This window comes from Henckelia pumila, chromosome 4 (assembly GCF_033568475.1).
Source record: "Henckelia pumila isolate YLH828 chromosome 4, ASM3356847v2, whole genome shotgun sequence".
Lineage (NCBI taxonomy): Eukaryota > Viridiplantae > Streptophyta > Magnoliopsida > Lamiales > Gesneriaceae > Henckelia > Henckelia pumila.
In genome coordinates this window covers 135,068,881-135,140,969 of record NC_133123.1, presented here as the reverse complement: position 1 = coordinate 135,140,969, position 72,089 = coordinate 135,068,881, and the positions used below count along the sequence as shown (strand labels likewise).

Genomic DNA, 72,089 nt, shown 5'->3' with positions numbered 1-72,089 from the left:
CTAATAAATAAATATGCGATTTTTTTTTTTTTTTTTATACTACTAAATAAAATGTGTACATATATGCCCATACATATATGCACAGAATAAAATATTTAAAATAAATACATGACTAAATAAATCAATAATTAAATACTTAAGAAAATTGCATTCTTTAAATTAAATAAATATCTGAGTCAACCCTATAATTAAAAAGATATTTCATAAATAAAATAAATAAAAAGTGTGCATGCACCTAAAATATTTAATAAAATATTCCAAAAACATCAACCCATGAAAATATTAAAATGTATCTAACATAACATATATGGTGACTCAGAGGCTGTCACGGTCACGGGGCTACTGCAGCACTGCTCATACGTCCTCACCACCGGTAGGAGTAACCTGCTCCTCTACGTACTCACCTGCACCATAACAGTGTAGTGAGCCTAGAGGCCCAACATGCATACTAACAAGGGTTTAAAAATAATTTAAATCAATTTAATACTAATACATACATATACATGAATGAGCATGCTTAAAAAATTACATAACATAACTTACATAAATAAACATACATAACATACATAATATCATACATACTAGAGTTGTTGAGCATTTATTTTCTTAACATCGAATGGTCCTATCCGTAAGTGTGACCCATACTTATAGTGCGACTGATCAGTCTAAGAAACCATCGTACGAGGCTGGTGGCGAACCACCCATACATAAATGGCAGAAACTGCCCATACATAAATGGCCACACTACTTCAATTTCCACCTAAAATATTTTATTTGCTCAACCATAGAACTTCAATCATAGCATAAAAATTGATTTCATGAATGCATGTACTTAAATAAATTGTGTGTCCTTCATATATATTTAATTTAATTTTCTTACTAACATATAAATATTAAAATAACTTAAATGCATAAAAATAATTAAATATATAATCAGGACACATGCAATTTTCTCATGCTTTGATACAGCTGCTGGCCCTAGACATGCAAGCCCATTAACTTAAGACTTGGCCCATAAATCAACCAAAGCCCAAAAATAAATAAAATAACCCAAAATAAATTAATGGAACCCAAATAAATTAAATGATACTAATTAAATTTTTGGGAATTTAATTAGTCCATTTAATTCCTAATTAACTTAAAGACTTAAAAATAAAAATACCCGAGCCCACTTAAAATAACCCGGACCCGGACCCAACTAACTTAATCCATATTATTTTAGACCCAACCCGGACCATTTGACCCGACCCGGATCCACCAACAAACCCTAGAACCCGAAACCCTACTTACCTTCTTCCCCTACGCCTCGGCCGCACGAGCAGCAGGCCTTCCCGGCCTGCTGTAGCCCAGCTCCGGCCACCGTGGCCGGAGCCCCGCCGGCAGGACCTCCCCAGGGTCCTGCCGGTTCGAACCATAACCAGCCCCCGACCCCATGCACCCTGACTAGCCCAAGCCGAACCCCTTCTCCCGTAACCCTAGTCTGCTCAGCCCCATAGCTCCTTTTCTGAAAAGCCGTTCGGCCGTGGTTTCTAGCCCCAACCCAACCATGGCCGACTCATCTAGACATCCTAGGGACCCCGTAGGACCTAGCCAGCAGCCCCCTTCAAGCCATGGATGACTAAAACGTGAGCATGAAACAAGACAAGTCAAAACCGAGAGCATTAATGAAGAAAATTCGAAAAGCTTGCTGTCAAATGATAAAATTCTGATGTTACACACCCACACGCATACATTCACTGATATAGATTTGAAAAGTGAAGAAAAACATGCCTTAATACCGATTTATAGAGTTAGAAACGTGTACGACGGGCTTCGGGACGACGGGACGACGACGGGATGCCTTGGCTTGCTTGGAACCTTCGAAATAATGGATATGGTGTTCTTGGAGGTTGGTTCAGTGAAGAAGACGATGGAGGTGACGGCTGATGCTAGGAGAGAAAGAGTGATCGGCTAAGGTAGGGTTTTTAGGTAGAATAGGTTTTATTTATTAGGTTAATTAGAATATAGGTTAAATAATTAAATATAAAAAGGTTTTAAATAATTAATATATAACTTAAACTCTTAATTAAACTTTAGAAATCTGATAACATAAAATAAATCTCGAAATATTAATTTAGGAGAATTTTAAAAATACTAAAAGTCAACATTTTGGCTAATTTTGGATAAAAATGACCCCTAAAATTAAATAAAATTAAATACTTAAAATTTTGAGATAATAAAACTCAAAATAATATTTTAAGGCTCCAAAAAAAGCTCATAAAATAATTTGGGTGGAAAGTTGTCGTCTCGTCCGTCCACGGTCCCGTCTACGTGATTAAATAATAAAAATACTAAAAATCATAAAAATCACTAATTATGGGTTAAATGCTTAAAAATAAATTAAATCATGCATAAATAATTCACATAATTATTTAACCCATAAATCATAAATTTAAATAATTAAATATCCTAATTATGCAGGCGGATTTATGTAATTAAAAATATCGGGTGTTACACTTTACGTGTATGCTTTTGTTTAATCAACAAAACGAAATCATGTCCATTAAATCATTAAGACTAATAGAAAAAGAGAAATAATAAAGCAAAATAATAAGTCATTCAAAGAAGAGTAGAATGCAGAATGCTTAATGGTTTTTTTTTATTATTATTATTATATGATATAATTTTAAAGCAAGCGTAAATAAAAAAAGCAAAAAATAAAGAGGCAAGTTTTTTTTTTTTTTTTTTTTTTTTGAGTTGGAGGAGATGATTTTTGTTATAATTGAATCTCGAACCAGAAACTTCGTCCCACACTTTGGATCTTGGTGCCAGATGAACTACACGATAACAACGAAAGTTTTAAATCTTATTATAAAAGAAAGATATCAGCATTCTTTGTTATATTTGAAATGAAATACTTTCTATAATATTTCGATACACTCGATCATTTGAGTTTAAAATTAAAATAAAAAATACAAGCCCACTAGATGATCAATGAAAAATATTGTATTAAACATAAATGGGTGTTTCGAGACTCAATTGAAATTTTATTTGGCCAAATTTAACATCAAAATAAGGTCAATATACATAAAAATACTTGACTGGTCAATTCATGGATGGTGATACCTAAACGAACTGGATATGGAATTGAAATTGAGACCTATCAAGTAACATCACTCTCACATTTTAAATTGGCTCAACAAATTCCAGAATGTATATTTTTTAAGAGATGATAGTCTAGCATGACCATTTGATGTCACGTCTTAATGGTATGATTAAATTAAAGATGGAAAAAATTAAACTCATTTGTGTAAGACTCATTTTGGGCAAAATAGTTGGATTATTAATTCAAAATTAATACGAAGTTTATAGTTGAGTAGTTAATGTATTATGCATTGTAATATTGATCAAAACTAAAAAAAATAAAAATAATTATACTGCACAATTTGCCTTTGAGATGACCTAATGATTTAGGGCTTGCAAAAGATTATGTTTTTACAGAAAAATTAAATTTATAAGTTGTGAAGTGAGAAATATTAAAGTGATAGTCTTTGAAAATAAAAGTAAAAAAATTAACTTTTTTTAAGAGAGTTTTTGGTAAATAAATAAATGCAAACGATAATTTTGGGTTAGATAAAATTAGGGATAAGATTGTGTAGAAAAATTTTCTGTTATAAATACTCTCTTGTAACAGATCTCTTGTAGAAGTTAAACTAAATTGAATGAAACAAAAATATATAATCAATTAATATTACATCATTCACACCAAACAATGGTTATCATTATTGGCTTGGCAAATCACTCTGGATTGGAAAAAATAATCTAAATGTCCCTTATAATCTTGGGAAGACATATTTAAAAGTTAATAGATAATCGACCAAATAGTTCGGAAATTATTATTTTAGTTTGACGTGTTTCTCAAATGAGAAATCATCGACCTTCTGAGAGTTTTTGTGAAATCAAAATAAATAAATTAAATGAGAGAGAGAGGAGACGAGCTCCCTTTGTCAAAAAACCGAGTTAGTCTCCCCTCTCTTTATTTCAATACTATTAGATTGCGTAAGACTCTTATATTTTTATAAAAATCGACTTATGTGTGTTGATTATCTAATGATTGTAATTTGACCATATCATAAGAAAAAAAGTACTCCAGATGTGCATAGAATAGTCCCGGAAAACCTAAGCGGTCAAGTATTGGCTCAAAAAACAGGAAACAGGAAATTGGGTCAATAGGCAGTAATATAGCAAAATACGGTATCCAGTCTGTTTTAACAATAAAAGCCCCAAAATTCCAAAATCCTTTTTTACAAGCATATCTCACGCCACAAGTAAAGCAGCAAATAAAACTTTCAGCTAACATAATATACTCAACAATATTAGGGGGAAGCGTAGAATTTGACGTGCTGGAGATGGGCTGAGCAACGCCAACCAGTAGCCATCGTTGAAAGGGATTCTAAGCCTTTGCAGTTTTGGACGATTCGAGGGGTTCCTGGAATGCAGGATTAATCGGAAACAACATACATTGTGCATGTTGCGCCATTAATTGATCAACAAGCACCAGTGCCACCATTGCTTCCACCATGGGAACAGCTACATAATGAAAGCATAGCAAAGAATTTATGAGAACCAAGAGAAATTTGGGATCAAATTGGGACAGAGACACCATGGTAAAAGAAGTATTTGAACAAAACGAAACGATTTAAAAACAAAAATTTGAAGAAAAGTTACTAACCTCGAGGAACAACACATGGATCATGGCGTCCTCGTGCTATAAGTTCCATCTCTTGCTTGTCCCTACTCACGGTATTCTGCCTCCTCTGCATACACGGAACACTACATATCAATCAAAATTAATCAAGTACATCATCAAGAGATCACGGCTTCCCAAAGAGCGTTGAAAAAGTGTCCATAAGCCCGCTTGACAAATTCCAGAACTTGTTGAGAGAAAAGCAAACAAAGGTTTGAATATAGAACATGATTCCAGACAAATAATGATATAGCTGAAGACATCATTTTTTTTCCTCTTCGACACAACAGGCAGTTTCATTTTCAAGTATCCGGTATTACATCGACAAGGCATATAACCTAACCAAAGTCGGACAATATTTCCTTATGTATTTTAGATGCAATTCACCAGGCTTACATTGTAATTGGTAACTGTTGTTGGCAGAGCAATTTATAAATTTGATATGATAATTCGAAAAAATAATGACTCGATGGCTTGACAGCACAGTCGTGCAAAGTAACATTTAGACTCGTGGGTTGCTAGCATGGCTCGCTTTGATCCAAAAAAATGCAGACCCAGCGCCAAGTGATAAACATTGTTCAAGAATTCTTAATTTTCAAAGAAAGGATGACAGAGACACACAAGCAGAAAAAGATATTAAGCAAAGGCACGTCCAATGGAATGGAGCCAAAGCAGGGAAACCACGAAGGCATGAAGAGAAAAAAGAGATAACATACAGAGATTGTGGCTGTTGGCTTGAAACCTATTCTCATGTTAATTATTTCTCCATTTGATATTCCGCCCTGTATTGAGGAATCATAAACAGTAAACTTAGAAAGATGACAGTTATAACCTGTACATTTAGTCCTTCAGGAAAAAAAAACACAATATACCTGTATCCCACCAGATCGGTTGGTTTTTGTCCTAATTCGACCAGATTCGTCCATGTAGAACTCATCATTATGCTCACTGCCAGTCATGAAAGTACCTGGTAGAGTTTCAACAAAAGATGATTAAACTTGGGACAAAAATGTCTCCACGCTATGTTAATTATTATACAACACACCTGCAAACTATCAGCCGGTCATCAAATAAAGGAAACTCAAGATCATAAACATAATGATTTTGTACCTGCGAATCCACTGCCATACTCAAAGGCCTTCGTTGCAGGTAGTGACAAAACAGCTTTCCCCAACTCTGCTTCAAGTTTGTCAAAGACCGGAGAACCAAGCCCCTAAAAATATGCAAATGGGTGCTCAGACACTTTTTTGAAGAATTTTTAAAATCGACGAATGACTAAAAGATGAGTATTGCAGTAAATTATAAAACACATTCCAATGTGTTGCTCGACAGGGGGTACCCGTGGAACATTCCGAGCAATGCACGTGACAACGCCTCCGATAGAATCACCTCTCACTCTAACAGCATCAATAGCAGCAATCATTTGCTCAGCATACTCCGGATTTGGGCACCTTACAATATTACTCTCTATCTGCAAAAATTTGAATGATAACAAACATTACAGCACCAAAATGGCCTAAAAGATGACCACATAAAATTAGAGGAATAAAAGTATGGACAAGATTTATAAACAAAACACACAGTTCTAGAGTTTCTCCACTATCATTTACAATATGTCGAGGAAAAGTAGGTAAATTCATATACCTGATCAAGTGTCAGGGTGTCATGATCAACCAAATCTTTAGGAAGTTCGACATTGTGCACTTGTGAAACGTAAGCAAAAATCTGAAAGAACATTATCAGAAAAAATTGGTGAAGGTAAACAAAAGAAAAATATAGTAGTTGCATAATCAACTAAACATGTGAACACAAGACTTACCTCAACTCCAGAATGTAGTTTTAAAATTTTCTTTGCAAAAGCTCCTGCGGCAACTCTTCCAATTGTTTCTCTGGCAGAAGATCTCCCACCACCCTGTATTCACGTTCACGTGAAGATTAACTTTTCAAGTAATCTTTAATAGGCTGCTAATGTTACCACTATTGCTCGATTGTAAGAGATGCTACCTGTACTGATCTCACACCATATTTGAAATCATAAGTTGCATCTGCGTGAGATGGTCTATAAGCTTGGGACATTTCACTGTAGTCCTGTAAAATGAAATCACAGAAATGAGACTAGCCTCATTAATATGCATGTATCAGTTGAAAAAATTCTTTGAAGCTTTTAGCAAACTACGAAAGTTAACCCATGAGGTGAAAATGTTTCCCAACCTATGGGTCTGCATACCAGTCTTTCCGAGAATCAATTCTAGGCAGATTTCAATATCTTCATGCGTACATTGATGAAATTGCACCATTAAGTTCTAAATTGGACAACAAACAAAGACCTGTTTATGTACTTACATGCCCTCTTTGATCAGTATTGGGCACTTCTATCTTGATTGGAGATCCAGTGGTTAACCCTGCAGTAAGTACATGATATGTTACTACATTTTCCAGAACAATACAAGCATTACATGCCTCAATAATAAGGGCACAGAAAGAAAACACATGAGTTCAAGATAGCCTAATGAAGAACGAACCATCAACAGTTCCTGAAGATATTTTGCATGTGTCAGTCTCCTTTCTAGGAGTAGTTATTCTGCTCTGACCAGGCCTCCTGAATACATTGTATCCATTAATAAAGATTAGCCCGATTGGATCTGAATATAACTCAGTGATTTCAAAAGAAACAAACCATGGCAAAAGAAAGTTGTATCTAGCATATCTTATCTCCAATTCTTTAATGATTTAAGAACTGTTATCTCTGTTTTTGTCATCTACCACACCCAGTTACATAGATTTTATGGCGGTGAGGCAAAAACTGTCTTGGTCACCAGTGGTTTCATGGTACTGGTAAAATCAAGACAAAGCTGAATAAACAGACAGGACCAGCAGAGCCAAAAAAATAGTTCCCTTTTGCGCTGTTTATAAAAAGTAGGTTGCACTCACACCAAAAAGTACAACAAAGAAGCTTAAAATGAACCTCCTATCCAGATCAACTTGCAAATCAGCTTCTGTGAGGGGAATTCTAGGAGGACATCCATCGATCACACACCCTACACCACCACCATGAGATTCTCCAAAGGTAGTAACACGGAAGTAAGTTCCGAATGTGCTACCGGAGGCCTGTATTTCTGTTGAAATTCAAAGCACATTGTAAGAAGTATCCAGATACAACATGATTGGACTGTGCCAATCATAAGAGGGTTGGAATCATTCAAAAAATTCAGTCTAACAAATTCTCGAAACAATCCATAAATGCGATCATAGACTATAATCTGTAACTTGATACATAATAAATTCACGACACCTGAAAAGGCACCTTCTAGACATTAATGTTTGTAATTTTATCTATCTTATTCTCTTCATGCAACAATTCGAAACAATAAGGTTTCCATGAGTAAATTATCAACTCAATGATTTATCTTCAACGTTCATTGATTTCCTGTAAAGTAATTCATGGACTCAAATTGAACTGATAAGTATCATCAATCAAAATGGACCAACAGGCAGTAATCCATCTCTTTTAAAACAAATCACCCGCCAATTTGACTGAAAGACCATACACATGGCCGGACCAAAGTTTGGACTTGGAACATTTAATGTTCTAAATTACCATCTTCTATGGGGAACGCAAATCATTCAACATCACGTATTTCACTTAGCCTCGAACTCATCTCAATTCACCTTATGATCTAGGATATTACACGTCAAGCTTAAGCATTTCCCGATCAAATAATCTAATGAAACCATCTAGAATCAAGCAGGTTAATTAGCCACAGCAGTCAGCACAAACAAGCAAGCAATCTCGTTCAAAATTCCCAACATAAGATAAAATAGGAAACTTTCAGCTGAATCACGAGCCCCAAGTAAATATTGATCGAGCTCATACGGTCATCAAAGTTGGATAAGAGAAGAAAAGAAGTGAAAGCATATATGAGTAATCAAGATACCGAGGCGTTTGGGCAGGGATCTGCGAGCTGGAAGCTGGAAGTTCTGAGACGGAAGAATGGACGACGAGTGGAGGGATCCGAGCCGGGCGGAGCCGTCGGAAGAAGATGGGGCTCCGAGGAAGGGCTTGGCAAGGGACGCCGCCATATCTCCGACGTCGTTTGAAGGGGGTTGGTGGTTTGCCGACGTTGAGGCTTCGTTGAATATATATATATATAGGGGGAAGCCTTTTGGTGGCTATGGGAGAAGGTGGTTGGTGTGCCGAATACTTTCAGGGCCAACTACTCCGACTTTCTGTATAGAAATGGAATTTTTCACCTATCATCTCATAAATTTTTTTGATAAATTAGACAATTGTTTGGATTAATAAGCTATTTAAAAAAACAAGCTATTTAATAAAAAATGTTTTTTTAAATTAGACAATTGTTTGGATTAATAAGCTATTTCATAAAAAAATTTTAAAAAAAAAGAAAAAAAAACTATTTTTGTTCCAAATGTGTTTGAGTAAATTCAATGATTTTAAAAGCACTTATTTAAACCAAAATAAGTATTTTTAAAAAACTCGTATTTATAATTTTTTTAATTTTGTTTATAACTCTACTAAAAAAATACTTTTTAAACCAAACGCTTCCTTAAAAACAAACTTTAAAAAATACAAAATGTTTATGTAATCAAACTTGCCCTAAATCCAATGAAAATTTTGAAATGATTTGAAGATAGGTGAAGAATTTTTTTTGATATGTTGAAGATATTATAAAGATATCGAGATATTATTTTTATTTGATATGATTTTGAAAATATTTATTTTCTGATGGAGCGACCAAAAATTATTTTTTAAAAAATTTCATAACGTATATATTTTTTTAAAATTTTATTAATCTTATGAGTCAATCTACGGTCATAGTACAATGTATTTTTTCCCCCTGATTTCAGTCCTTTTTTTTTTTAAAAGGCGTTTTTTGACCAAAATTGAAATTGCATAGCTGGTGCCTGGTCATGCTGAGTTGAAAAAATAAATTTGGGTATTACCATTTTTTTATTATCAGTACCATGAATATATCACATGTATGTATATATCCGTAAAAATATTTTGTCAACTGAATTGTGAAAACAAACCAAATGTAAACTCGATATTTCTAAAGTACGAGAATTTTACGAATATTCATCAAATCATCATAACTTAAGCCCAACAAGCCAAGCCCGTTATTATAGAAATTAATATAAAATTCATCATGACTCCGATTGATAAACTGATCTTACCAATGTGCACAGAAACCATTTCTGCACCTTTTAAAGTCAAGATAATTTTTTTGAATCCGAATTCAGTGATTTTCAAAAATGCTCATCCCTATGTCATTTTAGGAAATTTCACTCCTTTTAGTTAAGAAGTCCAACTTCTCTTTCATTAAATTTAACTCTTTTAATTTAACTATCTCAACGGGGTTTAGTAATCCATTACTTGTGTGACCCTCAATGGTTCAGGAATACAGCTAGCCGTGGGTTCATAACTCCTTGTGACTCGAAACAATGATTTCCGACTTACCCAACGAATCATGGTAAGAGCGTCTAGCAACATCGCCCCATGATTCCCTAGGTATCACTGATAGTGCCTGCAAGAACCAGTAAGTTTTGGTTAGCGTACAGTACAGTCCCTTCATCCATATATCCCGATCGAATCAACAACCATTGGTACATCGAGAGTCGTTCGAGATTCGATAACTATGCAACGTATCTTGAAGATCAAATAGTGACATCGCATGTGCTACTAGGAAACCAAGTAACCTAAATCACATCGAGTACTCTGGCCAGAGATTTGCCACACTAATATCTCCTCAGATCTCATAGGATATCCACACTCGCAAGCGTGTGGTGAATCCTTGACAACAAAGCATCGACTCCTATATGTGTCGTAACTGTACCCAATCCCGACACCTGATGACCCCATAGAGTTGGTAAACGAGTCAAAGTACAGTACTAGCATATAGTCTCAATGATGTTTCAAGTAGTAAGGACTAATGGTGTACAACCAAAACCGCGAACTTATCCACTCAAATAATAATAACCACTTGAAAAGTCCGAATAGGATAGTTCGATCATCTATCATATGAATATTCATTTGCATGCTTTGAATATCTCTATGTTTCATACCAATGAAACGTGGTACTCGACATCGCAAATGCTAGTCTCAATCTCGAGCGATCCTTATCCTTATTTGCGGACGGCTCAATTGACTAGGAACTGTTTAGAATATACAGCGACTATAAGATGTGTTTCATGATAGTGATCTTTCTTTATTCACTATCTCATCTTACTTACACTATAGTATATTCATGGTCTTTATCAAAACAACAAGAGTATATCACAATATAACTTTATGAAGAAAGATAAAGAAAATACCATTAATGAATGTAAATTATATTAAAAAAGATTGTTTACAATAAGAGACTCTCAAAGCCCTTAGCCACAACTTGGCTAGCGGGGCATCAACTCTTTCAACATAAGCATGCATTTAAATTGAATTATTGAGCCAGCTTGTGGTTCAATTATTTGTATTTTTATGTCTAAGATGCGTCATAAAGTTGTTCTTGTTAATTATTGCTTATGCTTTAATTAATGTGTTTTTATATGTCATTCATGTATCATGTCAGGTAAATTATATAAACACCGTTTTAGATACTACATTTTCAATTGTCATGGATAAAATTTATTTATTTATTTCCTATTCTATTTTTATTTTACTATAGAAAATAAATATTATTAATAATTGAGCTATTTTATGTGTTCAAATAGTTAAAATACTATTAATCGGATCAAAACCAAAATTTAGGGAGAGCATGCGAGTGTGTGCACAATCTTTTTTTTTTGTGACGTGAAAACCCGCAGCCGCTACCTTTCGGTGCGCTCTGAGTAAACCCCGAACTAACGCAATAGTCTGCAAATTACGCTAGTCAGGTAAACCACACTGGACACCTTTGACCAAGAGTTCACCTGCTCCACCAACTTGAACACCCCTTAGGGGCGAGTGTGTGCACAATCTTACCAAAATAAAGGGAGGTCGGCTTGCGAGTTTTACGAGCGATTAAAACTCTGTTTAAATCCAAATGTTGATTGACATATCGGGAGTTTGTGAACTGTTTGATTTGTACTAATAAAAGGGAAAAGATCTTCAAAATAAATGCAAATATTTCTGCAGTAAAAGTTACTGGATATATTATATCTATCATCATCATATTATAAAAGCAAAGATGGTGACCACATATTAGAAATATTTGGCCTTTGCTTTTTGTAATTAATACAGTGGTGAGGATGCATACTAGAAAAGAAAGCAAGAAAAAGATTGCATGCATTCAGTTGTAGCTAGCTTTAGCTAATAAAGTTGGTTCCTTCTGTCATCCAACCATCTCCACCTACAAAATACAACCACACATGTCACTTTAATTTACTCAAATTTGAATCGATGGGGATTTATTTAATTTGTTGAAAATTTCTGGAAAAAAAAGGTTTTTATAAAGAAAATATATAGCATGACTTACCAATGGAAATCCCATCTAGGTCGCACTTTGGACATGCGATTACGCCCATAAGGGTAGTCCGTCTCCGCCCTCTTCGCGTTCTGGAAGGCGCAACATCCGATGGAGTAGATCCCGATGAGGAAAACAAGCATCACGATGCTCAGCACCGCGAGTTTGTGCCAATCCCTACGCACGTTTTCTAGCACGCCGGCCTTGCACGAGTCACACTCGTAGCACAGCACGTTGGGTGCGTTGTTCCATCGGTAGCAGTCCGCGTCCTGCGCCGCCGTTGTTGTGGCTGTGTAGTCGCATGTTGTAGGTGGTTTGCAGCATCCAGACTGCATGCATCCATATTTGTATATATTCGTTGATATTTTTTTGGACTATATATTATTATTTGAGAAAATAAGTTTTTTGGTCCATTAACTTGTTCATGTTTTGGTTTTGCATTAACTTTTCTGATGTGGGTTTTGGTAAACTAACTTTGCATTTTTTGTGTTTTTTTGGTCCAACTGCATACGTGTGATCTTTTGATTAGTTCTAAATGTTGACGTGGACCAATCAGAAGCTGACACATATGCAGTTGAACCAAAAAACAAAAAAAATGCAAAGTTAGTGTACATATCAAAAAAAATTAATAAACCAAAACCCAAAAAGATAAAGTTACAAATTATTTTCCCTTATTAGTTTTGCTTCCAAATTCCATGCACTAGCTAGTTAGTAGTTTCAGTAGTAGTTACTAACTAAAAAGAGACAAAAAAAAGAGTATTATTACCTGAACTGGAGACATATCTTTCGTCAAATAATCATAAGGAGTCCACGAAACAACCTGGCCGCAAGTCTTGGACCCCAAAATACAGCTCCGAACAGTCATCCAATACCTCGGATCCTCAATCCTTTTCCTCAACCATCCCGAATACTTGTCCAGGTGATACTCCTGATATATCCTCCCGGGCACTTCGATCCCGCCTCCGGGGCTGGTGACGACGAATCCGAAGATCGTCAATCCCATCAGAGTTGCTATGATCAGTAGCATGATGACTAAATAAACCCAAAGTGCCCACGCCACATGGAAGCATGCACCTATGAATCCTGCCAATGATATTATGAGGACTATGAAGCCCACCACTAGGAGAGGTGTTTGGAGGAAGTTTTCACATGTTGTGCTGCTTCTTGCCATCCATAATCCGGCCCCGATTATCGGTATCGAAGCTAAGAGGGTGAAGAGGTTGAGAAATCCTATCACCGAGTTGCTGAATCTGTACATGAGGGAGGGGGATGTGTTTTTTGTTGTTGTGATCTCTGTGTTTTAGTGGGTGGTTTTGGAGTTCTTGTTCTTGTATGATTTCTTTGCTTTTGTAGCTTTATCTTTAATGATCATGGCTTTATTAGATTGGAGGGTAGAGGTGATATTTTGCAAGTTTTAATTGAAGAATTTCGAAATTTTAGGTATACGTTAGAATCGTTTGTAACTTTGTATATATATAGAGGGCATAAAATCATATTTGCATACCACGACTTCTCTTTTTTCTTTTTTCTTTTTTTTTTTTCCTTTTGAAAGTAGACTTCTTTTTAAATCGAGCAATCAACAAAAATGATACTTACTGTTTTATATCGATTAAATTAAGGGTAATGCTACATGTACACGGAGGGTTAAACGTTGGCTTACACAATGCACTTAAAATTACATGATTATCCTACATGTATTTTGGAAAGATTTTTTTTAAATAAAGTGAAGGGATAATTATGTAATTTTAAGTGCATTGTGTAAGTCAACGTGTAACCCTCCATGTATATGAAGCATTACCCATTAAATTAATCCAGTAATTGATTGTATTTAAAAAGTTATAGTATTAATTATATTTTATAATAATACAAAAAAAGGAAACACATTCAAATGATGAAATTCCGGATGGCTATACCAAGCTTTTTTGTTTTACTTTTTATGGCATTGGTGTGAGTGAAAATGGGGTTATCGATCAATTTGCTTTATTGTATAAAATATATATCTTTGTGCATGGGTTCTTGAAAATAATGTAACTTAAGCTGGTTGCTTGATGCTTTTTGTGCTTTATGGATTGCTTTTGATAGAATAATGTTCGCAAGACATTACTAGCTAGTGATCATCATCCACACATTTGATTGTCATGATTACAAAAGTGCCCTTAATTGGAGACTAAGGAAACTTTCGTGGGAATACAAATTTTCATTAAAATTAAAAAGATTTCATTTATATTAGTTGGGCACAGTTTAAAATTTTAATATCAATTCGGTAAACAATTAATAACAAAAATCGTTACAAGTCTTATCCTCGTTTACAAGTACCCCTCAAATTATACTGCAAAAAGAATATTAAGTATACCTTTAATTGATAGGACACAATATAATATATTCTTGTTGCTTGCTAGCTAGTTGAATAAAAACGTATCAAATTCTCAGGTAAATGTAGCAAGGCAAGCAAGGAACTAGAGGGCCAATTATGCCAAGAAAAATGGACCCCCCATTTTTAACTTCCTTTCTAAGCATATCCTCGACCTTAGCTCTAATTAAAGTTGTATACATGAATGCGAGAAAATAATTCATTAAAGCGTGATGATCGAGTTCGAGATTAAATTATAAAAAAATTTAGAAAGAAAATTTGAAGTGTCAATTGGATGATTAATTTAATTTATCTTTCAGATCCACCAATTTCAGAGCCACTCTTTTTTATTAGTATAAAGTACTTTTTGTTTGCCTTTAGCCTTATCATATAAAGATACTATTAATTTGTTTATTTTCTGAAAAACCGTCGACCGTATGAGTAAATTTAGATTTTATATTTGAAGATTAATTTTACCATTAATATATATACTTATGTGTTCAATAAATAGTAGAATACCTGAATTAGTTTACTAAAAAATACACCAGTTAACTCTAAAGAAATCTTTTATATTTCGAAATCAAGTAAAAGATAAAAGTGGAAGCCTAAAAAATTCTTGCCCTTTGGCAAGTTCTTAAATTTCCTGTTCGTCCTTTTGTAACAGGGTGTTTCCTTGTCTTTGTGCGTTTTCGATAGCTCCAGTTTCCTCTTTTTTGTCTCTTTTGATATGGCTTATTCTAGCACCCCACCCATCTCGGTGGAGGACTTCTACAAACAACTAACTTTGGAAGAAGAAGAAGGCGCAACACTACATTTCACAGCCACAAAGGAAGAAACGGAAATCCAGGATTTTCAAAAGTGCTTAGTTGGCCGACTCTTAACTGATCTGCAAGTCAATTTCACAGCAATGCAAAATACTCTGGCTTCCGTCTGGTGCCCGGTTAAAGGTGTTAGAATCAAGACTATTGGTCCGAATATTTATCTATTTCAATTCTTCCACGATCTAGATATGCAAAGGGTCATAAAAGATGGGCCTTGGACCTTTGACCAGCATCTACTAGTTTTCAAGCCATTGGAACTTGGAATGAAACCACAACAGGTGCCACTTTTTCAAGTGGATTTTTGGGTCCAGATATATGATCTTCCTGTTGGGTTCATGTCCGAAAGAGTGGCCATAGAGATTGGTAACTACATTGGACGGTACATTGAAGCAGATACAAACAAATTTACTGGGGTATGGAAGGATTATATGCGAATCCGGGTCTCTCTAGATGTCCGATGCCCGATAAAAAGGAGGATGAAGTTGCAAAAATCAGGAGCAGAATGGAGCTGGGCAAATTTCAAGTACGAAAAAATACCTACATTCTGTTTTTTCTGTGGCATAATTGGACACTAAGAAAAATTTTGTGAAAAATTCTTCGATTATCCAGATAAATCAGTTGAAAAACTCTACGGGAGTTGGCTTCGTGCACCTCCCAGACGTACTCCTTCTGGTATTGGTGCAAGATGGTTACGTCCAGATAATTTCCAAGAGAGTTCAGGAGGATCAATCGGCGAAGCTGAGGATCGGAGAATTGTTTTAGTGGGCCCCCACCAATCAAAATTTTCAAACAAACAAAATCAAGCATTGAATCAAAGTGATGTTACGGGAGCCTCAGAAAGTATGGGGGCTACAGTAAACACTAATGTGGCTGCTTCTATCCCACATGACCAGGAAATCATAATCATTACTGAGCAAAAACGTCGTCGAGTTAATGACCCACAAGAGGAGGACCAATTTTCCTTTGGGCCAGAGGGTATGTAGTAACCCAGATTCCATTTTAAGATAATAATATGATAATCATGATTAAGGGTCCAGTCTAAACTGCTGAACTGTTGAGCTGCTGAACTACAGCTAGGGAATATGAGCAGCTAGGGAAACATGAGCAGCTAGGGAACTGCTTCTAGGGAATCCCGACCTGCTGCTAGGGAATCCCGAACAGCTAATAGGGAAGCCCGAACCCTCCAGGACAGGCAGGCAAGTGTGTGGACGCTTTCATGAATGACAGTTGGCGCCTAAGCATGAGCTGTCAATAATGGTAGTGACTCAACTCAAACATCTGATACGTGGCATGCTTATAGGAGCTTGGACGTCTCGACGTCAGCTCAAGAATCCCGATCACCCCAAATATTTGTCTATAAATAGGAGCTGGGGATTCAGTTATTTTTCACATCACTTCCATCTCACTTCATATCTTTGCCCGGAAAAGAGTAGCTCGGGAGCTCGGGAAAGTGTAGCTCGGGAATTCGGGAAGGAATAGCTCGGGAAGGAAGAGCTCGGGGTCGGACCAAGAGGCCAGGTCGGGTCGGGTCGGGCTTGAGACCAGGTCGGGTCGGGAGTTGACCTAGGACAGCTAGGGGTTGTCTTTTTCCAGCTTAGTTCAGACTTCGGTGTTAGGTACATACACATTGACTGAGATTGCCAGCGAGTATACATGTTTATATGTTGCATTTGTTTGGAATTATTATGTGGCATGATGTATGTTTTACCACTTTCTATATTCATATATCATGTGCATATACACGTTGAGCCTATACCTTGTTATACCTGATTATATAGCCGCTCAGCTCTATACTCGATAGTCTGTCATTGAGAGTACCGCGACGGTGGGGACATGTATGTCTGACTACTCTGGTGTACTAGACGAGTGTGGTTGCACCCAGAGGTTGATCCGTGCGGTGGAAGCACTCATGTGGCGCCGGTACTGAGCATGAATTTTCAGATGACCCTTTACCAGTCATCATGTTGCATGCATCATATACATATTTTTAATCATGTTTATGTACTGGACGTTAGCGCTCACGTCCTAGTTGTTATCTTGGACACCCATTCCACGGGGCAGGTCGCAGGATGGACGGAGCCGGTAGCTCGAGGCAGGATTAGGGAGCCAGAGTTTTTCAGGGGATTTTATACAACATGATTTGTTTAGCTGTATAAATGTTTTAGACAGTTTATTTTAAACATTTCAATATGGTTGTATCACTACAGATTTAAGCCTGGATATGTTTTACTAAGCTGTTATGTAAAGTATGGATTATGTTTCCGCACGTTTTTACTCTGTTTAAGAATTTTGCTGTATTAAGTTTAATGCATGCTATTAGTTGCCAGTTAGTAGGTGATTCCATGCAGGGTCACTACAGGATATGCAAATGGACAAAGCCCTTTCCAGTCCAAAAAACTTGTTGAAGGCGGGCTCTTGTTGTGGGGACCCGGGTTGCTAATTAAATCTTATAGAGCGATTAGTAACTAAGAATATTTAATCTGCAAAACTGGACAATTGGTGACGCAAAACCTAACATTTGGCGACGCAAAAGCACGTCGCAAAAAATCAACAAAAATATATATATATTTTTTAGAACCAAAGTGGCTCGCTTGAGCGAGCCTCACCTCTCGCTCGAGCGAGCGCCGCTCGGGTCTAGGACCCCTTGGCTCACTCGAGCGAGCTGCGCTCTGTCCGGCTGCTCAAAATCTGACTTTTTGCTGTCAAATAGAAGTTTGGGATGCCTCAGCTCTTTTAACAACACCATACATGAATAAAAGAAGATGATAACATCAAAACACAACCCAACATGTATATCTAATCTTTGACAAGTCACATAATCAAAGACATGCTCTTTACAAACATAATATGAAGGCTAACAAGTACTTGACTGTTGGAAAAAACTGGAATTCAGATCAATCACGATTGATACCCGGTGCAGCGGAAGTTTAAAATTTTTATCATGGAACAATTCCATGGTGTGGGTATCAACCATTCAACGATTAAATTATTGTGTGTGTAAAATTCAAATAACAATTAATTAAATTTTACCTTCAATCTCGAATCGAGATTAATGGACACCACACAGATTTCTCTGCGCTTCTTGTATCTCCCAGGAACTGATGAACTCCTTCAATCAGGTCCACGAATGAGGTTTAAATCCCTCTGACAGATTGCACTAGAAAATCTGTCAGAAGTTTTCTGCGAAGAGATTAAACGAATCTGATTCGTTATTTCTGACTGCGATTCAAAATCACAGACCGAAATTTCTCGGGCAGAGCAAAAGGGGGACGGCCGAAAATTCTTTGAGAGAGAAGAGGGTTTCGATTTTCTGTCTCAAAAATTATGAGCTGTTGTGTGTAATTTCTGTATAGAAATAACTTATTTATAATGCAGGCCACTAACACCTTAGGGCCCATTAGTCATAAGCTGGGGCCCGACAAGCAAAGCCCGCTCGTTCAGAAATTGATATAAAATTCATCGTGACTCCGATTGATGAAACGATTTCACCAATGTGTACAGAAACCATTTCTGCACGTTTTAAAGTCAAAATAAATTTTCCTGAATCCGAATTCAGTGGTTTCCAAAAATGTCCATCCCTATGTCATTTTAGGAAATCATACTCCCTTACTCTTATTTAAGAAGTCCAACTTCTTAGTTCATTAAATTTAACTCTTTAAATTTAACTATCTCAACGGGGATTAAAACTCCATTACACTGTGTGACCCTCAATGGTTCAGGGATACAGCTAGCCGTGGGCTCACAACTCCTTGTGACTCGGAACAACACTTTCCGACTTGCCCAACGAATCAAGGTAAAGCGCCTAGCAACATCGCCCCATGATTCCCTAGGTATCACTGATAGTGCCTACAAGAACCAGTAGATTTTGGTTAGCGTACAGTACGGTCCCTTCATCCATATATCCCGATCGAATCAACAACCATTGGTATATCGAGAGTCGCTCAAGATTCGATAACTATGCAATACATCTTGAAGATCAAATTAGTGACATCGCATGTGCTACTAAGAAACCATTTCTTAAATCACATCAAGTACTCTGGCCAGAGATTTGTCACACTAATATCTCCTCAGATCGCATAGGATATCCACACTCGCAAGTATGTGGTGAATCCTTGACAACAATGCATTGACTCCTATATGTGTCGTAACTGTACCCAATCTCGACACCTGATGACCCCCATAGAGTCGGTAAACGAGTCAAAGCACAGCACTAGCATATAGAGTCTCCATGATGTTTCAAGTCGTAAGGACTAATGGTGTACAACCAAAACCGCGGACTTTATCCACTCGATAAGTGATAACCACTTGGAAAGTCCGGATAGGGTAGTTCGATTATTCATCCTATGAATATCCATTTGCATGCTTCGAACATCTCCATGTTCCCTACCAATGAAACGTGGTACTCCGCATCGCAAATGCTAGTCTCAAACTCGAGCGATCCTTATCCTTATTATCGGACGGCTCAATCGACTAGGAACGGTTTTTAGAATATACAGTGACTATAAGATGTATTTCATGATAGACATCTCCATGTTCTACCACATCTTACATACACTATAGTATATTCAAGGTCTTTATCAAAACAACAATAGTATATCACAATATAACAATATGAAGTAATATAAAGTCATTGCCATAAAAGTGTAAATAATATTAAACAAAAGATTGTTTATACAAAGAGTCATCAAAGCCCATAGCCACACAGTTGGCTCACTGGGCACCCACTCTTACAATCTCCCACTTGCCCTATAGCCAACTAGTCATACTACGTAGACCCATTGCTTCGCGATGTTTGTCAAACAATGGTCCTGGCAAGGGCTTAGTAAGCGGATCAGCGATATTGTCTGCAGAGGCCACTCGTTCGACAATGATGTCTCCTCTTTCCACAATCTCCCGGATTATGTGGTATTTCCTCAGTACGTGTTTGGATCTTTGATGAGACCTTGGTTCCTTTGCTTGAGCAACGGCACCCGTGTTGTCACAGTACACCGGGACTGGACCAACAAATTCAGGAATGACGCCCAACTCTTGGACGAACTTCCTCATCCAAACGGCCTCTTTAGCAGCAGCTGATGCTGCAATGTATTCAGCCTCAGTGGTGGAATCCGCTGTGGTGTCCTGCTTGGAACTCTTCCAAGAGACAGCACCGCCATTGAGCATGAACACAAATCCAGAGGTTGACTTCGAGTCATCCACATCACTTTGGAAGCTAGAGTCGGTATAGCCTTCCAATTTGAGTTCTCGTCCTCCATAAACCATGAACATATTCTTAGTCCTTCGTAAGTACTTAAGAATGTCCTTCACGGCTTTCCAATGCATTTGACCAGGATTAGACTGATATCTGCTCGTGACACTCAGAGCAAATGCTACATCCGGTCTGGTAGATATCATCCCATACATGATACTACCTATAGCTGACGCATATGGTACATGTGTCATATTCTCTATCTCTGCATCAGTCTTGGGACACATAGACTTGGATAGAGAAACTCCATGACACATGGGTAGATGTCCTCTTTTGGACCCATCCATTGAAAACCGTTTCAATATGGTATCGATGTAGGTTGATTGAGTGAGTCCTATCATTCTCTTAGACCTATCTCTATAGATCTGTATCCCAAGAATGTAGGATGCCTCTCCCAAATCCTTCATCGAAAATCTACCTGATAATCATATCTTTGTTGACTGCAACATCCCTACATCATTCCCAATGAGTAGGATGTCATCAACATAAAGTACTAAGAATGTCACCGCATCCTTAACTACTTTCTTGTACACGCAAGGTTCCTCCGGGTTCTTGATGAAACCAAAATCTTTTATTGTTTCATCAAATTTCTGGTTCCAACTTCTTGATGCTTGTTTTAGACCATAAATTGATCTCTGAAGCTTGCATACCTTATGCTCGCTTCCCATGGATGTGTACCCCTCAGGCTGCTTCATATAGATTTCCTCCTTAATGTCTCCATTAAGAAAAGCAGTCTTCACATCCATTTGCCATATCTCATAGTCATACCATGCAGCTATGGCAATTAGGATTCTTATGGACTTGAACATTGCAACTGGTGAAAAGGTTTCGTCATAGTCAACTCCTTGCCTTTGAGTATAACCTTTAGCCACCAATCGCGCCTTGTAGGTCAATACCTTACCATCAGGCCCAAGCTTTCTTTTGTAGATCCATTTACACCCTATCGGAACAATTCCATCGGGAGGATCTACTAAAGACCAAACTTGGTTTGTATGCATCGAATCCAATTCTGACTGCATAGCTTCAAGCCATAAATTCGAATCCGCATCAGAAATTGCTTCCTTGAAGTTTCTTGGATCACATCCAATGTCGGGTTCATCTTGATCCCCTTCAAGAAGAAGACCATATCGAACTGGAGGTCTAGAAGTCCTTTCGGATCTTCTAGGTGCAGGCGTGTCCAGCAATGGTTCCTGAGGTGTAGGATCGTTATTTTGTATTTCGGGTTCTTCTCGAACTTCTTCGAGTTCCATCATCTCGCCTTTCTTATCCAATAAGAACTCCTTCTCCAAGAAGGTGGCATTCCTAGAAACAAACACCTTTGTTTCAGCAGGATAATAGAAATAATATCCGATTGAATTCTTCGGATACCCTACAAAATAACATAAGCTGGATCGACTATCCAACTTATCTCCCACTGTCCGCTTCACGTAAGCAGGACATCCCCAAATCCTCAAGTACGAATACTTAGGAGCTTTGCCATTCCATAACTCGTATGGTGTTTTGTCCACTGCTTTAGTGTGGACGTTGTTCAACAACAATACCGCCGTTTCAAGCGCATAGCCCCAAAACGAAGGTGGAAGCTCAGTGAAGCTCATCATAGATCGAACCATGTCCAACAAAGTTCGATTACGACGCTCCGATACACCATTAAGCTGTGGTGTCATAGGAGGAGTCCACTGAGAGAGAATCCCATTCTCTTTCAGATAGTCCAAAAACTCGGTACTCAAGTATTCTCCACCTCGATCCGATCGAAGTGCTTTAATACTTTTACCTAACTTGTTTTCTACTTCAGCCCTGAATTCTTTGAACTTTTCAAATGCTTCAGACTTATATTTCATTAAATATAAATACCCATACCTTGAATAATCATCAGTAAAGGTAATGAAGTAGGTGTGGCCATGTTGAGTCCCTACTCTAAATGGACCACAAACATCTGTATGGATCAAATCCAACAGATTCTGACTACGCTCAGGTTTCCCCTTAAAAGGAGATTTAGTCATTTTTCCTTTTAGGCAGTATTCACAAGTAGGTAGAGAATTAATATCAGACATCTCAAACATGCCCTCTCCCACTAGCTTGTTCATCCTCCTTGAGGAAATATGACCTAGCCTAGCATGCCAAAGGTTTGCCGGGTTTTGACTATCGATTTTCCTTTTGTTTGTTGTCGCCGGTTTATCAACATAATTCACTGGAACGTCTTTTAGTTTTAAGTTGTATAGATCGTTTTCAAGTTGTCCATTTCCAATTAAACATTCATTCTTGTAAATATTGCAAATCCCATTCACAAAATTGCAAGAATAGCCATCTCTATCAAGTATAGAAATAGAAATAATGTTTTTAATTAAATCTGGCACAAATAAAACATCTCTTAACAATAATTTAAAACCGTTCTGCAAAGTCAAACAAACATCTCCAATGGCCGTAGCTTCAACTCTGGAACCATTCCCGAGCCTCAGCTGGGTCTCACCCATTCTAAGCCTGCGACTTCTTGTCATCACCTGCAAATCATTGCAAATGTGAGATCCACATCCGGTATCCAATACCCAAGAAGTTGTATTAAGTGACATGTTTATTTCAATATAGAACATACCCTTTGCAGTTCCCAACTGCTCAAGATATTCCTTGCAGTTGCGCTTCCAATGACCCGGCTTCTTGCAGTAATGGCAAACATCCTTGGATTTTCCATTGTTTGAAGCCTTTGTCTTTTGCTTCTTCTCGGGCTCGACTTTCTTGGGTGGGGTAGAACGTTTCTTGCCCTTCATACTTGGCCCCTTCTTCGCTGAAGATGAGGAGCCCACCAAGAAAGCTGGCTTATCCTTCTTAAGTGTGGATTCATATGTAACGAGCATATTGACCATCTCTTCAAGGGTGGCCTCTATCTTGTTCATATTAAAATTTATCACAAATCCATCAAATGAAGAAGGAAGAGACAGAAGCAATAAATCCACATTGAGTTCATGCTCCAACACCAAATCTAGGGTCGCCAACTTCTGTATGAGCCAAATCACTCGTACCCCATGATCACGGACCGAAGTCCCTTCACGCATGCGGCACGTCATCAACTCCTTAACAGTAGCGAACCTTTCAGCCCTCGACTGAGCCCCAAAAAGTTCCTTGAGTTGCGTGTGAATGTCAGCAGCATTCACCGTGTCCTCAAATCGCCTCTGGAGTTCATCAGACATCGAGGCTTGCATATAGCATTTGGTCTTGATGTCATGGTCACACCATGCATCAAGTTTGGCCAATTCCTCCGGACTTATGTCAGCTGGTGCTTCCTTCGGAGGTGCTTTCTCTAACACGTAGAGCATTTTCTCCGAAGTTAAGACAATCTTCAACTTCCGGAACCATTCCGTATAGTTGGCGCCAGTCAACTTGTTTTGTTCGAGGATCGAGAATAATGGATTTCACGAATTCATTGTATGAAATACTGAAAAGAAAAACAGACATATATCAATGATTGTTTAACAATTTACTAAGACATAAAATAGGCGAATTTAATTTTATGAATCTCACTCCCACTATTTTAACGATTTCACCACCCTCTAGTGAAAACGGGAAACTTTTTCCTTAGTGAGAACATGGAGTCCAATTGACAAACTTATGGTCCCGAATAATATCAGCCAACCATAATTCTCAAAAGGTAGAGCCCAATTGCTTCCAAAGCAACCCCCATGTGTTTACCTCATGTCCAATAAGGGCCCAATAATATGACGCCGTTTAAAGTGACATGTCAAGATGACCCATCAATATTAAGTTGTGATGGACGGTCGCCATGTGGATCCCCCAATAATATGAGCCGATCCCATGGGAGTTCCACCCAACTTACAACATTTGTCGATCCAATGTACAGCTTTCCGACGGACGGGCCCCCCCAATAATATGAGCCGGACCGTATCCGCGGGTAGCATCACATACATTGACCGTTGATGGAAGGTGGGAACATTTAAACAAATTTAAATTTCCTTTATTTATCTTGATATAAATTTTAAATCATATTTAAAATGAGGGATTTTAATTATAAAAATATTTGTCTCATCATATTTAATTTATTGCATGCTTGTCGGATTCACGCAATTATGTCTAAACATGCATACAATCATAATATCAAATATTATATAGGATGATCGATTCCATTTCTAATTGACCCGTGGTTGCCAATCACGGGTCTTAGTCCAATCCTAGGTAATATGCAATATGCAATGCAATCCTATTACATGTGCTTCCAATTTACATTTCTTCAGTCTTTATTGTCTGCTGGGCCCACCGTCTTCAAATCTTGATCTCCCACTAAATCTAATGTATTTACAATAAATAACAATGACAAGTAGGGGATACAATTTTAGGGGTGGGAACGGGCTATAAACCAAGCCCACTTTTATTACATATGACATTCATATCGGGCCATAAACCAGGCCCATTAATAAAACCAACAACAATAAAACAAAATGTAAATTCCTAACATACACCTACAAAATTGGTCATGACAATCGATCATCCTTATCCAATAACATTTAATTCAAAATTAATTTATTGGATAACATGCAGTGGCAATTCAAATTTAAACAAGATAAAATCATATTTTATATATAAAATCTCATTTCACATATAAAATCATATTTTATCTCTATATCAAATAAAATCATATTTTATCTATAAAATCCAATTTTACAAATAAAATCATATTTTACTCAATATATCATAAGATCATATCTTATCATCAATTGTACCAAAATAATTGATTTCAAAATTCAATTTACGGATAAAACATTAAAATTTTCCAAAAATTCAAATTTATCCAAAATCAATTTTAAAATTTACGGACTCGAACAATTCGATCCGAAATCTCGTGAACCAATCAAAAACAATTTTTGACCGGACCAAAAATAAAATTTTAACATATTAAAATTAATTTTTAATAAAAATAATAATTTTTCCCGCGGGCCGCCCGGGACACTCCCGGGCCGGCCCGCACCCGGGGCGCGGGCCGGGGGCAGCCCGGCTGCCCCTTAGGGCAGCAACAATTGCTGCCCTGGCGGCGCCTGGCGCTGCCGCTGGGCGGCGCCGAACGCCGCCCCTGGGCGGCGCTGTGCGCCGCCCTGGGCAGCGCCGAGCGCTGCCCTGCGCAGCGCCCAGCGCTGCGCTGGGCAGCGCACAGCGCTGCCCTGGGCGGCGCCGTGCGCCGCCCTGGGCGGCGACTGTCGCCGTCCTGGGCGGCGCCGTGCGCCGCCCGGGGCAGCAACAATTGCTGCCCCACCGGGCAGCGATCCAATCGCTGCCCGGGTTTTGCCCTGGAAAAATTTTTTTTATTTAAAAAAATATTTATTTTGTTTTCCAAAAACCGAGATTCAAAAATTTTGTACAATTGATTAATTCAATCGTTTGATCTGAGCAACCTGGCTCTGATACCACTGTTGGAAAAAACTGGCGTTCAGATCAATCACGATTGATACCCGGTGCAGCGGAAGTTTAAAATTTTTATCATGGAACAATTCCATGGTGTGGGTATCAACCATTCAACGATTAAATTATTGTGTGTAAAATTCAAATAACAATTAATTAAATTTTACCTTCAATCTCGAATCGAGATTAATGGACACCACACAGATTTCTCTGCGCTTCTTGTATCTCCCAGGAACTGATGAACTCCTTCAATCAGGTCCACGAATGAGGTTTAAATCCCTCTGACAGATTGCACTAGAAAATCTGTCAGAAGTTTTCTGCGAAGAGATTAAACGAATCTGATTCGTTATTCCTGACTGCGATTCAAAATCACAGACCGAAATTTCTCGGGCAGAGCAAAAGGGGGACGGCCGAAAATTCTTTGAGAGAGAAGAGGGTTTCGATTTTCTGTCTCAAAAATTATGAGCTGTTGTGTGTAATTTCTGTACTGAAATAACTTATTTATAATGCAGGCCACTAACACCTTAGGGCCCATTAGTCATAAGCTGGGGCCCGACAAGCAAAGCCCGCTCGTTCAGAAATTGATATAAAATTCATCGTGACTCCGATTGATGAAACGATTTCACCAATGTGTACAGAAACCATTTCTGCACGTTTTAAAGTCAAAATAAATTTTCCTGAATCCGAATTCAGTGGTTTCCAAAAATGTCCATCCCTATGTCATTTTAGGAAATCATACTCCCTTACTCTTATTTAAGAAGTCCAACTTCTTAGTTCATTAAATTTAACTCTTTAAATTTAACTATCTCAACGGGGATTAAAACTCCATTACACTGTGTGACCCTCAATGGTTCAGGGATACAGCTAGCCGTGGGCTCACAACTCCTTGTGACTCGGAACAACACTTTCCGACTTGCCCAACGAATCAAGGTAAAGCGCCTAGCAACATCGCCCCATGATTCCCTAGGTATCACTGATAGTGCCTACAAGAACCAGTAGATTTTGGTTAGCGTACAGTACGGTCCCTTCATCCATATATCCCGATCGAATCAACAACCATTGGTATATCGAGAGTCGCTCAAGATTCGATAACTATGCAATACATCTTGAAGATCAAATTAGTGACATCGCATGTGCTACTAAGAAACCATTTCTTAAATCACATCAAGTACTCTGGCCAGAGATTTGTCACACTAATATCTCCTCAGATCGCATAGGATATCCACACTCGCAAGTATGTGGTGAATCCTTGACAACAATGCATTGACTCCTATATGTGTCGTAACTGTACCCAATCTCGACACCTGATGACCCCCATAGAGTCGGTAAACGAGTCAAAGCACAGCACTAGCATATAGAGTCTCCATGATGTTTCAAGTCGTAAGGACTAATGGTGTACAACCAAAACCGCGGACTTTATCCACTCGATAAGTGATAACCACTTGGAAAGTCCGGATAGGGTAGTTCGATTATTCATCCTATGAATATCCATTTGCATGCTTCGAACATCTCCATGTTCCCTACCAATGAAACGTGGTACTCCGCATCGCAAATGCTAGTCTCAAACTCGAGCGATCCTTATCCTTATTATCGGACGGCTCAATCGACTAGGAACGGTTTTTAGAATATACAGTGACTATAAGATGTATTTCATGATAGACATCTCCATGTTCTACCACATCTTACATACACTATAGTATATTCAAGGTCTTTATCAAAACAACAATAGTATATCACAATATAACAATATGAAGTAATATAAAGTCATTGCCATAAAAGTGTAAATAATATTAAACAAAAGATTGTTTATACAAAGAGTCATCAAAGCCCATAGCCACACAGTTGGCTCACTGGGCACCCACTCTTACATTGACAACATCATACAAAGTTCTTGTATCATTCTACCATGTTTCAACAACTCAAAGTACAAGTTGTTCTGCTAAAATACACGTTGTTCTGCTAAAACCCGAGTCCTCAAATGCTAAGACTCTCTCTCGAGCTATTCCTGTCGCTTCTGACCAGCTCCTGCCCCACCTATTGCCATGCATACATACAAAACAAAGCAATAACCAGATACCTCCGATGAGAATAAAATCCCAGTATAAACAACATAATGCGCGAGATAATAAACGTGAATGCAATGCATATGACAAAAGAGGATATCAATCTGATATCAATAAGATATAAGTTCTTGGGATCCCGAGGAAATAAAATCGTCAACAAACACCAACTCACCCAATCGAGGTGAAGTTAAATACTTTATTTCCTCTGACTTTGGTGCAACTATAGTGAGTCTTCTGGCTCTGGAAGTAAGTCTACATTCCATGCCACTCAACTACAATCCGCCAAACGTCATATGCACTCTAGGCTTTTCAACCCTCTGTGCTTATCAAGCTGGAGTTCAAGATGAATGCAACATGATCTGTATGCATTAAATGCTATAAAACACCTTGAACATGTACTTAAATAAGCAAGCAAAACAATCAAATCATTTAATCACATAAAACACATAATCAACCAAGTATGTGATTAACAAGGGAATACTCGAAACAATAGCTATTTCGAGCGTTCTATCCCATCTGGATTAGCTGTCATTTATACCTTTCGATGACGCGTCTGAAAGTACTTCAAATCTGCAATGACATCAATGATAAATCATATCAAAAAGGCTGCTCAACTTCTCAACTCAATCTCAAGTGCAAATGCTAGCAAACCTTGCTTCAAATCCTTCTCGGTTCGAATCAAAGATCTCGAGTTCGGAAATCTTTTGACAAAATCTGAAATGATATGTACACAATCTCACAAGATCAGATTTCAACTCCTATCATACTTTTTTTAGTCAATATAGCAAAGTCATGACAATATGCAAATCGGCGGCGTAACAGCTAAACACCGGCAATCCAAATCAATATCACAATCACTCTACTAAGCTATACCAACTTAATCTCCAACAAAACATCAATATACATGCACGTTCAGCAACATCTCAGAATTTTAGATTTCGATATTTGCTTCTATAAATCATATAAAATCCGAACGATAGTCTTTTTCCGAACCGTCTGCGAATCTGTAACCGGTACTAGCTCAATCACATATATAATCAAAAAGAATATCAACCCCTCTTTAACAAAAAAATAAAGTATGAGAAAGCTCAATAAAAGTTGTACCAAAACGAAACTCTCAGAGCGGCGATCGCAGATATATATTTCTTTCGAATTTCTGACGACCGAAGCGCAAGTTATCGCAGCTTGAACGGGACAAAAATGGTGTTGAGGATGGTTCAGCCGAGTTTCTGCCCTTTCCTTCCTTTTTTGATGGTTTTCACGTGTAAAATGATATAAATCAAGTGGAGAATGAGATATATATAGCATATTTGCACTTTAGTACCTGAACTTTTGGCTATTTGCAATTCAATCCCCGGAAAAGCGATTTAATTCAATTTCAATCCTTATTCATTTAAGAATATTAGAATTTAATTCTAAACTCTAAATATTCCCAAATTAAATATTCTCGGATTACAATTAAATAATCCCGGGCCTTACATTTCTCCCCCACTAAGACATGAGTTCATCCTCAAAATCATAAGCAAGCTGTATAGATAATCTGTATACACATAAGATAATGAAATAACAGAAAACAGAATAAGAACTCACATCAATGAAACAACTCTGGAAATCTCTGTCTCATTTCTGACTCAGTCTCCCAAGTCGTTTTTTCTGTGCCATGTCGACTCCACTGAACCTTGACTAGCTGAATAATCTTGTTTCTGAGCTGTTTGTCTTTATGATCAAGAATCTGAATAGGCTGCTCAAAATAACTAAGAGTCTCGTCCAGTTCAGCTTCATCAGGCTGAAGAATATGGGAAGGATCAGGCTGATACTTCCGAAGCATAGAGACATGAAATACATCATGAATACCAGACAAAGATGGAGGAAGAGCGAGTCGATAAGCAAGATCGCCTATCTTCACGATAATCTCATACGGACCAATAAAACGCGGAGATAATTTTCCTCTCTTGCCAAATCTGACTGTGTAGTAGCCCGTACCCTAATTGAGTAATTAAAGGATTAATGATAATTATATAAATTGGGTATCGGACGGATCGGAAGCTCCGAAGGCACGATCGGAAGCTCCGAACAGGATCGGAAGCTCCGATGAGTGATCGGAGGCACCGATAATATTACGTCAGGCATTCAGGATCGGAAGCTCCGATCAGGATCGGAAGCTTCGATCACCCCTATCCAGAGTCAACAAGTGATATTTTGACACGTGGCAGATCAGGATCTTCGGAAGCTCCGATGGCAGGATCGGACGTTCCGATCGAGGTTCGGACGTTCCGATCAAAGATCGGAAGTTCCGATCATTGTCTATAAATAGAGGGCCGAGGCTTCATTTCCAATTTCCAATTCCGAGTATTTTCCTCTCCTTTCTAGTCTATTCGAGTTGTTCTAGCCTTCTTAGGCTTGACCCGGCGGTCGGCGAGGTGTTCGGTAGTAGTAGCGAAGTTGTGCCCAAGTTCTGGAGGCATCGACATCAAAGGGCTAACGACGGACGAAGGTATAGCTTTTGCTTTCTATAAATATTTAGGAGTATGCAATAGCTTAGTTAAGGCTTTTAGAGCGCTTTAATGATAGTAGTATCATTTGGCAGTGTAGCGCGGATTATAGGCATGGACCTAGGGCTGATAGCACTTGCCTAGTATTTGAGGTACGGAAGTACTGTTCGAGATATCCTGACTGAGTATGCATGTATTATGTGACTGCATGGTTTATATGTCATTGATTTATGCTGCATTCATTTGCATCTTGCTGTATCTCTTTCGAGATGTCTGTTAGTAGGGTTGTACCCTATCCTGTTAGTGGATGGACTTCCATCGATTTGGGTCCGGTGTATCCACGGTTATCTCGGTATGGGAGCCACCTCCTGAAGCGACGGCACAGCGTGCTACATACCAGGGCCCGGTCTGTCTCTGTTATCTGATCCTTTACCTCGAGTTTATAGGGAGTTCACTTTGCATGCATGTATACTCATACTCTCGTACTGAGCATTTTATGCTCACGTCTCGTACTCTGTGTTTCTGGACACCCTATTCCATGGGGCAGGTTTGCGATTGGACGAGGAGGGTGGATCCAGGAGGGGCTAGTCAGTGGTTGACCAGCTGGAGCTTCGTCTAGGTTTTATTACTGTTGTTTGGGTTGATACAGCTATTCGATTTGGTTGTATTTTATTTGGATAAATTACAAATTCCTTTACTTGGGATTGTATAACGTTTATGGTTTCCGCAGTTTTATTCTGATATCTGTTTAATTAAGTTAATTGCATGCATAAGTTCTGTTTAGTAGGTGATCCGGGTAAGGGTCACTACAGACTGTACCTCTAAACGGAGAAATCTTAAAGAAAACTCTGTCTCCCTGATCAAAATATAGAGGTCGTCGTCTGATATTTGCATACTTTGCTTGTCTATCTTGAGCTGTTTTCATTCTTTTCTGAATAAGCTTCACTTTTTCAGTCATTTCTCTGATCATATCCGGCCCAACATCTGGTACATATGAGATATCATCCCAATATAACGGTGATCTACATTTCTTTCCGTACAGTGCTTCAAAAGGAGTCATCTCAATGCTAGTCTGATAGCTGTTATTATAAGAAAATTCTGCAAGTGGTAATGAATCTTGCTAACTAGTACCAAAATCTAGTACTATAGCTCTCAACATATCCTCAAGTGTCTGGATAGTCCGCTCTGACTGTCCATCTTTTTGAGGATGATAAGCTGTACTCAGATGCAATTGAGTACCAAGAGCTTGTTGCAAGCTATGCCAAAAGTGTGATGTAAATCTAGGATCTCGATCTGAAACAATAGATTTAGGCACACCATGTAATCTTACCACTAATCTGACGTAGATTTCTGCCATCTGATCATGTCTGTACGTCTTTTTGTACGGAATAAAACATGCTGATTCATCAAACGATCAATAATCACCCAAATGGCATCGCACCCTCAGGATGAACGTGATAGCTGTGTAACAAAATCCATGAAAATGTGATCCCATTTCCATTCTGGAACTGATAAACTCTGTAATAGACTACCTGGTTTCTTTCTTTCTGCTTTTACCTGTTGGCAATTCAAACATTTAGACACAAAATCTGTGACATTTGCTTTCATCTGTTTCTACCAATACTGTGTCTTTAGATCATTATACATTTTCCTGCCACCAGGATGAATACTGAATCGACTGTTGTGAGCCTCTTTCAATATCTGCTGTTTCAAGTCCGAAACATTTGGAACAACAAGTCTGTTATTCACATATAAAACATCATCAGCACTGACCTTATATTCAGATTGATGTCCAGATCTGACAATAGCAATCAAATTCTGAATAGTCGGATCCTCTTTCTGTGCTTCTTTGATTCTTATCAAAAGTTCTGGCTCAGCTTTCATAGCATAAACATGGATAGGTTGCATATCTGTTTCAAATACTAGTCCAGAAATACAACAATCTTCCACCAATTGAGATACACCTATCGTAGACAAGGATAAGGAACATACCTTTCTACTCAAGGCGTCTGCAGCTGCATTAGATTTTTCTGGATAATATTTGATCTCACAATCGAAATCTTTCAGTAAATCAAGCCATCTACGATGTCTCATATTCAATTCTGATTGCGAAAACAGATATTTCAAACTTTTATGATCAGAAAAGATGTCAAACTTCTCACCATAAAGATAATGTCGCCATATTTTCAATGCAAAGACAATAGCGGCAAGCTCCAAATAATGGATAGGATACCGAGTCTCATGTGGCTTCAACTGTCTCGATGCATAAGCAATAACATGTCCTCGCTACATAAGTACACAACCCAGACCCTTGTGAGAAGCATCACAATATACAACAAAATCACCCGTACCTGATGGAATTGTCAAAGACAGGTGCACTTGTAAGCCTCTTCTTTAACTCCAAGAAGCTAGTTTCACAGGCTTCAGTCCAGACATACGGCTTATTTTTCTGTGTCAATTGCGTAATAGGCTTTGCAATGCTGGAGAAATCTCTGATAAAGCGTCTATAATAACCTGCCAAGCCCATAAAACTCTGTATTTTTGGCACTGATATAGGTCTAGGCCAATTCAGTATAGCCTCGACCTTGCTTGGATCCACTGAAATTCCATCACCTGAAATAATATGCCCAAGAAACACAACTTTCTGCAACCAAAATTCACATTTCGATAACTTGGCATATAATTTCTCATTTCTCAAAGTCTGTAAAATGATTCTGAGATGTTCAGCATGATCATCCACATTCTTGAAATATATCAAGATATCATCGATAAAATAATGACAAAGTCATCCAAGTATTTCTGAAATACCCGATTCATTAATCCCATAAATACTGCAGGAGCATTGGTTAAACCAAAAGGCATGACGATAAATTCATAATGTTCATACCTTGTTCTGAAAGCAGTTTTAGGAATATCTTCATCTCGTACTCTCAGCTGATGATATCCAGATCGCAAATCAATCTTAGAATAGATGCTCGAACCCTGTAGTTGATCAAACAAATCATCTATTCTAGGCAGTGGATATTTATTCTTGATGGTTACCATGTTCAATTGATGATAATCAATACATAAGCGCATTGAACCATCTTTCTTTCGTACAAACAGTACCGGAGCGCCCCAAGGTGAAACGCTCGGCCTAATGTACCCTTTGGCCAATAAATCTTCCAGCTGATCCTTCAACTCCTTCAATTCAATAGGTGCCATTCTGTAAGGAGCTTTGGATATTGGTTGTGTACCTGACATTAAATCAATGCTGAAATCTATCTCTCGGACTGGAGTTAAACCAGGAATTTCATCAGGAAATACATCAGCAAATTCATGCACAACTGGAATATCTGTTACTACTGGACTGGATTTCAATACATCGACTGCATAAATCAAAAATCCATCTGCACCTCTCTGCAATAAACGGGTCATAGATAACACAGATATCAAAGGGATCTTGGCTCGAGAACCCTTACCGTAAAATTTCCATTCAGATGCCATTTCTGGTCTAAATCTGACCACTTTCTGAAAACAATCTACAGTCGCCCTGTACTTGGTTAACATGTCTATACCGACAATACAATCGAAATCTGATAATCCAAGTACTATACAATCTATATCAATCACATTCCCGTCATATTGCAAAGAACAATTTCGAATCATTCGAACAGATATAATACCTTCACCCAAAGGTGATGAAATAGAAACAACAATAGGCAATGGCTCAGACGATAAAGAATGCATCATGACAAATTTTTCAGAGATGAATGTATGTGATGCACATGTATCTATCAAAACATAGGCAGGATAACCATAAATAGAGCAGTTACCTGCTATGACATCGTTAGGTGCTGCCTGTGCCTGTTCCTCAGTAAGTGCAAATACTCAAGCCTGTTGTCTAGGAGGTTGAGTCACAGTCTGGCTTCCCCCTGCTCTGGTCTGTTGTTGAGGCTGGAATGAATGCACTGATTGCCTTTCTGCCTGAGGTGCTGGTCGAGAAGAACTTTCACCAATAGCTCGTTGAGGACATACCTTGGCATAATGACCTGGTTGGCGACAGATATTACAATTTCCTAACACACCTTGTGAGGCCTAGATTCTAATCATGCAATCTTAGGGTAATTAAATTAATCAACTCAATTAAAAGAATAGGATTAAAGAATTCAAGGAAAACTTTTTTTTTTAAAAAAAAAGGGGTTGCTCGCTCGATCGGTAAAATCTTACCGATCGAGCAGGCCAAAAGATTCCAGTTCTCTGTCCAAGGATCAGGACCCCTCGCTCGATCGGTAAAATCTTACCGATCGAGCGAGCATAAAATTCACATACACTGCCTCGCTACTAAGGTGCTCGCTTGATCTGCAAGAATTCGCCGATCGAGCGAGACCCTCTGCCCAGAAAAATTCTGGTTTCTCTTCTTCAAATCCATTTCCATTTAATCCAACATAAAAGCTTAAAAACCCATTCAACTAGATACAACATAATAAGCATAACGTTGTACAATCCTCACAAATAACATGCTTAATAAAATCCATCTAATTCGGATTTATTTAATACAAAAAGGAGTTCAAATACATATAGACTCCTAACATCCAAGCCTCACTCTATTCTCTCAATCGCCTAGCCATGTTGTCTCTGACTCGGTCCTGCCCCACCTGTTGCCAAGTACACATACAAACAAAGACAACAGCCGGATAATCCGGTGAGAATTGATATTCTCAATAAAAGAGATTGACATGCAATCAAATAAACATATCAAGTCATGTATGAACTCGTTCCTCATATAATCAATTAATCCAATCAAGTACTGAATTTAAAATGATTTGCATGTCTTTAAAACTTTTGGATTATCAGACTCAGATAATCAAATGAAATTCTTCTATTCTTTCTTTCTTTGAGTTGGGATCCCGAGGTTAAAACATCCAACAATCACACCGACTCACCTCTCGAGGTGGACATGGCATGCTTTAATCCTCTAGACTCAAGAGCATTATAGTGAGCTACTCGACAAGGTAGTAATTCGCCTACCAAGCTACTCGACTACAATCCCTAGATCGTCTAATTCAAATTGAATAAATCAAGGCTCAATATGAATACATATGTAATCTCATGCACTCAATATAAATTCAATCATATAATCAAATAAGCAATCAAACATGCATTATGTGATTTCTTCTAGGACACTCGAATCAATCCTGATTTGAGTTAATCGTCCTATTCTAATTCGAAGTCGTCTTATACCTCTTCTTTGTCGTTCCAAAACTTCAATCTGAAAACAACAATTCTCAATTCAAAAACTATCCAATCAAGTTCATTAATCGATATAGAAAGACATCGATACTATACCGGCTCAACTCTTCCAAACTTGCCAAAAGCTGCAACTCTAGCAACTTCAAGGACTTCCAATCAATCTATCAGAAGAAGTCACAGATCAAAATCGATATCAAAACTCAATCAAAACTCAATACGATCAAAACATTGAAACGATATCCAAAACTCAAACTGACTGCATAACGGCTATAAACTGACCAATCCGGAAATGCAGACAGCAAAACAACAGCTCAACATACTCATTCCAATCCTCAAACATCAAACCCAACACAAAATCAACACATCTCAAAATCATAATTTTCGAAAATGACAAGAAAAATCATAACAATTCCGATTGTCGTTAGATCTTCGAACCGTCTTAGATAAACGATCACTGCTAACTCATAATCATCCTCTCCGAATATAAACAAATTCTGACAACATCAATAAATTCAAACTTCTCAGAATTAAGATAAACTTACTTCCAAATGGAGCACTCGTCGCTGTGATCGCAGATATCAAGTCAGAAATCAATTCTATCGGACGGATTGAGCTAGAAATGAAATCACAAAAGCTTGGAAAATCTTTGGGCGCCTTCCATGGAGTAAAACCGAGTTGGAGGAGATAAGGGAGAAATGAGAGACTTAGTCAACAAGTCTATAATATAACAAATCCACTTTTTGCGTTTTAGTCCCTGAAATTTCCAAAAATTTCAAAAAGGACCCTGATCAATAAAAAGTCCGGTCTCGAATTCTGAAATCACTGATTATCTCAAATAACATCAATTAAGATAAAAACAGGGCGTTACAATTCCCCCCTTCTAAGAAAAGATTTCGTCCTCGAAATCATCGATATCAACTCATAAGAAGATAATTAAGAATTCAAGAACAGAATTAAGAACTCACATCAGATTAATAAATCAGGAAATCTCTGCCTCATATCAGATTCTGTCTCCCAAGTCGCTTCTTCGACTCCGTGACGACTCCACTGAACTTTTACCAAAGGAATCGTTTTGGTTCTGAGCTGCTTCTCCTTTCTGTCAAGGATCTGAATCGGTCTCTCAAAGTAACTCAGAGTTTCATCAAGTTCGGCTTCGTCAGGCTGAAGCACATGAGAAGGATCGGGATGGTATTTCCTCAGCATCGAGACATAAAAGACGTCGTGAATACCAGATAAAGAAGGAGGAAGTGCTAATCGGTAGGCTAGATCGCCTATCTTCTGTAAAACTTCGTACGGGCCGATGAATCTCGGTGCCAACTTCCCTCTCTTTCCAAATCTAACAGTACCTCTAAACGGAGAAATCTTCAAGAATACACGGTCTCCCTGATCAAAAGATAGAGGTCTACGACGGATATTCGCATACTTCGCTTGTCGGTCCTGAGCAGTCTTCATTCTCAATCGAATAATCTTCACTTGCTCAGCCATATCACGAATCATATCTGGTCCCAAGTCTGGGGACTCAGATATCTCATCCCAGTACAGAGGAGATCTGCACTTCTTTCCGTACAACTCTTCGAATGGTGCCATTCCTATACTCGTCTGGAAGTTGTTGTTGTACGAAAACTCAACGAGAGGCAATGAATCTTGCCAAGCAGTGCCAAAGTCAAGCACCACTGCTCGTAACATATCCTCCAGAGTCTGAATCGTCCGTTCTGATTGACCGTCGGTCTGAGGATGGTATGCTGTACTCAAGTGCAATCTAGTACCAAGATCCTCTTGCAGACTGTGCCAGAAGTGAGAAGTAAACCGAGGATCTCGGTCAGAAATAATGGATCTCGGCACACCGTGCAATCTGACGATCTCTCTGACGTACAACTCTGTCATCTGGTCGTGTCGATAAGTCATCCGATACGGAATGAAACAAGCAGACTTCGTCAACCTATCAATCACAACCCAAATAGCATCACAACCCCGAATAGACCGGGGTAGTTTCGTGACGAAGTCCATCGAGATGTGATCCCACTTCCATTCCGGGATAGACAAACTGTGCAGAAGACCTTCCGGCCTTTTTCTCTCGGCTTTCACTTGCTGACAATTCAGACATCGGGAAACAAACCTCGCAACATCACTCTTCATCTTCTTCCACCAAAACTGACTCTTCAGGTCGTTATACATCTTTTGGCCTCTGGGATGAACACTGAACCGACTGCAATGCGCCTCTCTCAGAATACGCTGTCTTAACTCATCAATCTCAGGCACAACAATACGGCTATTCACAAACAAAACATCATCCCTGACCTGAAACTCAGACTGGTGTCCTGATCTCACTTTCTCTATCGACCTCTGAATACTCTCATCTGATTTCTGTGCTTTTCTGATCGACACAAACAACTCTGGCTCGGCCTGAATCGCACAAACTCTGATCGGATTCCTATCTGACTCAAACTCCAATCCAGAATTGCAACAGTCATCAATCAAACGAGACACACCGATCGTCGAAAGAGATAAAGAGCAAAGCTTACGACTCAAAGCATCGGCAGCTGCATTCGACTTCCCCGGGTAGTACTTAATCTCGCAGTCGAAGTCCTTCAATAAATCTAGCCATTTTCTCTGCCTCATATTCAACTCAGACTGTGAAAATAAGTACTTTAGACTCTTATGATCCGAAAAGATCTCAAAAGACTCACCATACAAGTAGTGATGCCAGATCTTCAAGGCAAAAATAATAGCGGCGAGTTCAAGATCATGAATTGGATAGCGAGTCTCGTGCGATTTCAACTGCCTAGATGCATAAGCTATCACGTGCTTCCTCTGCATAAGAACACAACCAAGACCAAGATGAGAAGCATCGCAATAAACTGTGAAACCTCCAGAACCAGATGGAATAGAAAGAATCGGAGCACTGGTTAATCGTTTTTTCAATTCCATGAAACTGGCTTCACACTCATCTGTCCAAAGAAAAGGAGCATTCTTTTGAGTCAACTGGGTAATAGGCTTCGCAATAGAAGAGAAGCCCTGAATAAATCTGCGATAGTACCCCGCTAAGCCCATAAAACTTCGGATCTTGGGCACAGAAGTCGGCCTGCGCCAATTCATCACTGCTTCTATCTTACTGGGATCAACAGAAATTCCATCTCCTGAAATAATATGCCCCAGAAAGACAACTCTGTCAAGCCAAAACTCGCACTTTGAAAGCTTGGCGAATAACTGTTCTGTCCTCAAAATCTGCAACACAGTTCTCAAATGTTCTGCATGCTCGGTACGACTCTTAGAATAGATCAAGATATCGTCAATGAAAATAATCACAAACTCATCAAGAAAACGCTGAAAGATTCGGTTCATCAACCCCATAAAGACCGCTGGGGCGTTCGTCAAACCAAAAGGCATGACAAGAAATTCAAAATGTCCATACCTTGTTCGAAACACAGTCTTAGGAACATCTTCTTCACGAACTCTCAGTTGGTGATAACCCGATCTCAAATCTATCTTCGAATAAATACAAGAACCCTGCAACTGGTCAAAAAGATCATCTATACGAGGTAAAGGATACCTGTTCTTAACCGTCTCCTGATTCAGTTGGAGGTAGTCAATGCAGAGATGCATAGAGCCATCTTTCTTTCTAACAAACAGGACAGGAGCACCCCAAGGTGATACACTGGGTCGAATGTATCCCTTGGCAATCAAGTCTTCCAACTGTTCCTTCAATTCCTTCAATTCGATCGAAGCCATTCGGTACGGAGCTTTCGTGTCGTCAAATCAATGCTAAACTCAATCTCTCTAATCGGCGGAAAACCTGGAATTTCATCTGCAAACACATCAGGGAATTCTCTAAGCACTGGTATATCGTTCAGCTCAGGGCTAGACTTCAGAATATCGATCGCATAAACAAGGAATCCTTCGGCTCCTCTCTGTAATAATCTAGTCATAGATAAGACAGATATCAAAGGAATTTTAGAACGAGAACCCTTACCGAAGAATCTCCATTCATCTGCCATATCTGGTCTGAACCAAACTACCTTTTGAAAACAATCCACGGTAGCCCTGTACTCAGTCAAAACATCTATCCCCATAATGCAGTCAAAATCAGATAGGCTAAGTACAATACAGTCAAACTCGATCGAATTCTCTCCAAACTTCAACTCACAATTTCTAACCAAATTCTTCGATACAATTCCTCCACCCAAAGGTGAAGTAACCGAAACAAATGAAGGCAAAGACTCAACAGGTAAAGCATGCATCAAAACAAATTTCTCTGATATAAACGAGTGAGATGCACTTGTATCTATCATAATATAAGCAGAATATCCAAAAATCTTACAGTTACCTGAAATCACGTCATCAGGTGCTGCCTGAGCCTGATCCTCATTCAGAGCAAACACTCTAGCATGCAGTCGGGAAGGTTGGTTCGAACTTTGATTACCTCCCTGACGGTTCTGCCGCTGAGGTTGGAATGAGTGAACTACAGTCGATTGCCTCTGAGGCTGAGATGACTGTCGAGAGGCATTTCCACTCTGAGTCTGGTCAGAACCCTTTTGAGGACACTATCTGGCATAATGTCCCGTCTGCTGGCAGATGTAGCAGTTCCCAAAGATTCCCCTACACTGGTCGCTGGAGTGTCGTCCTCTGCACTTGCTACACAAAGCTCCCGAAGATCCTGAACCCTGACCATAACTGAACTGTCTCGAACAACTCGATCTCGAAGAACTGCTTCCAGACTTCTTGAACTGCTTTCATTTGGGACGGAAATAGTTCTTCTTGCCACCACCACTGTTACCACCCTCATTCATCTGCGGCTGATTTTGATACTGCATCTGTTGTTGCTGTTGAGGCTGGTATTGATTCTCCCTCTTCCTTAACATTCCCGCTTCTGCCCCCTTGGCCTGATCCATCGCATCTGAAAAGTTATCTGGCCTCCCAGTATTCACCAGAATAAAGATGTCAGGGTGCAAACCGTTAATGAACTGGTCTGCTTTTTCCTCCTCATTATCGGCAATATGCGGAGCGAACATCAGTAAACTGTCAAATTTTGCAACATAGTCCTCGATACTCATATTACCTTGCTTCAAATTTGCAAACTCGGAACCTTTGTCCTTTCGATAGGAAACTGGAAAAAATCTTTTATAGAATTCAGATTTAAAAAGTGCCCAAGTGATTTCCGTACCTCTGTTCTCTTTGGCTTTCTTGGTTGTCATCCACCAACTTTTTGCCACTCCCTGCAGTTGATGAATAACCAATCTAACCCTGCGGTCGTCAGAGTAGTCGAACGAATCGAAGAGCTGATCTATATCATCAAACCAACTCTCACAATCTACCGAATTCTCTTTCCCATTCAAATACGGTGGCCTGAAGGATTTGAATCTTTTCAGTAAGGCTTTCATAGGCGTGATCGTCTCATCCATCTGTACCACCGGAGGAGTCATAACCGGAGGAGTTTCTGTAGTAGGAACAATCGGTGGAGTATTCATGTCTAGCCTTCTTCGAGTACCCATCTAATTTGACAGGGGTTAGAACACGGATAATACAATTCACATCTCATCAATCTAGTGTCACGAAACCTCTGATCTTCTTACCAATTCGATAGATGGAACTCAGATCAATGCATGAATACAGTTCATATCTCAATCCAATCATGCTTTCACAATTTGAATCACCAAGTCACGTAATTCAAATAAATTTTCAATCAATAGAGCATGCTCGCATATTCTGTAATCATAGAATTAATCAATCACATGCGAGAAATTAATGTCAAGCGGACTCGATCTACCCCGCTCACTTCTAGAACAAAATCCAGAAACTTACGCTCTGATACCACTTAATGTGAGGCCTAGATTCTAATCATGCAATCTCAGGGTAATTAAATTAATCAACTCAATTAAAAGAATAGGATTAAAGAATTCAAGGAAATTTTTTTTTTTTAAAAAGGGGTTGCTCGCTCGATCGGTAAAATCTTACCGATCGAGCGGGCCAAAAGATTCCAGTTCTCTGTCCAAGGATCAGGACCCCTCGCTCGATCGGTAAAATCTTACCGATCGAGCGAGCATAAAATTCACATACACTGCCTCGCTACTAAGGTGCTCGCTCGATCTGCAAGAATTCGCCGATCGAGCGAGACCCTCTACCCAGAAAAATTCTGGTTTCTCTTCTTCAAATCCATTTCCATTTAATCCAACATAAAAGCTTAAAAACCCATTCAACTAGATACAAATTAATAAGCATAACGTTATACAATCCTCACAAATAACATGCATAATAAAATCCATCTAATTCGGATTTATTTAATACAAAAAGGAGTTCAAATACATATAGACTCCTAACATCCAAGCCTCACTCTATTCTCTCAATCGCCTAGCCATGTTGTATCTGACTCGGTCCTGCCCCACCTGTTGCCAAGTACACATACAAACAAAGACAACAGCCGGATAATCCCGTGAGAATTGATATTCCCAATAAAAGAGACTGACATGAAATCAAATAAACATATCAAGTCATGTATGAACTCGTTCCTCATATAATCAATTAATCCAATCAAGTACTGAATTTAAAATGATTTGCATGTCTTTAAAACTTCTGGATTATCAGACTCAGATAATCAAATGAAATTCTTCTATTCTTTCTTTCTTTGGGTTGGGATCCCGAGGTTAAAACATCCAACAATCACACCGACTCACCTCTCGAGGTGGACATGGCATGCTTTAATCCTCTAGACTCAAGAGCATTATAGTGAGCTACTCGACAAGGTAGTAATTCGCCTACCAAGCTACTCGACTACAATCCCTAGATCGTCTAATTCAAATTGAATAAATCAAGGCTCAATATGAATACATATGTAATCTCATGCACTCAATATAAATTCAATCATATAATCAAATAAGCAATCAAACATGCAGTATGTGATTTCTTCTAGGACACTCGAATCAATCCTGATTTGAGTTAATCGTCCTATTCTAATTCGAAGTCGTCTTATACCTCTTCTTTGTCGTTCCAAAACTTCAATCTGAAAACAACAATTCTCAATTCAAAAACTATCCAATCAAGTTCATTAATCGATATAGAAAGATATCGATACTATACTGGCTCAACTCTTCCAAACTTGCCAAAAGCTGCAACTCTAGCAACTTCAAGGACTCCCAATCAATCTATCAGAAGAAGTCATGGATCAAAATCGATATCAAAACTCAATCAAAACTCAATACGATCAAAACATCGAAACAATATCCAAAACTCAAACTGACGGCATAACGGCTATAAACTGACCAATCCGGAAATGCAGACAGCAAACAACAGCTCAACATACTCATTCCAATCCTCAAACATCAAACCCAACACAAAATCAACACATCTCAAAATCATCATTTTCGAAAATGACAAGAAAAATCATAACAATTCCGATTGTCGTTAGATCTTCGAACCGTCTTAGATAAACGATCACTGCTAACTCATAATCATCCTCTCCGAATATAAACAAATTCTGACAACATCAATTAATTCAAACTTCTCAGAATTAAGATAAACTTACTTCCAAACGGAGCACTCGTCGCTGTGATTGCAGATATCAAGTCAGAAATCAATTTTATCGGACGGATTGAGCTAGAAATGAAATCACAAAAGCTTGGAAAATATTTGGGCGCCTTCCATGAAGTAAAACCGAGTTGGAGGAGATAAGGGAGGAATGAGAGACTTAGTCAACAAGTCTATAATATAACAAATCCACTTTTTGCGTTTTAGTCCCTGAAATTTCCGAAAATTGCAAAAAGGACCCTGATCAATAAAAAATCCGGTCTTGAATTCTGAAATCATTGATTATCTCAAATAACATCAATTAAGATAAAAACGGGGCGTTACACACCTCTACATTGTTCAATTGCATGTCGTCCACCACACTTACCACAAAATGCTCCTGATTCACCAGTTCTCTGCCCTGTACCAAACTGTCTCTGTCCACTAGAACTGGAAAAACTACTGTCTGCCCTCTTGAATTGCTTCCCTTTCGGCTTGAATCTAGAATCCTTTCTGCCACTGCTTCCTCCCTCAACTCTGAGAGATGGTTGCTGAAACTGTGGCGGATTCTGTGGAAGTGATGCTGATACAGGCTGTGGTAATGGCTGTGGAATGAACGGTGCTCCTCTTTGTACTAATAACCCCGATTCTGCTCCCTTAGCTTTATTCAAGGCGTCAGCAAAAGTATTAGGTCATCCACTATTCACCAAAGTAAACACATCCGGATTGAGGCCATTGATAAACTGATCTGTCATTGCTTTATCAGTCGCTGCTATATGTGGAGCAAACTTCAAAAGACTTGAAAATTTGGCTACATATTCTTCGATATTCAAGTTGCCTTGCCTTAGATTGGCAAATTCAGCACCCTTATCCTTCCTATAGGAGACTGGAAAGAAACGTTGATAGAACTCAGTTTTAAATACAGTCCAGGTGATAATCGTACCTCGTTGTTCTAACGCCCGTTTCGTTGTAATCCACCAGCTTTTGTCAACGTCATGAAGTTGATGTATTACCAATCTGATATGACGATCATCGGTATAATCAAGTGATTCAAACAGCTGTTCTATATCTTCAAGCCAATTTTCACAATCAACTGAGTTTTCTGTTCCTTTCAGTTTTGGCGGTTTGAATGACTGAAATCGCTTCAACAAAGTCTCCATTGGAGTAGCAGTAGGATCCATAGGGTCAGCAGATGTACTACTTTGTGCATTCTGAATTTCAACAATTGGCGGTGGTACTGGTGCTGGTTCGGCCTGAGGAATAGCCAATGTATGTCTAGGGACCGATGCTTTACGGGAAGGCATATCTGATTGTCAAACAGATTAGTGCATAAACAATATCATATGCAGCAATTTATTCCATCCTTCTCTGATAAGCATTCTCATGCATTCTCATGAGAATTCAGGTTCTGACTGAGAATAATCTGGAATACAAGTGCATATATAGCATGCAGTAGCAATAAAAGCACATAATCATGCAATCACATAATTATTGCAATATAAAGCATGCTAGCAAATAATGCACATAATCAGATACAACATGTAATCTCATGTAATATCAAACAATCAGACAGACTCAATCTACCCCGCTCATAAACTTCTATCTAAATCCAGAAACTTACGCTCTGATACCACCTGTTGTGGGGACCCGGGTTGCTAATTAAATCTTATAGAGCGATTAGTAACTAAAAATAGTTAATCTGAAAAACCGGACAATTGGCGACGCAAGACCTAACATTTGGCGATGCAAAAGCACGTCGCAAAAAGATCAACAAAAATATATATATATTTTTTTTAGAACCAAAGTGGCTCGCTCGAGCGAGCCTCACCTCTCGCTCTAGCGAGCGCCGCTCGGGTCTAGGACCCCTTGGCTCGCTCGAGCGAGCTGCGCTCTGTCCGGCTGCTCAAAATCTGACTTTTTGCTGTCAAATAGAAGTTTGGGATGCCTCAGCTCTTCTAACAACACCATACATGAATAAAAGAAAATGATAACATCAAAACACAACCCAACATGTATATCTAATCTTTGACAAGTCACATAATCAAAGACATGCTCTTTACAAACATAATATGAAGGCTAACAAGTACTTGACAACATCATACAAAGTTCTTGTATCATTCTGCCATGTTTTAACAACTCAAAGTACAAGTTGTTCTGCTAAAATACACGTTGTTCTGCTAAAATACACGTTGTTCTGCTAAAACCCGAGTCCTCACATGCTAAGACTCTCTCTCGAGCTATCCCTGTCGCTTCTGACCAGCTCCTGCCCCACCTATTGCCATGCACACATACAAAACAAAGCAATAGCAGGATACCTTCGGTGAGAATAAAATCCCAGTATAAACAACATAATGCGTGAGATAATAAACGTGAATGCAATGCATATGACAAAAGAGGCTATCAAGCTGATATCAATAGGATATAAGTTATTGGGATCCCGAGGAAATAAAATTGTCAACAAACACCAACTCACCCAATCGAGGTGAAGTTAAATACTTTATTTCCTCTGACTTTGGTGCAACTATAGTGAGTCTTCTGGCTCTGGAAATAAGTCTACATTCCGTGCCACTCAACTACAATCCGCCAAACGTCATATGCACTCTAGGATTTTCAACCCTCTCAACTCAAATCTGCAATGACATCAATGATAAATCATATCAAAAAGGCTGCTCAACTTCTCAACTCAATCTCAAGTGCAAATGCTAGCAAACCTTGCTTCAAATCCTTCTCGGTTCGAATCGAAGATCTCGAGTTCGGAAATCTTTTGACAAAATCTGAAATGATATGTACACAATCTCACAAGATCAGATTTCAACTCCTATCATACTTTGTTTAGTCAATATAGCAAAGTCATGACAATATGCAAATCGGCGGCGTAACAGCTAAACACCGGCAATCCAAATCAATATCACAATCACTCTACTAAGCTATACCAACTTAATCTCCAACAAAACATCAATATACATGCACGTTCAGCAACATCTCAAAATTGTAGATTTTGATATTTGCTTCTATAAATCATATAAAATCCGAACGATAGTCTTTTTTCGAACCGTCTGCGAATCCGTAACCAGTACTAGCTCAATCACATATATAATCAAAAAGAATATCAACCCCTCTTTAACAAAAAAATAAAGTATGAGAAAGCTCAATAAAAGTTGTACCAAAACGAAGCTCTCAGAGTGGCGATCGCAGATATATATTTCTTTCGAATTTCTGACGACCGGAGCGCAAGTTATCGCAGCTTGAACGGGACAAAAATGGTGTTGAGGATGGTTCAGCCGAGTTTCTGCCCTTTCCTTCCTTTTCTGATGGTTTTCACGTGTAAAATGATATAAATCAAGTGGAGAATGAGATATATATAGCATATTTGCACTTTAGTTCCTGAACTTTTGGCTATTTGCAATTCAGTCCCCAGAAAAGCGATTTAATTCAATTTCAATCCTTATTCATTTAAGAATATTAGAATTTAATTCTAAACTCTAAATATTTCCAAATTAAATATTCTCGGATTATAATTAAATAATCCCGGGCCTTACACTGGTTCCCAGACCCGCCTAATCCAATGAGCACCATCAGTTGGAACTGTCGTGGGCTTGGCAACCCACGAACAGTCCAAGAAGTCTTGGGCCTCACGTCCAAGTTTAAGCCTGTTTTTGTTTTTCTCATGGAGGTTAAAACTTCTATCTCCAAAGTTGAGCTTCTTAAGCAGAAAATGAATTTTGAAGGCCTGTTTTTTGTTCCTGGCCGGAACAATGGTGGAGGCCTTGCCTTATTTTGGAAATATAAGCATATGGCTAAGATTTTATCTTATTCTTCTAATTTCATCGATGTTGAAGTCTCTATCTCGGGTATGGTGGCTTGGCGCTTAACTGGTTTCTATGGTTTCCCGGAGCGTAACAGACGTAATCAATCGTGGAATATGCTTCGAATGCTCTCCCAAAGATCGGCTCTTCCATGGTGTTGCATAGGAGACTTTAATGATCTTCTCTCTCATTCAGAAAAAAGAGGCCGAATTTCGCACCCTATAAATCTTATTAATGGTTTCAGGAAAGCTGTCAACGAGAATGGTCTGGTAGACTTGGGAATGAAGGGTTACTGGTTCACTTGGGAAAGATGCCGAGGTACAAATTCTTTTGTTGAAAAAAGGCTTGACCGGGCTATTTTTACTAATCGGTGGTTAAATACTTTCAGCATGGCAGAGGTCAGCAACTTAGAGGTAATCTCTTCTGATCACAACGCTATTTTCCTAAATCTTGATTCAAAATTTGCAAGCAAGAAAAAGCGCTTCCGCTTTGAGAACGCATGGATCCTTGAATCAGAGTGTAGAGCTGTGGTGAACCATAGTTGGTTGATCAGTGACAAAGGAAATATTCAACAACGAATTGCATCTTGTGGCAATCATCTTCAAGTATGGGGAGATAAGGTGAAATTTCGTTTTAAAAAAGCAATATCTCATTGCAGAAATAAAATTTGATTGTTGAAGCTTCGATCAAACAACTTGAATGATATTCAAATTGTGGAAACAAGACAGAAACTCTCTTCTCTTCTAGCCCAAGAAGAAGTATTTTGGAAACAAAGAGCTAAGATTTTTTGGCTTCAAGATGGCGACAACAACTCCAAACTCTTCCATAATTACGCCTCCTCGCGCAAGAGGAAAAATCAAATCATGGAACTCAAAGACAATCTCGGAAATTCTTGCTTTTGGGGCCAAGGCATGGAAGACCTTATCTTGAATTATTTCCAGAATCTTTACTCCTCTAATGGTTGCCATGATGATAGCATCATATCTCAGGTTTCGCAAAAGGTCAGTGACCAACAAAATCGCACGCTTATCCGCCCTTATGAAGCTCATGAAGTTCGGGCAGCATTATTCTCAATGCACAAGGATAAATCTCCTGGTCCTGACGGCATGAACCCGGATTTTATCAACATTTTTGGGATATCATGGGATCTCATGTTTCTGCAGCATGCTTGGACTTCTTAAACAAGGGTCATCTTCCTGAAGGCTTTAATGACACCTCTATTGTTCTAATTCCGAAGAAGAAACGTCCTGTTTACCTTTCTGATCTCCGCCCTATTTCCTTATGCAATGTTATATATAAGGTTGTGGCCAAAGTGATTGCAAATCGTCTCAAAACCATGCTCAACTCGATTATCTCTAAAACTCAAGGAGATTTCATCCCAGGCAGACATATAACTGAAAACATTCTCATAGCTTTCGAGCTGGGTCATTATCTGAAACGAAAAACTCAAGGTAAAAAATGGGTGGCTGCCCTTATACTAGACATTTCTAAAGCTTTTGATCGCGTCGAATGGCCTTTTTTAAAGCATATGCTTCTCAGCTTAGGCTTCGACAACCTATGGGTTGATTTTGTTATGAAGTGTGTGACTTCAGTGCATTATATGGTGGTTCACAATGGTCACGAGATCGGCCCGATCATCCCACAACGTGGGATTCGCCAGGGGGATCCATTATCGCCCTATCTTTTTTTGTTATGTATGGAAGGACTCACATCTATCTTGCAAGCAGAAACGAGAAGAGGCAACTTACATGGTATTCAAGTAGCTCGTTGTGCCCCTCAAATCTCTCATCTTCTATTCGCGGACGACAGCTTTTTATTCTTCAGAGCTACAACAGAGGAATGTTCTACTGTCAAACGTTGTCTTCAGAATTTTGAGATTGCTTCTGGGCAAACGGTAAACTTCTCCAAATCTTCTATCTCTTTCAGCCAAAACATTCCAAATGAACAGAAGTACTTAATGCGTGAAATCTTGGGAATGAATTATACTTCGAATCATGGGGATTATCTAGGACTCCCTTCTATGATTAGGCGAAAGAAGTCGGACGTTTTTGCTTTCTTAAAAGAAAAAGCATGGAAGCGTATGAAAGGATAGAGAAACAAATGGCTTTCAAGAGCAGGCAAGGAGAGTCTTCTCAAGGCAGTAGTCCAAGCTCTCCCCACTTATGTCATGAGTGTATTTCTACTTCCACTTACTCTTTGTTTCGATTTAGAAAGAATGATGAACTTTTTTTGGTGGGGTAAATCTGGTAACACCAGAGGAGGAATGAAATGGCAAAGCTGGGAGAAACTTTCGAAGCACAAATCAGAGGGAGGAATGGGGTTTCGTAGGTTACATGAATATAATCTGGCACTCCTTTCAAAACAAATTTGGAAGCTCTTCACAGACCAAAACTCTCTTGTGGCACAAATCTTCAAAGCTCGTTATTACCCTACGTCAAATTTTTTGGAAGCCAAAACAGGGTCCAACCCAAGATTTGTTTGGAGGAGTTGGCTACACAAAATCTCATTCGTAGAGGAGCTAGATGTCGTATTGGATCAGGCAATCAGACACTCATCTACGGAACACCATGGCTTCCTGATGCTAATGATCCTTATATCTCTTCATTTGGCCCTCCAGAGCTACAACATGCAAAAGTAAGTGATTTGCGGACGTCCAATGCAGGCGAGTGGGATATTGATATTTTGAATGATCTATTCAATGTGCGAGACAAGAGTTTGATTCAATCTATTCCCTTGAGTTTGTTCGATGCGGAAGACAGATGGATTTGGGGTTTCGACAACATAGGTCTTTACATAGTGAAAAGTGGATATAAACTACTGTCTTCAAATAGAGATAATCATATAAGGGACGATATCAATTGGCTTCAAATCTGGCAACTCAAGACCCCCCCCCAAAAGTGTGCAACTTCATCTGGAGAACGTTAACAAGATGCATTCCAACTAGAATGGCTCTGAAGAACAGGAGAATCGAGACCCAGATTTGGTGCTCTTTTTGCAATCACGATCCTGAAACAGATTTTCATGTCCTAGTCCAATGCCCTTTTGCCAGAAATGTTTGGTGCCTCACCTCCATTGGAAGCTTTGTTGGTACGGCTTCTTCTTTCAAAGATTGGTGGATTGCCTTAACATCAAATCACTCTCCTACTGACATTGACAGAGCTGCCATGATATTGTGGAACATTTGGATTGCTAGGAATGAATTGATTTGGAACGGAATCACAAGACCAGCAAATTTTATTTTCCAATCAGCTTCAGATTCTCATAACCAATGGCTGATAGCTAATTCAAGGAATAAAAGCCCTCCTCATTCAGCCCATCAGTCCACGCATGTTTGGACCTTCCCTCCAGAAAATTTTGTAAAATGCAATGTCGACGCTGCTCTTTTCAAGGATCCACCTCGCATGGGTTATGGTTGTATTATTCGCGACGCCTCCGGAGCTATTATCAATGCTAAATATGGATGCTTCCAAGGCAATTTCCTTTCATCTACAGTTGAAGCCTTAGGAGTTCGCGAAGCTCTAAGCTGGATAAAGGAGCTAAAGCTCATCAACGTTATCATCAAATCAGATGCGCTCCTAGTGATCAATGTCATCCATTCTTCTGTGATGGATGTTTTCAAGCCTAGGCCTTTTGACGGAAGATTGTAAATTCCTTTTATCAGAACTACCATCTTGTATTTTATCTTTTGTTTATAGATCAGCGAACCAGATGGCTCATTCACTAGCTAGGTCGGCTGGTTCTTCGACTGATCATGACCGACGGGCTCTTAACCTGTCGTCCTTTGTATTTCCCTCGGTTTGATTTTATAAAATTTGCCTTCGAAAAAAAAAAGTATAAATGTTCCGCATCACATGCGCAGGATTTTTCTCCCCCAAATTATATAGCATGAATTTTCAATTCATGTTTTAAATATACACACACCCATGAAATTATAAAAATATACATTCTTACAACAAATTTAAAATTTATTTGGCATGCACACACATATACCACGAATTCCTACATATATAATTAAAGATTATTCTTAATAAATAGAATGTTTATATAATTTTTCCACAATTGATAGTAACAGAAATTTATTGTAATAATAACGTTAATTTGGATGTGGTGGCATAATCTGATTGGTCAAGAAATTCCTAAACAAATTTAGAGCAAGCTTGGGAGTTGTTAATGGAACTTCATGGCCGGCCCCTCGTACCGTCACATATGTCAATCCTGCATACACCTCGCTCCATCCACCAACCTACATTTAATTTTTTTTTGGATAAATAAATAAACAAATGAATTTTTATTTTATTTAATAATTGTAATAAAAGTGTGGCTCCCATTCGAATCTTAAGATTTGGTGATTAATCATATAAAACTGGAACGGACTGAAAAATTATGCGCATAATCATAGAGATTAAAGTTGGGATTAATTAAATATATATATATATTAATTTGGATACATTGAACATTGATCTATGACGAGAAGATTTAAAAAAGATTAATTAAAGATCACGTGACTGAATTTTTTATTAGATTTTAGCCAAAAAATTTAGGGAGTGTTTGCAAAATATTATACTTTTGTAGAAGTGATTAAATTTATATATTATAAAAAAGTTAAGAAAAATAAAAAGTTGGTAGTGTTTGAAAACAAATGTGAAAATCTAAAAATCAAAGTTGGGTAGTGTTTGATAAATAAATGATTATAGTGATTTTAACATTGACCTTTTTATTAGAATCAATTTTGAATATCTCATAATCATCATATGACTAATTTTTGGATTTAAATTAAGTTAAGCATAAGCTAACACATATAATTTGGGTAGAAACACGCAAAAGTGATTTTTTTAAGCCAAAATCTAACAATTATTTTTTTAGTTTTGCAAACACCCCCTAAGTAAATACGAGATTTTTCACTTCTTAGTGTATTTGATGTATTTGACACTTATCATGTGTGAAGTGAATATAACGTGTGAAGTGAATATAATGCAAAAAAAAAAAAAAAAACATTAAATTACTCACCTTTTGGTTGTCGTACCAAGCATACCAGCTGATATTTGTCTTTAGGTTTAGGGCTTTGAGGGAATAACGGGTTGCAGTTAATGGCAAAACGGCGTCGTTGTCTCCGCTGTCAATTTTCATAAGTTAATTTATGACCAAAAAAAAAAAAAAGAAGTGAAATTCACAGAGGGGGGAAAAAGTTTAGGCTTAAATTAAATTCAATTATAAGCAAATTATCAAGGATTGAAGCGAAGTTTAATGCAGTACAATTTATTTCCAAATTTACATATATTATTTTACGACAGATATATACATATTATTTTTTTAAAGTCACTTTAAAAGATATTAATAGACTACCTAGATAAGTCACATTATGTTAATTTATGGATTAATTGTTTGTCTAAACTTATTAAAAACAACTTATAAGCTGGTTTAAGAGCTTATAAGCTGTCAGGACTTATTTTAAAAATAAATTGTAAAAGTGTTTTGATGAACTTATTTTAAACGAATTAAAGATGTTGATGTGTTTGACATTATAAGATCTTTTTATTGTCAAGATTACCAAAAATGGTATAACAATATGAATGTTATTTAAAAATAGTTTTAAAATCTTATCATAAATATTAAACCTATATATATTACAAAAAAATAAAAATATTTCATATTTTTATTTAGAATTTTTTTATTATTTGGAAATGTCATTTTTAAAAAAATATTTAATATTAAATAAGTCGAGAACATAGACCTGAATTTATGGAACCATAGAAGGCTATTTTGGAGAAGTAAAATTTTAAAATAATATCTTTTTTTTTAAAATGTGGTGTCACCTCAGTTTTTTAAAACAACTTATTAGCTGTCAAAACTCAAATATCTTATTTTGACCGTTTATAAGCTATTTGACTTAGATGGTGTTTGCATGAGGTTATAAGTTTTTCTAATTTGTTTGGCAATAAATTAGCTGAAATTGCAGTTAATTAGTAATAATTACCTAAAAACCCATATCCTGAGGCCAGCCGCTACAAGTTCTTTAAAAATTGGTAGCATGGATTTGGGTGAATCTGCCCAGCTTCCTCTTACAATATCACTGCAAATATATATGAATTAAGAATATATAATTCCACCATAAAAATGCAAACTTTTAACACCAGTCTAGTCTAATAAAAAATTGCAAGATTGATCCATCTAATTTCGTACATTAATATTTTCCAAACAAATTAAATTCTTGATGCAATAAATTAAACTTTGAATTTTATTTGTAATACGTACGATCGATAAGATATTTGAAATATTGAATAATGTGAAATCTTTCGAGCCAGACGATAATTTTTTTGGATATTGTAAAATATTAATGGTTCGTGTACATATCTAATTAATCTATGGATGGATATATACATTACCTGCAAGTGACCCAAGGATGAGAGATTTCATGAATATCGACATGAAAAGCCTTTTGCACCTCCGGACGATTCATGTACAATTTCGTATACTTCACAATGCATTGATCGAGGCTAAAAATAAAACAAATAAATATTTTTATATAACAAATATGGGTGTGTTTCCATCTGATTTCCATTTACCATGCATTTTATATATATACATATATATATATAGCCCACATATTCTATGTCAACTGTCGTAAACCATAGACATTCCAAACCGAGCTACGATCGAACCCCGTGCGCGCGACCGGGGTAAGATCGATCCCAATGTTACCTGGGGGAATTTCAAGTTGTTGGGAGTATTTAGGGTCCCAAGTTGGGCGCATGGACTTTGGTTAATGGCGTAGGGATTGATATCTCCAAACTCTAAAAACGCAGCGGATAGAGCTTGGATGCACTCGTCTTTTTGAAACAGAGACGAGCCATTCGGGCATGACTTCTTCAGTGCTTCATATGTTGAGTCTCCTATCAACCCATGATTCCACCAATATTCAAATTTCCCAATGTAATCGTGAAAGTCATCAATTAGAGGATTTCCAAGCTAACAAAAATGGACAGGAATAAACATCACTAAATAAATTAATAACTATAACATAATTTGGTACAATAATGTTTTGCATCAATATTAGCCAAAAACACTTATTCTTTTTTTGGGATATATTCGATTTTCGTATGGATATAGCCATATACAAATAAAAAAATTAGATATATGTACGTACACATGTTCCACAATAGAACATGTAATTTGATTGGTGGTAGCTAGCTAGCATTCACTGACCAAGAAACCTTGAAAGTTGATGATAGGATCCTTGGCTCCCTTGTTGCTTTCGACAATGGCTTTAGAAAGTTGAGGTATGTAATGACCTAAAAAGAAAAGGGGTTGAGGGGCAATCGTTTAATTATTCGGAAAATGAGGGGTGATCTTGAAAATTTCGAGATATAATATTCATACCTGCGTAACTTTCTCCAGCTATGTGAAATGTGTTGGGAAAAAATCCCTATAAACTTAAACCCAGAATCATCATGCTAAATCATCAAGATTAAATCTGTAAACTGAAGCGGAAGCGTACCTTAATTCTTAACAATTGATACCGATGTAGATCTGCATGGTTTGGCCTTCCAGATCAACACGATTTGCCTTGAGAGTTCCTTCAGTTCTCTCACGCTCTCTAACTATCGATGGGAATAAAATAGAATGACATCAACGTCGTGTGATCTGGGGACCATAACCCTTTATTTATATTTTAGAATTTTATTTAAGCTCATCAATCAAATAGAAAAGCTCACTAGTATCTACACATTAAAGGTCACACCCTATTAGATACATTAAAGCTCAAATGAACCGAAATCTTATTTAGATCACTTTTATGAGCTAAATTTATTTGACAGTCCACAACACATAATTATTTACATATAAGTCCAACGTTGGATTTATGATCCAACAATCTCCCTGAAACGATCCTAACTCTATAATTAATAAATAAATATGCGGAATTTTTTTTTTTTTTATACATACTAAATAAAATATGTACATATATGCCCATACATATATGCACAGAATAAAAAGATTTAAAAATAAATAAATAAATAAATAACTCACATAAAAATGCATTCCTTAATAAAATAAATATCTGAGTCAAATATTGAATTAAAATACTGCATAAATAAAATGATTAAAGTTTGCATGCACTGAAAATATTTAAGTAAAATATTTCAAACCCAACCACTGAAAAATACTTAAAAATGTGTAACATGCTGACATATTCAAAAACATGCAACGTGACTCAGACATCTATCACGGTCACGGGGATCACTGCCAGTCTGCTCATACGTCCTCGCCTCCGGTGGGTACTACATCCTCCTCTACGTATTCACCTGAACCATACCAGTGTAGTGAGCCTAGAGGCCCAACATGCTAGCATAACAAGGGTTTGAAAATAATTTAAAACAATTAAATACTAATACATAACATATACATGAATGAGCATGCTTAAAAATATCATAACATAACATAACTTAAAATAACATAATACATAAACATTGTTGAGCAATTAATTTTCTAACATCGCATGGTTGTATCCGTAGTGTAACTTTAAATCATACATTAAATACTGATCAGCGTGGAAACCAACATACGTGGCGGTGACGAATCACCTCTTAAATTGGCAGTAAACTGCCCTTCAATAGTTCACATATGGGGACGAATCCCCCTTAAATTGTCACACTACTTCAACTTCCAACATAAAATATTTTCTTTTGCTCAACCTTAAACATTTAATTATGCATAAAATTATTTCATGAATGCATGTACTTAAATAAAAATGTGTGTTCTTCATATATATTTAATTTAATTTCTTACTATCATATAAATATTAAAATAACTTCAATGCATAAAATAATTAAATATATATTCAGGACACATGCAAATTTTTCATGGATTGTACTGGACTGCTGGTCCTAACACTCAAGCCCAATTTCTTAAATCTGGCCCATTAATACTGAGACTGACCCATTAACATACTTAAGCCCAATAAAATTGTTCTAAGCCCAAATAAATTTATTAAAGCCCATTAAAACATTCTAGGCCCAATAACAACTTAACCTGGCCCAATGAGCCCAAAAGCCCAAAGACTGGCCCAATAACTTTCATGGGCTCAAAAGCCCATAAAATTAATGGACTAACTTAATTAAAATTTTAAAAGCCCAAATAAAATTATTTGGCAGTCCAAATAATTTTATTTCTAATTAATTGGCTCAAAAACCAATTAATTCCTAAAATACTTTAAAATTAAAAAGACTCGAGCCCGGCCCACAAAACCCGGACCCGGACCAACCTAACCCGACCCACTAACCTACTGACCCGACCCAGGCCTCAACCACCCGACCCGGCTCCTTTCTAACCCTAAAACCCGAAACCCAATTCTCCCCCCTCACCCGTGCAGCCGCAGCCCTTCTAGGGCTGCTGCCGCCCTGCTCCGGCCGCCCTGGCCGGAGCTCCGCCGCCCAGACGTAGCCCACGTCTGGGCGGTTCGAACCTAGCCACCGAACCACTCCCATGCAGCCAAGGACATCGAGCCGCAGCCTCCTTCCCTGCAACCCTAAACCTGCGCACAGCCTCCCTCAGCCGATGCAGCTACTGCCCAGCCCTCCCTTGGCTCGATCCACCTGACCAAGACCGACTTTAGGGACCCTAAGGCCCCCTATAACCCTTGGACCAGCAGCTAGAACCACCATGGCTAAAAGAAACGTGAATATGACCAATAACAACCCAATAATCAAGCACATACATCATCACCAATTCGTTTTCTGAAATTTTAATTGGAAAACTTGACTGCCAACACACACACATATAATATCTGATACAGTATGAAAATCATAGAAAAAAAAAAACATGCCTTGCACCGAAAAACGAAGAGAAAACGAGCGTGAGACGATTCCGGGACGACGGGACGATGACGATAAGCTTGAGAGCTTCAAGAAAACGTCTATGGTGCCTTAAGCTTTCTGGCCGAAGATGATGATGAAGATGGTGGGGTGAGGCGGCTGAGTGAAGTAATCGGTTGAGGTTGGGTAGGTTTAGGGTAAATTTTTGATTAATTAGTATATAGGAAAAATAAGATATAATTAAAGGTTTTCAAATATAAAAATATACAATTTAAAATTTCCTAATAAAAGTAAATAATCTGATAAGTTATTTAAAATCCCGAAATTAAAATTAAGGGAATTTTAAAGATAATTAAAAGTCACTATTTTGGCTTATTTTGAATAAAAACGGACTCCTAAAATTATATAAAATTAAATACTAAAAATATTGGGGAAATAAAACTCAAAATAATATTTTTGGGCTCTAAAAAGACTCATAAAATAATTTGGATAGAAAGTTGTCATCTCGTCCGTCCACGGTCCCGTCTACGCGATCAAAAATAATTAAATACTAAAAATCATAAAAATCACTAATTATGGGTTAAATGCTTAAAAATAAATTAAATCATGCACAAATATAATTCACATAATTATTTAACCCATAAATCTAAAATTTAAATAATTAAATTCCCTAATTATGCATGCAGATTTACGTATTTAAAAATACCGGGTGTTACAATTCTCCCCCCCCCCCCCCCTTAAATTGAATTTCGTCCTCGAAATTAAAGTACTTACCCGAACAACTCCGGGTAGCGAGTCCTCATGTCTGCCTCGGTCTCCCAAGTAGCTTCCTCCTCTGAGTGATTTAGCCACTGGACTCTGACCATCGGTATGACCCGCGTCCTACGCCTCCGCTGCTCCCTAGACAAGATCCGCACTGGCCTCTCCTCATAAACTAGATCTGGTGGCAACTGCAAGGGATCGAAATCCAACACATGCGACGGGTTAGAGACATATCTCCGAAGTATGGATACATGAAAAACATTGTGAACTGCCGCTAGCCCTGGTGGTAGAGCTAAACGGTAGGCCAACGTGCCAACTCTCTCCAAGATCTCGAATGGCCCTATATACCTCGGATTAAGCTTGCCTCTCCGGCCAAAACGCACTACTCCCTTCATAGGTGACACCTTCAGGAATACGTGATCACCTACAGTGAACTCCAAATCTCGTCGTCTGGCATCTGCATAACTCTTCTGACGACTCTGAGCAGTCCTCATCCGATCTCGAATCTGAGTCACAATGTCAGCTGTCTGCTGCACAATCTCAGGACCCAGTAAAATCCGCTCACCAACCTCATCCCAATGCACAGGAGATCTGCATCTCCTCCCATACAATGCTGCATAAGGAGCCATACCTATAGACGACTGAAAACTGTTGTTATAGGTAAACTCCACCAATGACAGTCTAGTATCCCAAGAGCCCCGAAAATCAATGACACAAGCCCTCAGGAGATCCTCGAGAACCTGGATCACTCTCTCAGACTGACCATCTGTCTGGGGATTGAATGATGTGCTGAACAAAAGCCTAGTCTCCAATGCTGTGTGCAGACTCTTCCAAAACGCAGATGTGAATCTCGGATCTCTGTCTGACACAATCGACACTGGTATGCCATGCAGTCTAACAATCTCCTTGATGTAAAGCTCTGCATACTGTGTCAATGAGTAGGTAGTCCTCACCGGCAAGAAATGAGCTGACTTGGTGAGTCTATCCACAATCACCCAAATCGCTGTGCAACCTCTGGCACTCCTCGATAAGCCAACCACAAAGTCCATCGTAATATTCTCCCATTTCCATTCCGGAATAGGAAGAGGTCTAAGAAGTCTTGCTGGACGCTGATGCTCTGCCTTGACTTGCTGACAAGTCAAGCACTCTGACACCACTCTCCCGATGTCACTCTTCATCCCGGGCCACCAATACAATAGCTGCAAATCTTTGTACATCTTCGTACTTCCGGGGTGAATGGAGTACGGAGATGTGTGAGCCTCTGCTAAAATCTCAGCTCTCAACTGATCGACGTTCGGTACCCACATCCTACCACGATACTGAACGATACCATCCACCACTGTATACAAGAGGTTACCCCTAGCCTCATCTCTCTGTCTCCATCGCTGCAACTCCTCATCAGTAGACTGTCCATCCCTAATCCGATCTCGCAGAACTGGCTGCACCGTCAACACTGACAAGCTCGGTGCATGACCACTCGGATAACACTCCAAGTCAAATCTCTGAATCTCGCTCTGCAGTGGTAACTGTACGGTCAAATATGAGACCACTGACGACTTCCGACTCAAAGCATCTGCTACTACATTAGCTTTACCCGGATGGTAGCTAATGTCACAGTCATAATCCTTCACCAACTCCAACCATCGGCGCTGTCTCATGTTCAACTCCTTCTGTGTGAAGAAGTACTTGAGACTCTTGTGGTCTGTGAAAATCTTGCACTTCTCGCCATACAGATAGTGCCTCCAGATTTTCAAAGCGAAAACCACTGCTGCTAACTCCAAGTCATGCGTCGGGTAATTCTGCTCATGAACCTTCAGCTGCCTCGACGCATACGCAATAACCTTGCCACACTGCATAAGTACTGCACCTAAACCCAGCTTAGACGCGTCGGTGTACACCACTAACTCCTTATGTGGTACTGTCACCGCTAACACCGGTGCAGTAGTGAGTGCTTTCTTCAGCTGATCAAAGCTCCTCTGACAATCTGAACTCCAGATAAACTTCGCATTCTTCTTGGTTAAGGAAGTCAAGGGTACTGCAATAGAGGAAAAACCCTTGATAAACTTCCTATAATACCCTGCCAAACCCAAGAAACTGCGAATCTCCGAAGCATTTTTCGGAATACCCCAATTCTGCACTGCCTCAACCTTCGACTGATCAACTGCAATCCCATCTCTCAAAATAATGTGGCCAAGAAATGCCACCTGCTCGAGCCAAAACTCGCACTTGCTGAACTTGGCATACAAACGATGCTCCCGCAAATTCTGCAAGGCTGTCTGAAGATGCTGTCTATGCTCCTCAATGCTCCTAGAATAGATCAAGATATCATCAATGAAGACTATGATGTACTGATCTAGATATGGCTGAAAGACTCGGTTCATGAGATCCATGAAAACCGCTGGAGCATTGGTCATCCCAAATGGCATCACTAAGAACTCGTAATGCCCATATCGTGTCCTGAAAGCAGTCTTGGACACATCTGCATCTCTAACACGCAACTGATGATAACCCGATCGCAGGTCGATCTTGGAGAACACTGAAGCTCCCTGCAACTGGTCAAATAAATCCTCTATCCTTGGCAGTGGATACTTGTTCTTCACTGTGACCCTGTTGAGCTCTCGGTAATCGATGCACAGTCTCATACTGCCATCCTTCTTCTTCACAAATAACACCGGAGCTCCCCACGGAGAAAATCTAGGACGAACAAAGCCTTTCTCTAACAACTCCTGAATCTGCTCCTTCAACTCTTTCATCTCGGTAGGAGCAAGTCTGTACGGTGCCTTAGAGATAGGAACGGTGTCTGGCACCAAGTCGATGCTGAACTCCACATATCTTACTGGTGGAATTCCTGCAACATCCTCCGGAAAGACATCCGGAAAATCACGAACCACCTCTATCTCTGATAATGATCTGCTAGATAGCGCTGAAGTCGTGACGATACTCGCTAGAAACCCCTGGCAACCTCGTCTCAACAACTTCCTCACCTGAATAAGAGATATCACCTGAGGAATATCACTGCTCCGAGATGCATGAAAAGTGAACGGGTCGCCTACTGTAGGTCTCACTGACACTGATCTCCGACGAAAATCAATCGAAGCTCCATTGACTGTCAACCAGTCCATACCCAAAATCAAATCGAATCCACTCAATGGCAAAACCACCACATCTGCTCGAATGGAGTGTCCCTGCAGCTCCAACTCCAGTCCTCGAATAACCTTCGAGGTAGAAATAATCTGCCCTGACGGCATAGTAACATCATACCCACTGTCAATACTCTCAGGTGTGATGCCTACCCGCCTGATAAACTCCAGGGAGATAAACGAATGCGTAGCCCCTGAATCTAGCAACGCAAACGTGGAGTTGCCTCCAACTAGAATTCTCCCTGCACGCAGAAAATTCCCAACAATTTCATACAACTACCAAATTTTCCCCAACGAGTCACTACTAATTCTTAATTCTAATCACAAGTAAAACATGCTTCCTATTCTAACATGCAGTTAAATAACCCAAATAACAACAATTCCAAAATAAAGACGAAATTTTAACCAAAGGAAAATTATTAAAATGTTAGGGGTAAGATATACCGGTGATCAAGGAGGTGTCTGGATCTACCTCCTCGGCCTGCATGACGAACACTCTACCAGCAGTGTTCTTCTTCCTCGGGCAGTTAGCTATCTGATGCCCTGGCTCCCTACAGTGATAGCAAACCCCTGCTCCCAACAAACACGGTCCCGAATGCATCTTCTGACACTTCGGGCAAGTAGGAAAACCTATGGCATTAGGGGCCCCGCCCCTCTGCTGCGGATTCGGGCCCTTAGCCGGCCCTGTAAACTGCTTTTTCGCAGGAGGCTGCGAAGATGGTAGCTGATACCCATCCTGAAACTGCCTCTTCCCTTGCTGCTCCCTCTGCATCTCTCTCCTACCCTCCTCTGACCTCAGTGCCCTACTAACTGCCGCCTCATATGTAGCGACATCCATCATACGTACGTCGTGCTTAATATCCGCTCTCAGTCCCTCCACAAACTGTCTCATCTTCTCCGGTGGACTGTCTGCAATCAGAGGCACAAAATGACAGCCCCGCTCGAACTGGCTCACGTACTCCACAACAGACCTGTCCCCCTGCCGGAGACTCATAAACTCCCGGATCATGCGACTCCTCACATCCTTCGTGAAATACTTGGCGTAGAAGACACGCCTGAACTCCGCCCAAGACAGTGTAGGAAGGTGAACTCCCCTGGCAGCACCCTCCCACCATAGAGCTGCATCTCCTCTCAGCATGTAAGTCGCACAGTTCACCCTGTCGGCGTCTGTGATCCCCATATAAGCAAAGATGGACTCCAGAGAGCGAATCCACCCCTCAGCCACCAAAGGATCGGTGGTACCAAGGAACTCCTTCGGTCCCTTCTTCTGAAACCTCTCAGCAACGTCCTCCTCATGGGACAACCTAGGACGAGTAGCCTGCTGCTCTAACAAAGCAGTAATCCCTGCCATCATATTCGCATTGGCCTGCTCCAATGCTGCTAGAGGGTTCTGCGGAGGTGGAGGTGGAGGTGGAGATCCCCCACGTCTGTTCATCGGTCTGGGAGGCATTCTGCACCACCACATATTTCTTTACGTAAATCGCCATGCATAACTAAGTTGTTTAAAAGTAATGCTAACTTAAATCCAAAGAATTAAATCATGCTATAAACACTTAAAACTTACAGACCGGTAGCGTGGATTTTTGAGCTCGCATAGCAGTAATGACCCCTCCAAGGACCGTGCTCTGATACCAACTGAAACGATCCTAACTCTATAATTAATAAATAAATATGCGGAATTTTTTTTTTTTTATATACATACTAAATAAAATATGTACATATATGCACAGAATAAAAAGATTTAAAAATAAATAAATAAATAAATAACTCACATAAAAATGCATTCCTTAATAAAATAAATATCTGAGTCAAATATTGAATTAAAATACTGCATAAATAAAATGATTAAAGTTTGCATGCACTGAAAATATTTAAGTAAAATATTTCAAACCCAACCACTGAAAAATACTTAAAAATGTGTAACATGCTGACATATTCAAAAACATGCAACGTGACTCAGACATCTATCACGGTCACGGGGATCACTGCCAGTCTGCTCATACGTCCTCGCCTCCGGTGGGTACTACATCCTCCTCTACGTACTCACCTGCACCATACCAGTGTAGTGAGCCTAGAGGCCCAACATGCTAACATAACAAGGGTTTGAAAATAATTTAAAACAATTAAATACTAATACATAACATATACATCAATGAGCATGCTTAAAAATATCATAACATAACTTAAAATAACATAATACATAAACATTGTTGAGCAATTAATTTTCTAACATCGCATGGTTGTATCCGTAGTGTAACCTTAAATCATACATTAAATACTGATCAGCGTGAAAACCAACGTACGTGGCGGTGACGAATCACCTCTTAAATTGGCAGTAAACTGCCCTTCAATAGTTCACATATGGGGACGAATCTCCCTTAAATTGTCACACTACTTCAACTTCCAACATAAAATATTTTCTTTTGCTCAACCTTAAACATTTAATTATGCATAAAATTATTTCATGAATGCATGTACTTAAATAAAAATGTGTGTCCTTCATATATATTTAATTTAATTTCTTACTATCATATAAATATTAAAATAACTTCAATGCATAAAATAATTAAATATATATTCAGGACACATGCAAATTTCTCATGGATTGTACTGGACTGCTGGTCCTAACACTCAAGCCCAATTTCTTAAATCTGGCCCATTAACACTGAGACTGGCCCATTAACATACTTAAGCCCAATAAAATTGTTCTAAGCCCAAATAAATTTATTAAAGTCCATTAAAACATTCTAGGCCCAATAACAACTTAACCTGGCCCAATGGGCCCAAAAGCCCAAAGACTGGCCCAATAACTTTCATGGGCTCAAAAGCCCATAAAATTAATGGACTAACTTAATTAAAATTTTAAAAGCCCAAATAAAATTATTTGGGAGTCCAAATAATTTTATTTCTAATTAATTGGCCGAAAAACCAATTAATTCCTAAAATACTTTAAAATTAAAAAGACTCGAGCCCGGCCCACAAAACCCGGACCCGGAACAACCTAACCCGACCCACTAACCTACTGACCCGACCCAGGCCTCAACCACCCGACTCGGCTCCTTTCTAACCCTAAAACCCGAAACCCAATTCCCCCCCTCACCCGTGCAGCCGCAGCCCTTCTAGGGCTGCTGCCGCCCTGCTCCGGCCGCCCTGGCCAGAGCTCCACCGCCCAGACGTAGCCCACGTCTGGGCGGTTCGAACCTAGCCACCGAACCACTCCCATGCAGCCAAGGACATCGAGCCGCAGCCTCCTTCCCTGCAACCCTAAACCTGTGCACAGCCTCCCTCAGCCGATGCAGCTACTGCCCAGCCCTCCCTTGGCTCGATCCACCTGACCAAGACCGACTCTAGGGACCCTAAGGCCCCCTATAACCCTTGGACCAGCAGCTAGAACCACCATGGCTAAAAGAAACGTGAATATGATAACAACCCAATAATCAAGCACATACATCATCACCAATTCGTTTTCTGAAATTTTAATTGGAAAACTCGACTGCCAACACACACACACATAATATCTGATACAGTACAAAAATCATAGAAAAAAAAACATGCCTTGCACCAAAAAACGAAGAGAAAACGAGCGTGAGACGATTCCGGGACGGCGGGATGATGACGACAAGCTTGGGAGCTTCAAGAAAACGTCTATGGTGCCTTAAGCTTTCTGGCCGAAGAAGATGATGAAGATGGTGGGGTGAGGCGGCTGAGTGAAGTAATCGGTTGAGGTTGGGTAGGTTTAGGGTAAATTTTTGATTAATTAGTATATAGGGAAAATAAGATATAATTAAAGGTTTTCAAATATAAAAATATACAATTTAAAATTTCCTAATAAAAGTAAATAATCTGATAATTTATTTAAAATCCCGAAATTAAAATTAAGGGAATTTTAAAGATAATTAAAAGTCACTATTTTGGCTTATTTTGAATAAAAACGGACTCCTAAAATTATATAAAATTAAATACTAAAAATATTGGGGAAATAAAACTCAAAATAATATTTTTGGGCTCTAAAAAGACTCATAAAATAATTTGGATAGAAAGTTGTCATCTCGTCCGTCCACGGTCCCGTCTACGCGATCAAAAACAATTAAATACTAAAAATCATAAAAATCACTAATTATGGGTTAAATGCTTAAAAATAAATTAAATCATGCACAAATAATTCACATAATTATTTAACCCATAAATCTAAAATTTAAATAATTAAATTCCCTAATTATGCATGCAGATTTACGTATTTAAAAATATCGGGTGTTACACTCCCACTGGGATATATGTGAAACTTTATAATTATGTTTTGCAAAATAACCAAATGAGCTCAACTTTGATGTCATTACCGAAATGTATCTACTGTTAATCCGGTCCATCAATCATACTAACATAGGATCAAAGAGGCCTTTGTCACATTCATCGTAACTCGACCCATCAATGGCCACATATGCCAGATAACTGAACGATATGGATTATGATGTGGATGTGTAGCATGAAAATTTTATGTAATGTGATCTTAACATGCCTATTTCCAACTGGTCCACCCTTAACTTTAGTGAGATCAACCAAAACAGAGTCAGAAATAAACCAAAACCTTTATTTTTGCAGAAATAACTTTTCCTTGTGTATCCATAAACCAAAAAAACCGAATAACCAAACATGTCTATAAAAGCATTTAAAATTACAAACTCCCACTAAAACTGAATATCCTTAATTGACAAAACACTCATACAAATAATGTGCACACAAAACCTTTTGGGTGATAGTCCCTTAGCAAATGGATCCACAATCATTGAGTTTGTACCGATGTGCTTTATAGACATTATTCACTCTGAACTCTTACTTCAATAATCAGAAACATGATTGGATGTCTTATAACACACTATAAAATCTATTGTCATGACAAAAGAGACTATAACAAGTGACTTTTTAGTACTCTTTTGTGAGATGACACATTTTGGCAGTAGATTTAAATAGTCCAACATAGTTTTTACACTATCTAGGCATCCCTTAAATCAGAGTCAGTATACCAAATGATCTCAAACCGATTTGACCTCTGATATATGAGCATATAATTCCTTCTATTTTTTGTAAATTCCATAATACATAATTGACTATTTTTCAATAGTCTACTCCTGACTTATTTAAATATTTGTCCAACATCCCAATCACGTATATAAAATCTTTACGTGTATATACCTTAGCAATACATTAGATTCTTTACTGCTAAGTCATAAAGAATCTTTTGTATTTCTTTCCTTAAAATCATTATTAAGGCACTGATTGAGACTAAATTGTTTCCCTCAACTTAGGGTATCAACTGGTTTACAATCTTGCATTTCATATCGCTTTAAAACTTTCTCGATATAGTTTTTCTGTGATAATCCAAGAATACATCGAGAGCGATCCCAATGTATCTGGATACCCAGTACAAAAGATGCATCACCAAGATCATTCATCTCAAAATTCTTAGCTAGAAATCTCTTGGTGTCATGCAGCATATCTATATCGTCACAAGCGAGTAGGCTATCATTACATAGAAAACCAGAAAAATATTTACTCCCACAGACCTTATGATATATACAATCATCGACCAAATTCATCTCAAAACAAACGAGATGATCACATGATTAAATGTAAAAATATCATTTATTAATTAAAATTCAGTACTATGTCAATATATATTCCTGAAGAGTCTTTCAAAGAAACCAAAGAGAAAAACCCTTTACAATTGTATCCTCTTACTGTGTAAAATCTCATTAATGACAAGACGAGCCTTATATCTTTCCACATTACCTTTTGAGTATTCATGGTTTTAAATATCCATTTAGAACCAATGAACTTTACACTTTAGGCAATGAGACAAGATATCAAATGTCATTGTCTTTCAAAGATTTTATCTCTTTATATTGACATCAATCCATTTCGAGAGTTAGAATTTTTATGACTTGATAGAAATTTATAAAATTATTTTCTATCATGTCAATGTTGACCTTATTCTCTTGGAGAAATACAATCAAATTACCTAAGACTGTATTCTCTCTCGAGTGGAACTCCATAATGACAAGGTTATTGAGATGTAAGAGTTTGTTCTTTTAGAATATTTTTTGAATGAGAGATTTACCTAAATTGTCTTACCGTATTATGTTTTTGAACAAAGTCAAAAATATAATTTTGATCAATGTCAATAACACCTGTGAGAATATTAAAATATTCTTCCTTAAAGACAATTTTTAAACTTTATCTCCCCCCACAAACTCGACATCCTCAAAAACCAAGCATTTTCCTAACTGAGAATCAAATTAATCGTGGGACCATAAAACTTTTACTCCTTAGATCTTTAAGAATCACTTTAATCAAACTTTGTTAAGGATATATGTTGCAGTCATTAGTGTTTGTCCATAAATGAGATATAAAAGTCATATCTAAAATAATCATCTATGAACAATATAAATTATTGTTGATCAATCCAAAAAATCATTTGGAAGACCCACTAATATCCATATTTATAAGTTCATAGACATCCAAATTCTTGTTGACTTCAGATCTCCTTTAATTTGTTTGTTTTCCCTTTATACATTTAACACAAATATCAAAATATGTTAAATTTAAAGGATTGAGAATTTCGTCATACATAAGTTTCTTTATTCTCCATCCGGAGATATAACATAATATCTCATGTCACGACGTAACTGAATTCTCATTACTGGAATTTTATCTTTGAGACTTTTAAATTTAATTGCAGGGACTCATTAAATGAAACAATTGTATCAACCGAAGAAAGATTATTGTAACGAGATGAAGAGCCAAAGCCAACCAATTTTGAATCATGAAACAACCTAAATTTTCATTTTCAAATGAGCAAGAGAAACATAATTTGCCCAAAATAGAAATAAAAATTATTCCGCCTTAAAGTCGGTACAATAAATGTTTCATTTAGATTCAAATAAAACTCAGGCCTTAACAATAATCTAAAATTTTCAATTATTTCAACTTTAACTGTTTTACCATTGTACACTGATGAATCTTTCATCATCATTTGAACTTTAGCAATAATAATAATAATCCCGCATAGACACTCTGATGATAACACCAAAATCTATCCATCATATGTGACATAAAAGATAAATTAACCTTAAAACAAACCAAATTTAGAAACTTTATTTTCATGAGCCTTTTAGCTCCACAGAAGAAACAACTATTATTTTCCGATTACTCGGTTTATTTTGTTGTTTCTTTTGAAGTGCTATATCTGCAACTTATTGTATCCTTAATCATTTATCTTTATACCTTATTGAAAGTGAAGTTGTCAAGAACGTACAAAATTCACCCTTCCATTCTTGACAAACCTCGTTTCCAATATTCTTAAGGTGATTCTTAACTGTAGTTATATTTTTTTGACATATTGCCCTAATGATTCCTAAATGACTACCTTAATGATCATCAAACATGCAATTTAATTTCTCATACCTTTCCATCTCCCTCCTTACAAAAGAGGTACTCTAGTTCATAAAGGTATACTTGAATCAATCTTTATTGCAATATATTTGATCCTTATTCTAAGAACTATCAAGATGTTTACTTTTCCATAACTTGAAGTAACAATCATCTTTGAAAGTAATAATAAAGTTGATGTGGACAGTAAAACTAACAGAAATATTCAAATAATAACTGAACAGAAAATTATCAATAAATTAAATATGCTCACAAAAAATGCCCAAATAAGTAATAGTAAATTCAAATAAAGGCACTCTCCATCTCAAGATATCGGACACTCCATTAATATTCTATCTTTGGACAAAATATTAACTTGTAAATGATATCTTGATGTAGTAATCAAATACTGATCATAAGAACATATCAAATAATAAATCTTCATTTGGGCCGATTTATTATTCATATGTAAAACCAAATAATAATCACATATTTATTACCACAATTGCACATGTAATTCTGTTAAATAATAACCTTCCTTTGGGCCATTTAATTATTCACATAAGTTACATGTACAAAACCTATATATTTCAAAACAAATTAATTTCCACAATAGAGGTCACTTTGGCGACATGTTGCTTCAATCAATTTATCCCAAAATATATATACCTTAAATGTTCCTTTATTCAAATTTAATATAAAAATAAAATAAAAATTGACCCTTTTCTTTAAAAATAAATTTTAAATATTTTTTGGTCAAATTTATTTATTTAACCATTGATCGTACGATCAATGTCGACTGGTGGGCAAATCAGACAATTTTCTGGTCATGGGTGATCTTTTCGGGTTGAATTTCCGTATATTCAAAAATTAACTGACCCATGTATATTGACCCGATAAACTTAATTCATATAAAATAATCAATTAATTCAAATAATGTAAACCTCATAAGGGATACCGAAAATTGATAGTCAATAACATGCCAAATAATAATCTTCCTTTGGGCCGATTATTATTCACATAAAAACCAAATAACTATCACAATTTTACCCTTATATAAACACATATGTAATCATATTAAATATTAATCTTCCTTTGGGCCGATTAATACTCATAAAAATTACATATACAAAACTTTTTATATTTCAAAATAAATTGATTTTAATCAACTCATTTTAAAATATATAAAAAATAACCTTATCATTATTTGAATAATTGAAAATTTAAACCTTTAAACCCAAAATAAAAATATTGGGTTTATAACCAAATTAAACTTTATCCAAAAATATGTGATGGATTAGAAAATTTTCCTAAAATCTGAAATATTTTCGTTTCCTTGATTTTTAAATTTTTTAAAAATTTTCGAAAATATTAAAATTGACCCAAAATAAAACCCTAACTCATCTCCTTCAAGATACCGCCGCCGCCGCCCTTCCTCCGGCCAAATTTCGATCGGAAACTGGTAGCCCTCAGGTCGGCGACAACCACGGCACCATCACCGGTTCCCATTGCCCAGAAAACGGCCGGAATTACGTCCAATATCCCTCGAAGCTCGCGACCAAACCATGCGTGACTGAGGTAAGTTAGATCCTACCTATACAGGCACTGCCTTGAAGTAGATCTAACGGTGGACATTTATCAATAAATGTGGGATACATTATTTTTTAGTGGACCCCGCGTGTATTGATAAATGAGAACCCTTAGATCTATCATGGGGGTAATGCCTGTATAGGTAGATTGAAATGAACCCGCGACTGAGGCTTCGAAATCGGACGATTGTGCGACTGAATCCGGCAAGGCATCTGTACTATTTGAGGCGCCTTTAGATGGGCAACAAAACGCCTTATGTATCGCCGCCGTAAATGGCCTGAAATCCGGTTGATTTGGGCAATTTTCCGGCGGCCCTAACCCTAATTCGAAAAATTCGAATTTTCCAATTTTTTTTTTTAAATCTGAAAATAAAAAATTAAATTCTGGACTGGAAAATTCGAATTTGATTCGAACACTGTAATTTTTTGTTTTCGATTAGACCAAATCGAATATAAACCGTATCTCAATGATTTAAACATGAGCGGCTCTGATACCACTTGTTGAGGAAAAATCCCTATAAACTTAAACCCAGAATCATTATGCTAAATCATCAAGATTAAATCTGTAAACTGAAGCGGAAGCGTACCTTAATTCTTAACAATTGATACCGATGTAGATCTGCATGGTTTGGCCTTCCAGATCAATTTTCCTTGAGAGTTCCTTCAGTTCTCTCGCGCTCTCTAACTATCGATGAGAATAGAATAGAATAGAATGACATCAATGTCGTGTGATCTGGGGACCATAACCTTTTATTTATATTTTGGGATTCTATTTAAGCCCATCAATCAAATCGAAAAGTCCACTAGTATCTACACATTAAATGTTACACCCTATTAGATACATTAAAGCCCAAATGAACCGAAATCTTATTTAGATCACTTTTATGGGCTAAATTTATTTGACAGTCCACAACACATAATTATTTATATATAAGCTCAATGTTGGATTTATGATCCAACAAAATGGTCTACGCTTGAACTGTGGAAACCTTTCAAACTATCTTGTAAGGAATTTATGCGCATCTTTGACTGAAAAAGTTTGATTTGGAATTAATTATAATTAACCCAACATATATATATATATATATATATATATATCAAACTAATCAAAGACATTATATTTTAATAATTTCTTTAAAAATATAAACACTAATTAAATTAATTCGATCCCGATAGATATTTAGAAATTAATTACGTACTTGTTCTATGGTCACTGATGTTTAGATAAAATGAAGCGTTTGCATAAGAGAAACCAACCCCCGCCGGCGAATCAAGAAATAGTAAGTTGGCCTCTGTATAAACCGAAAATCGAGTCATTATCATAGATTTTGTTGCAATGTACTTTCAAACGTACATGTAGAAGATCCAATAGTAGTACGTACCTTTGTTCCATGCATGTTGACTCAAGTAGAGTGACAGCCCGCCGCGCCTCACCCGAAAAGGCCCGATCTCTTCCGACGCCCCGTAGGCGATGGACGAGCAGCCCGGCCCACCGTTCAGCCACAACAAGTGGCTTTGAATCGGGCTCCACGCTAGACTCGATCAACCAAATAAAACAAAGCCCGTTTGGCTGTTCGGTCCACTTCGACATAGCCCGAATACTATCTGATATCGACATCTCGGGGTTGTCCGGGAAGCCTGAAGATCCTATCCCTCTCTTGATGTACTTTATGACGTGGGAAACTACTCAATGTAGCCACATGAGGTAGAAAAAGTAGCCAGTATAGGACATAAAGCCCGCAAACATGTACGGTCGCCTCTCATTTTAACAAGTTCAAGCTCGACTCGAATAAAATTTAGGTGAGTACTCTGTCACCTAGGTTCACCAATTATATAGGACATGGTGATCACTAGTTCTTGTGGAGTGTAAGGTAAGGAACACCACATGTGAGTAGCAAGAAATATTTGAATAGAAGATACGTTTGAATAGAAGATGGGATATCGGAAGAAGACCATTTACTTCATTAATTCGATGCATGTGATCGGGGTACTAATTAATGATTATTTGGCTGACCAAACATTGGGATTCTATAATCTGCAAAAAAGTACAAAAATATTATTTGATCACCCAAACGAATGAAATAATAAAAATAGTTATTCGATTTTAGCCACATCATTAGGGTGGTTTTTTGGTATACTTTACTATAAATATTGATATGAAAAAAATTCATACCGAAACCGATAGTAAAATTCTGAAACTTTTGTACGAAAAAAATTCATATTGATGCCGTATATATAACGAAAAAAAATTCGATATACTAAAAAAATGTTTGTATAT

At 38.0% G+C, this 72,089-nt stretch overlaps 4 protein-coding genes and 1 pseudogene across 4 annotated transcripts; 2 read left to right on the top strand and 3 right to left on the bottom strand.

The window, feature by feature from the left end:
* Nucleotides 1-4,184: 4,184 nt before the first annotated feature.
* LOC140863484 (chorismate synthase 1, chloroplastic-like) lies at nt 4,185-8,965 on the bottom strand. Its single transcript, XM_073266943.1, has 13 exons — nt 8,662-8,965; nt 7,692-7,842; nt 7,249-7,325; nt 7,070-7,128; nt 6,731-6,814; nt 6,546-6,638; nt 6,371-6,451; nt 6,066-6,197; nt 5,837-5,939; nt 5,599-5,693; nt 5,443-5,508; nt 4,712-4,796; nt 4,185-4,569 (listed from the first exon to the last, which is right to left on the bottom strand). Exons 1-13 carry the CDS (start codon nt 8,804-8,806, stop codon nt 4,433-4,435), a joined length of 1,308 nt encoding a protein of 435 aa, XP_073123044.1. The 5' UTR covers nt 8,807-8,965; the 3' UTR covers nt 4,185-4,432.
* A 2,903-nt stretch (nt 8,966-11,868) lies between these two features.
* LOC140866076 (tetraspanin-6) lies at nt 11,869-13,614 on the bottom strand. The gene is made up of 3 exons (XM_073270952.1): nt 12,947-13,614; nt 12,193-12,509; nt 11,869-12,066 (listed from the first exon to the last, which is right to left on the bottom strand). The coding sequence occupies exons 1-3, from the start codon at nt 13,436-13,438 to the stop codon at nt 12,027-12,029; spliced, it is 849 nt and encodes a 282-aa protein (XP_073127053.1). The 5' UTR covers nt 13,439-13,614; the 3' UTR covers nt 11,869-12,026.
* A 35,639-nt stretch (nt 13,615-49,253) lies between these two features.
* On the top strand, nt 49,254-50,011 carry LOC140861816 (uncharacterized). Its single transcript, XM_073264822.1, has 2 exons — nt 49,254-49,414; nt 49,546-50,011. Exons 1-2 carry the CDS (start codon nt 49,254-49,256, stop codon nt 50,009-50,011), a joined length of 627 nt encoding a protein of 208 aa, XP_073120923.1.
* A 20-nt stretch (nt 50,012-50,031) lies between these two features.
* LOC140861815 (uncharacterized) lies at nt 50,032-50,733 on the top strand. The gene has a single exon (XM_073264821.1). The coding sequence runs from the start codon at nt 50,032-50,034 to the stop codon at nt 50,731-50,733; it is 702 nt and encodes a 233-aa protein (XP_073120922.1).
* Nucleotides 50,734-51,179: 446 nt separating this feature from the next.
* LOC140861814 (serine carboxypeptidase-like 27) lies at nt 51,180-71,767 on the bottom strand (annotated as a pseudogene).
* Nucleotides 71,768-72,089: the final 322 nt, after the last annotated feature.

Bases quoted from the DNA above. Each gene is read 5' to 3' on its own strand.
- LOC140861815 (XM_073264821.1), top strand. From the start codon at position 50,032: ATGGCTCTGAAGAACAGGAGAATCGAGACCCAGATTTGGTGCTCTTTT.
- LOC140863484 (XM_073266943.1), bottom strand. From the start codon at position 8,806: ATGGCGGCGTCCCTTGCCAAGCCCTTCCTCGGAGCCCCATCTTCTTCC. The intron at 7,129-7,248 runs GTTCGTTCTTCA...TACTTACTGCAG, and splicing joins ATCTTCAGGAACTGTTGATG to GGTTAACCACTGGATCTCCA. The intron at 5,940-6,065 runs GTACCCCCTGTC...GCATATTTTTAG, and splicing joins TTGCTCGGAATGTTCCACGG to GGGCTTGGTTCTCCGGTCTT.
- LOC140861816 (XM_073264822.1), top strand. From the start codon at position 49,254: ATGAGTGTATTTCTACTTCCACTTACTCTTTGTTTCGATTTAGAAAGA. The intron at 49,415-49,545 runs GTTACATGAATA...AAGCCAAAACAG, and splicing joins GGAGGAATGGGGTTTCGTAG to GGTCCAACCCAAGATTTGTT.
- LOC140866076 (XM_073270952.1), bottom strand. From the start codon at position 13,438: ATGTACAGATTCAGCAACTCGGTGATAGGATTTCTCAACCTCTTCACC. The intron at 12,510-12,946 runs GTAATAATACTC...GGATGCATGCAG, and splicing joins AAGATATGTCTCCAGTTCAG to TCTGGATGCTGCAAACCACC. The intron at 12,067-12,192 runs GTAAGTCATGCT...TGTATTTTGTAG, and splicing joins CCTAGATGGGATTTCCATTG to GTGGAGATGGTTGGATGACA.